Below are 72,089 nucleotides of genomic sequence, written 5' to 3' on the forward strand. Positions count from 1 at the left end.
GCGACCTTACAAAGAGAATCCGTGTACAGCATACCTGGGGCGTACCTGGGGCGTGCACTCCTATCGATTTGTTTAACCCCAGATTTGTTTGAGCTCTACAGATTATTGAGTTTTGTTTGTTTGATCCTATACAGCATACCTGGGGTTGAAACCGACATGCGTCCGCAGCGACGATCCAGAACCATGGCGCCGGTTCCGTAACGTGGAGGCGAGATCCGGCGGGGTCTTTCCAGTGAGATCGGCGGCGGCGTCGTTGTCGTGCGTCTGCGTCAGTTCGGGCGTCGTGTCCAGGAGATCGGGCGCCGATTCCGTAACGTGGAGGCGAGATCTGGCGGGGTTTTCCCAGTGAGATCGGCGGCGGCGAAGGGAATGAGCGGCGGGGACGTTAGCGGCGTGGACGTAGGGACGGATGACGGCCGTGAATGACTCGTCCGTGCGAGTGCTTCGAGCGCAGGATGAATCGCTCGTACGTGCGAGGGACTGGTTAATTTTAGTAGGTTTTTTTCGTAGATTTTTTTCACACCGTTTTTTTCAGGATCGACCGGAGGTTTGCCGCCTGGATCTTGTGGGTGCATCGCTATTTTTTTTTTTGGTTCGCGGGTTCAGGAGGGAATCGCTGGGACGTGGGAGGTGGGAGGGAGGAGGAAAATAAACCGGTGTTGATGGGACGAAATTTAACCGCGAAAACTACCAACTGCTTCATTAGGAATAGAGATTCTGACAATGCCAGGGATGCAACAAATCAAGAAAGTTAGTGTCACCCGTGAAAGCGTGAAGGAGAACGAAGCTTTGAAGTGACCAATCAAGGAACGGGAGCCCCGACGCCGACCACACGATGATATGCAAAAAGACATGGAGACCTGGCTGAACCGAACACGAAGGAACGTCTTAAGGAAGAGGTAACTCAAGGAGCAACATCCAGAAGATGCAAGGAACTGACTTGGAACAACTTATTGGCCATCGGAACAACGCCGACAGCCTCCAAAAAGCATAGAATTGCCTTATATCGACTGACCAGAGAAGCTCGGAGCGACCACACTCCCACGTGACAAATTGGGTACATAAGAAATACTAGCAAACATGCCCGTGCGTCGCAAATAGGAGAAAATAACCCTCGCACGCCCTTTACCCACTGAGCGTCGCTAAAGACATCACCTAATACCCATAACATAATAAACATGACTAATACCTCGTCCTCAGGTCCACATCCTCCATTTCAATATAACATGAGACACATGTTTTTCCTTGTCATCTTTACCGTCCTCGTCGCCGGTGGTCACGGTATCAGTTGTCACTAACGAAGGTTGGCCAGGTCCATTAGCTGGATTGTTGAGTCGCCTTCGCGTCCGGCAAAGATCAAGAATGTTAAACAAAGTTTTTTTAATCATCTGGCTAATATAATAGGGAAAAGCACTACACACAATATATGTGTGTCATCATGTAAATTGAGTAGTTTGTGTCAGATAGACCATAAAACCTTAGTTGGACTCATGCATTTTGAGGAGAGTCACTAGGCCGAGTGAGACTGGTCGTACGTGAAGACGCGACAGAAAAAAATTCCTTCCATATCCCTAGTTTAATAAATTGAACTAAAACAATGCATCAGGTGGGCATATTTCAAAAATTCGCCAAGTTTTATTAATAGGTATAGATTAAAGCAATTTAGCTACAGTACCTCCATGTTTTAAAGAAAGCATGTTTTTAAAAAATGTTTGCCTTTTCAAATTTAAAGTTCAAAATATATTTGTGTTTTTAAAATATTTGCAAATTCAAAAAATAATCACAACAGTACCTCCTAGTTTTAAAAAAATGTTTTTGTTTTACAAAATACTCAGATTTCAGAAAAAAGAGAAATATTGTCCTTTTAGAAAAATGTTTGAGTTTCAGTTTTTTATTAACAACCTTGCAAAATTTTCGCGTTCTAAAATATATTTACTTAAAAAAAATTCCTCTTAGTATCTCGCTTGACTGCTAGCTAAATTTAAAACTTCACGCTGCTAATTAAACACCAAGGCTTGTTTAGTCTAGTGGCTAGCCCTTTGAGCGCTCTAGTGTGAGCGGCTGGGTATTTATTCTTGGCTATTTTTTAGTGGGACGGGCTGTTGGTATGCTAATGGGCCGGCCCATTATGGATCTGTGCGTCCTGTGATTTTTTTCCAAACAGAAACGAATCGGGAGAAACACCTGGGACGTATGAAAAAATTATCTTGGTCCCACCGTAAATGAAAAGAAGTGGAGAAACAATTCTTCTTTTAATATTAGGTAAAGAAAAGATAAAGATAAAGATAAGGAAGCAAAACTATCACAGAGAAGCAGCCGGTACCTATCAAACCAACTTCTAACGGGGGATCCGGAAACTCTTTGACTCCACTGGGACCTTGGTATGTCATTCCAAATGCCAGCGGTCACGTCACCAAGTCGCGCCAGCTTCTGGAGCTTTATGAGTCGATTGCCAACAAGGTATAGCAGGACACACGACCTACTTGGTCCGGCTGCGGTCGTCCTTCCCGGCTCTCGCGACGCCCCTCATGGGCAACACGAGAGCGAACTAACCCTAGCCTCGCCGTCCCCCTTCCTCCCCCTTCCCCTCCCTGCCGCCACCCGAGGAGCTCGCTGGCGTGGCTGCCGGTGAAGGTGGCGGCGAGGATCTGCCGCTCTGTGCTGCAGGAGGCCTTGGATCTCAGGGTGGCGGCCCTGATTGGCGAGGGAGCGCCGATCTCGTCCGGCAGATGGCGTCGTCGGTGCTGGCCGTCCCCACTGGCCGTGTGGGCGGCGGCGGGGCGGTGGAGGCTCGTCGCTGCTGCGGGCTGCGCCGCTGGCCTCGGCTGGCTTGCTTCCCGGTCTCCTCTCCTCTGCTGTGGTCCTCCCTCGCCGATCTGGGCGCTGCTCCTCCGGGCCGCCAGATCTGGCACATGAGGGTGGGTGGTGGTTGTCCTAGAACGGGGGAAACCCCTGTCCGACCTCCCGTCGACCCCGACGACGGCGGCGCTCCGGTGTTGATCTCCCTCCTGAGGGCGTGTCGGGCTTCTTCATCACCGCCTTCCTCCTCTCCCACGATCCCGGGCGAAAGCCTTGGCCTTGTTGGCCGAACGGCGGTGGCGCTGTGGCATCTTGGTCCTCCTTGGAGGCGTCGTTCAAGGGAGGGTGAGGTTGTGGTCTTGCGGTAAGGTGCTTGGTGGCGGCGGCGTTGCTCTGCTCTCCGGGATGGCGGCTATGGTGGTGATGAGGTGGCCTCCCTGCAATCCTTCAACGGCTCTTCATCTAGTTCGGCTCTGGGCAGCCGGCCGGTGGACGGCGTCTGCATGTTGTGGCATGGTTCAGGCGTAGGGGCGATTGGATCTCCCCTCCGGCAAGGCTCGGGGCGGCTAGATCTGGAGCCATGCTTTTCTCCACGCAGCTCGGGTCCTCTCGGTCTTCACTTGTGCAGTCTACTGTTTGCGGTTGCTCCGCTGTTCTAGCTTGCGTAAAGTTCTCCGGCAGCTTGATCCTGTTTTCGCTGTGGTGGTGCCTTGCTCGCCATTGCTCTGCTTAGCTCTGTAACGTGTGGATACGCCGCCAATTTTCTTTCAGTTTTTCTTCAAGATTTCGCCTTTGTATCAGCACTGTTGTATCCTAGCCGGTTGATGGCTTCATTAATTTGAAGTCGGGCTTTACACCTTTTCTCTACTTGGTCCGGCTGCTGTGTGCACGGCCAAAAGCTTTGATCCTTTTTGGCGCCCTCTTCTCTGCACTAGCCCCAAGCTCTAAAAGTTCTCTCGATGAAGTCGGCCAAGTGTAAAAAAGTTTGACTTACCAAAATATTTCCCTAATAATAAAGCGTCTATCGCTTCTAGCGGTCCGTCAAAAGAAATACCCCCAAAGTTGTTACAAATTACGCACTATGCCATCCATAAGTCAAGAAAACGAATTGATTTTTAGGATCAAAAGCAGCCGTCCTGATTCATTGTTTTCTAGTGGTAAGACCAATTCGAGACATAGAACGACAAGCACCAGAGTGGTTGACGCAAAGCTCGCCTAACGCATGTCCTCTCATGTATGCATTCATAGGACGGCCCATGGGCGGGCTTCACTCCCCTGTTTATTTTATTTTATTTTTTTTCTTTTCTCATTCTATTTTCTTTCTTCTTTAAATTAATTTGAGATTTTTAAATTTTAAAACTTGCAAGTTCTTAAAAAAATGTTTGAGAAATCATAATATACATGTGAATTAAAAAATGGTTAGAAAAACTTTTTATCTCTCTTTTCTCACGCATGTCCTCTCCATGTATCCATTCATGGGCCGGCCCATGGGCAGGCTTCACTCCCCTTTTTTTTCATTTTGTTTTTTTTTCTCATTCTGTTTTCCTTCTTCTTTAAATTAATTCGAGATTTTTAAATTTAAAACTTGGAAGTTTTTTAAAAAATGTTTGAGAAATCATAATATATATATATGTGAATAAAAAAATGGTTAGAAAACCATAATTATTTTGGGGAATCAAAAAAGTTGGTGGTTTTGCAAAACTGTTCGCAAAAGCTCGCCTAGCGCATGTCCTCTCCATGTATGCACTCATGGGCCGGCCCGTGGGCGTGCTTCACTCCCCTGTTTTTTTTATTTTTTTATTTTCTCATTCTATTTTCTTTCTTCTTTAAATTAATTTGAGATTTTTAAATTTAAAAACTTGCAAGTTATTTAAAAATGTTTGAGAAATCATAATATACATGTGAATTAAAAAATGGTTAGAAAAACTTTTTATCTCTCTTTTCTCACGCATGTCCTCTCCATGTATCCATTCATGGGCCGGCCCATGGGCAGGCTTCACTCCCCTGTTTTTTTTCATTTTGTGTTTTTTTTCTCATTCTGTTTTCTTTCTTCTTTAAAATAATTCGAGATTTTTAAATTTAAAACTTGGAAGTTTTTTTAAAAAATGTTTGATAAATCATAATATTTATGTGAATAAAAAAATGGTTAGAAAACCATAATTTTTTTGCCGACTCAAAAAATGTTGGTGGTTTTGCAAAACTGTCCGCAAATTTTAAAAAATTAATAATTAGGAAAAATGGTCGGGAAATAAAATCATGTTCATGATTTTGAAAAAATGATCGTGTATTCAAAACATATTTGGGAATCTGAAAAAAATGTCCATGAAATTTTAGAAAATGTTCACAAAAATAAAAAAATTCTTTTAATTTCCCCCCTGTTTCAATAAACGTTCATCGATTCAAAAAATGTTAATGAATCCGAAAACTGTTCATGCATTTATAAAATGTTTCTAAACAGAACTAATGTTCGTGATTTTTTTTTTGAGAAAATCCATAATTTCAAAAAAATGTTTGTCGATTCGAAAAACTGTTCACCGATTCAAAAGTCTTTTATGTCTAGGATTTGATTAGTTTTTCAAAAGTTTTATATCTCTTGGCGTTGGGAGTAGTTCGTGGTCGAGGACATTTGTTTTTAAAGTTTTAAATGTTCTCTTGCGCAACATAATGACAAGTGTGGCATGCATTGGCAAGCGCATCTTGGGATTTACCACGTCGAATGCATTGTGATCGCGTGACATCGCGACCATCATCGGCGAGGGTTAGAAAAAAGTGAATGGCAACATGGTGAGCCACTGTGTTAAATTAGAGTACGCTCATATATCAGGGTATTTAGTCATACTTATTTGGTTAGCACATATTTTTTTGTCTCCCGTTGCAACGCACGGGCATAGTTGCTAGTGAGGTATCGTGTTTTTCATCGTCACGATTGATCAATTGTCAGCCTCCTCTGTCCGATTGCAGATATGGACAAACCCAAGCTCTATGCTAGATATTCTGTGTGATTCAGCTCAATAGCAATGGTGGGACGGACGAGGTAGACAAGCAGGGGGTCGGGCTCTACTCCTTAGTATAAGCTCGATCTGGGAAGAGTGGCCATACAACATGACTCGATGGAGAAGGATAAAGAAAATATTTTTTTTGAAAGATCCAGCGTTCGCTGGCATTTCATAGATTAAGCACGAAGCAAGCGGGAAACAATGTGCGATCAAGTGATCAATGGATGAAAACAGAGAAAACAGAGAAAAAAAAAGGTCCCTCGGCCTAGCCAAAGAGAAGGCCAACAACAAACCCAGGCCAATAACACCACAAGAGATACATGGTCGCCGATACAACAAAACATGACAGAGCATAGCACCTCGGATCTTCACAGTGTCATCGTATATCATTCATCGCGCTCGCGACCCGACGACTTAGACTTTGCTGGAACATGTAAGGGCGCCCGCATCAAGCATGTCCGCCACAAGTGTGTTCTTCAACCTCATCGACCTTGGAGAGAGAAGACATATCCGAAGCAGGGCAGACATGTGCCGCTCCAATCTCGAGAGGAGGACTAACAAGACTTGTCCGCCGCACCAAGCATCTCAAGTGTGCTCCTGACGCCCACCACCACCGGACTATGGCCAACGACCATCCTCAGACGAACGCACCATCGCGGCTCCACACACCACCGGAGCCCCGACCATCCAGACTATCGCAGACCAAGTGTGCCCACCAAGAACCTCTCCAAAGCAATGCTTCCAACAAAGTAAGGAAGCAAAGGATGCCCCATTGCCAATCCGACAAGATGGATCTAGGTTTTCACCCGGAGGAAGGATCCAAAGGCAGGAGGGTGACAGATCTCCTCAGTGATGCCTCCAAGAAGGAAATCAACATCCGTGGATGTTGCCATCACCGGCATCGAGCAAGACTTTCGTCCGAAGAATTTGGACCCAAACGCCAAGGACAGAAGTCCCTGACCACACAACCGCCAGCCGCCCGCACCACCCCAGCACACCTCGGGTCGCTCCGAAAATGACCGCGGCATCAACACAAGCCAGGACGCGGTCAGATCGGACCCGCCCGCCTGCCCACAGCCGCCGCCGCACACTAGGCATCAACACCAGCCTCAGACTGCACCCCACGATGATTCGGTGCAGATCCGCCGCCCCACTCGCCCGCGACGGGTCCGGGTGAACCCAGATCGGGCCCGTCCCACCCGCATCCACAACTGCATGCCCGCAACCACCAGAGGGAGCAGAGGCGCCGCTGCCTCGAGCTCAGCCGCCACTCATGCGCCCAACCTCCGGTGAAGCATCCACCGCGGCCTGCCTCGGATGTAGCCCTCCCAAGATTCGCAGATCAGCTGCCTGCCGATGCCGCGCCTACCAGATCCGCCACGCAGCAGAAGAAAAGCCCCCCCCCCCCACCATCCCGGGAGTTGGTCGGGCTTCACCGGTGAGCCCCTCAGGCGGCGGCAAGGGGAGGAGGGGAGGTGGGGAGAGGAGGCGACCGCGCTTGGGTTTCGCCTCCTGAGTCGCCAGGGAAGCGACACGGGGGTGGGGGTGGGGGGGGCAAGTTACCAGTGCGATGATAAAGAAAATATGATTGATCTGATTATGGAGGAGAATAACGATAACACAAATGGGAGAGTGAGTTCCATGGGAGGTACAGGTACTCCACCTCCGCCATCGGCATATCTTTCGCCTAGAGAGCTGAATAAACAAAGGAAAGGTGGCTCACCAGTTAAGAGTGAACAAAATACACCATATGATACCAAGTACACTGCCAACGAGCATACCACATAATCAAAATTGATGTTGGCAAAAAATAGTAAAATCCACAAACATTATTATGTGCGATATGATTAGTATATTTCAATAAAAAGTACATAGCATGGATAAGTTGCAACTTAGTACTGATAGCACGGTAATTTGCAAGACACATTTCATCACACTGGCGGAGCTATGTGTAATGCTGCAGGGGCCACAGCCCCCCGCCCCAGCCTTGGGTAGTTTGTGAAGATTTTTCTTTTGGAGGGATGGGATTGGAAAAAAATATGGTATTATGCCTCTGGAAATTGGAGTGTTATCTTTTTGGCCCCCCATCCATCTCCGTCTAGCTCCGCCACTGTTTCACCATGAAAACGCTGACAAAGAAAATTAATGCGAACAGTTCAACTTATAACTAAAAGTTTCTATAACTATGCTTACCTAATCATACACTAGAAACTGCTATTGAGATATTCATTTGGTTTGTATGCTTTAGAGATTTGTATCCCCCCCCCCTCTCACTCACTCACTCACTCACTCACTTAGTCACACACACACACACACACACACACACACACACACATACAATTGTCAAAATAATTCATGGAGGTTTTGTTACAAAATAATTTAAAGAGAGAATAATCAAGGAGATTTTTGTTACAAAATAATTTAAATTTAGCACATGTATTTTTACAATGATATAAATAACAGTTGTATAACGAATATGAATATAACTAAGACCCCCCTGCTTTTATTTATTCTTCATATTAACTTTATCTTGAGTCGAACTTTGTTAACTTTGAGCATAAGATCGACAATGTCAAATCAACACCACTAGATTTACCATTGAATACATTTCGACATAATATATACTCCCTCCATTCCCTTATATAAGGCCACAAATTCAGATTACAGGTACCAAGATAAAATTTAGTCAAACTTTATTAAGATTGACTTATGACAAAGCTAATATGCAGAGCAAATAAAAATATAGAGTACTTAATAACAACATTGCATGGATAATAATGTCAATTAATCAATATCTGTTAAAAATGTATCTTGCTATAAGTCAAACATAATTACAAAAGTTTAGTATAAACTATATTTCAATTTAACTGAGCAACAGCTATTTGGTTCATTGGTTGCACCGTATCGCTTGGAACTATTCTATTCCCTCCTTGTGTCTCCTACACTTCGATTTTAGAAACTGGCGTCGCGGGGAAGCTTGTAGGTGGGTCGGTTAGATGCAGATATAAGTGGTTCTTTTTCTAAGAGTCCTCCTATGCTATTTTTAAAAATGGTGTTAGAAGAAATTTGTAAACAAAAATCGGACGAGTGTGTGGAAGTGCGTCTTCTATTATGGTTATGGTGGAATGGACGAAACAAAGTAAATATATGGGATGCGACGAGAAACATATCAGACATACTATTTTCCATTGATTGTCATTCATCATATTGCTTGAAGGAAAACAAGGCAGAGGATATGGTGATGCCCATGTAGCTGTAGCTGTTGGAATTGTGGAAAAGTGGTGGTGACAACACATGATTAACTTCAATTTGGTGGTGATCCATGAGTACCCGGTCTCGAGTTTCTGGGGTGAAAATCTTGACCTGATTGGGTTATATCTGACAATGACGATATTTTTGTACTGTGATCTTGTTGAAGGCATTGCTCGAATATGTTCAGACTTGTTCTTCAGGGTGAAATCCTAGAATTCGACCTTTCATGGTTGGATTAGGTGATGACGATGCTTGAGCATCGTTCCCTTACGAAAGGCATTAATGTTGAAGAATCTTGTTGTCCTATAGTGTCAAGAAACGGTTGGTGTGGAGATGGTCGTTGTTGTCATTTGTCGATCATTGTTTTGATCGCTTTGGGTCTTTTTTTCCTTGCAAAGGCATAGCTTTGGTCTTGTATGACTTTGCTATTTTATCGGTGTGTTCTGATGTGTGTGTTCATGTTGCTATGTGCATCCTAACTATGCAGAGACCGGGTATGTATTCATTGTATTTGTATCCACTTGATGCTTCATGTTGGGTCAATGAAATCCACCCTTTGTTGAGAAAAATCAATATGATTATCTATATCTATACCTACTAAGAAAGCAAGGTGTGTTTTGTCAATTTTTTTCATCTATTCACCGTCGAAAAGAATATTTTTTTATTCGAGGTGGTACTAATTTTTTATATGTTTATCTGCTAGAAAAGAATTTACATACGTGGGCCGCGTGTTGTGGCCCTGCGAAGACAGCCCACTTCATTTTTCTTACCACGCAGCTGTGAAAATTCTATTTTTCACACTGGGCGACAAATAGTAGGAGTTTCGCACAGGACAGCCGATAATGGGCTTGCCCATTTTTCTTTTTTCCTGTGTTTTACATCTATTTATATTCTCTTTCCCTATCTCTTTTTTCGCTTCCAAGTTATTTTTCTTTTAGAATTAACTTCATAAACTAAAATTCTCAAAAAAAAGTTCCGAATTAAAAAAACAAATTTTGGAAAATGTTTAGAATTCCAAAATTTTGTTGCTATTTTGAAAAATATTCAGAAATTGCAAAAAGTTTCCTTTTTTAAAAAAACTATGTTTTCCAAAATTGTTCGAGATTTCTAAGAAAAAAATGGCATTTGAGAAAATGCTCCAAATTCAAAAAATGTTCTTGTTTGAGTGAAATTTTAAATATAAAAAATAAATTTCGTGTATAAAAGGTACACATTTTGTAAAAATCTTATGAGTTTTCAACACATGTTTCTGTTAATGTTTTTTTCACAAATTCAAATAATATGTATGTTTTTATAAAAAACTTGGTGTTTTCAGAAAACGTTTGTGAATTTTAAAAGATGTTCCCTTTCATATTTTTTTCGTGTTTTTTGAAAAGTGTACATAATTAAAAAAAATACTGTTCAGGATTTTGTTCATCTTTCCTAGAATATTCAGAAACTTCATACCTTAAAATCCCATCGATTGAAAGGATTGAAAGGAAGAGTAGATTGAATAACTCATGAGCCTTCTCTAGCGTACAATGTCGTAACAAAACTCTTAAATGTCCTTGATCAATGATTGGAAATATAGCGGATTGATTTCTTCACACGCGCCGAAACCGAGAAGCTAATTTTTTTTCATGTGCACATATAATTCTCACCGACTTTAAATACATACTATTTTATCTTCCGTTGTAACGCACGGGCATATGTGCTAGTATATAATAAAATATGGCACACTAATAATACGAACATGGTAACATAAAAAGAACATTCTCATAAATTATGATAAATTTATATGTATAATTTTGGATCCCAATAGATGGTGAATGTTCGCTGTGAGGGATGACATTTGCGAAAGTTTTTGTTGCCAGTTTCTTTACAGACTGGCAGTTTCTGGGAGAAAGGAAAATTTGAGGCAAAAACGGGCAGAAACTTCCATCGTTTGATCATGCGTCGCAACTAAAACTGTCAGCAAAATGCACTTGTTTGCCATCTGTGCGAGATACCATTACCAATAATTTTTTATCTGCACATTTGCACTCATAAGCACTATCTTAGCAACATCCCTTCATGTGAGTTTGATTGTAAACTACTCTGAAAACTAGAATAAAATCAAGACATATATGGTAAGTTTCCTAAGAGAAACAAACTACAATAAACATGTATGAAAATTAAAATTAATTTTATCATATATATCCTTTGATTTAGGTTGTCCAAAAGTATAAGTTGCAGGTGCTTTGCAAGATTTATCGGACATATATGCTAAGTTTGCTAAGAAAAACAAACTACAATAAAAATGTATGAAAATTAAAATTAATTTTATCATATATATCCTTTGATTTAGGTTGTCTAAGAATATAAGTTGCAGGCGCTTTGCAAGATTTATCTTTAACCAAGAAATGAGCTTCGAATTAAAAAAAAACACAGACATGATTGTATTCTGATTTAGCTGTCAGTGTCTACAGTTATAGTTAGAAACCAATATTTAGTCATACCACCTCCAATTTTATTAGGACTATTTGATTTCCCTTTTGCACTCTTGTAGTTTGTAGTAGTGTGCTGCCCATTAAAAGAAGTGATATTTCCGCCGGTTGTGGCTTTTTATTTGTTATTTGTGTACTTCAGTACTGGTGCTTGGTAACTTTAATAATACATGCTTGTGTGCATCATAATGATGTAGAGGCAGGAAGTGATCCTCCTTTTCTAGAAAGATGTGATAATATGAAACAAACCTATTGGATAATTCTTAGTTTAAATTGCTCGATACCTTACTTTGCATAACATAATTTATTTTTTGTTCCTTGGTTGTGATACTAAACATGTGCAGTAGACCATCGCGCACGACCGAGAAAGAAAAATTATATATAGCTCAACATTTCATCTCAAGCAAACAATCCATCACTGCAGTAAATACGAATGATACACTGGCAGGCCAGGGATCAAATGTAAGGTGCATGAACATTATTCCACAACATCACAATTCAACAATTCAGCATGGCTCACCATGCACGCATAATGCTACAAGAAATGCAGATAACACCAGTGACTTACAGTGACAACATATCAACTTGAGATGACACGACAGTAGTAGAACTCCAGGAACGCTTAGGATCCAGGAGCGTATATAACTCACTCATCAATCGTCGCGCTTGTCCCTGTGAACCTCATCCAGGATCACAACAAGGCTCGCGATGAACACGTAGTCGACGTGCGGGAACACGGTCACACTGAACGTGTCCCTCCCCAGCAGCACATTGGAAACGGTCAGTTTACGGCTCATCTGCGGCGTCCGATTGTAATTGGTTACATTTCTGAGCTAATAGATAAAAAAAGTTTTGAAGCTCCACAACATGATCAGAAGCTACTTACTTGAGCTACCATGTTGTTGGAGTCGCCAAGGTAGAAGACGCAGGACCTGTCGAAGTAGCTGCCCTTGATCTTGAAGTCGCAGACCTGCTGCGCGGTGTTCCCTGCCAAGAAGACATCCATCTCGGTCTTGAGTTGGATCAGCGAAGTTGTCTTCACGGTGAAGAGCAGGTCACCTGCGTTGGTGCTGTCCCCTCTGAAAACCTCCCATCGGTGGTGCATGCTGAACACCTGATCAAGTGATTTATACAACCACAATTAACGACTAAAGCCACAGCAGCATGTGTTGTCTAAACTTAAGCCACCAAATTCAGATTGTACTAATGGTTTATTCATATATAGTTCGCCAAGAAAGTTCCTTTTGCTACTCCCTTGTATCAACAAAACAGAAAGAAAGGAAATACTCATGGACCGCAATATCCGGGAAATGTTCCCTGGGAGCCTTTTCCAGCGAACGCTCAAATTGCCATGCAATTTCAACTAAAATTGCCATGGCAAGTTTGGAAGACTTGCCATGATCAGGAGTGAAAATTGCTATATACGCAAAAGAATGCCAGCGATTTAAAAAATTGCCATCCGCATGATCTGGATCCAATGGCTCTGAGAGCGTTCCCTGGGACCTCCTAATCAGTGTCCCAGTTATCCCAATACTCCTATGTTGCACACAAGACCGAATAGTTCAGGCATCAAGCTCAAGTGGGGACATCGGACAAGGAAATTTGGAATTAGTCAATTTCATTTATACACGTCATTTTCCTTGCTACTCTCGTGTAATGATTTTGCAATAATTTGGGTTGTGACTTGTGAGCATGAAGATTATTCCTCGCCCAGCTCAACTTGAAGAATCAAGATTATTCCTCCCCCAGCTAAAAAAAATGCAAGACTATTCCAATTTGCGACGACTCTGTTCCCCCTTATCTACGGGTCAACGATCTTACTCTGCAAAGAACTTGCAGAAATGTCTACGGATCGAAGAAATTTCAGCGGCGCCAGGCCAGGGGAGGGAGATGGACAGACAGACAAACAAGCGAATCTGTAGTAAATAACGGACCTTTTCCTGCATGGTGAGGAGGGGCATCCCGGCGCCGTCGAGGATGGTGCGGCGGCTCCGGATGCTGAAGATGGCGCCCTTGACCTTGAGCACGACGGCGCCGTTGGCGTCCGTGATGGCGAAGTCGCCGTCGGAGAGGCTGAGCGCCTTCTTGGTCACCGTCAGCGGCACCACGTAGGGCGCGCAGAACTGGTGCCCCACCACCGGCAGCGGCGCCGGCGGGGCTCCGCCGGCCATCGCCATCGATCCGCTCTCTTCCGTGCGGTTCTTGGTGGCGCCTCTGAGCTCCTGGGAGACGGTGGGCGGCAGTCTGGGCAGGGCAGGTGGCGTCTGCTTCGCTTGCTCGGGCGATGGATTCGGTGCGCGTGCTTGGCGTGTTTTGTCGAATGGGACAGGGGAGGGGCTGGGAAACAGGGGACGGTGGAGCTCCCTCCGTATATGCCGCTGGCAGAACAACAATAATGGTGGACGGCACAAAGTGGTGGAGCGGCAAGGGGGTTCCACACGACAAGTCGAGTGGCTGTGATCCTAAGCAAGTCAAGTCAAACCTTTTAGAATTTGTTAAGCGAATTTACTGAAAATAATATTTTACAACTTCATACAAATACAAGATAAAACTTATACTCCCCTCACCGTCAGCGGCTCCCTCCGTTCCGTAAGGACTTGTTGTCTCGAGATTGTAACCCGATCATTATTGGAATAACACTCTTTAGCCTCGCAAAAAAATGTTTCTCTTGATAAACTCGGTCAAGTGTAAAAAAAGTTTGATTTACTGAAATGAGTTTGCAATGTCAAGATTAATTGATTCCCGACCTCCCCTCTCCGATTACATATAAGGACCTCCACTCTAATTAAGTTGGGCTATTGCGTTGTTTTCCGTCTAGTTGAATGTATAGCGCATGCAATTGCAACAAGTTGTTGAAAAAATATAGAACAAATCCATCATTTAGGAGATTATCAGTAGGAAACAGAAATTGGAAAAGGAAGCTCTGCTAAAAGCAAAATCGCAAATAAGTTCAAACATCAAACTAGCCATCTTTTTTGTTTTGAAGGAAGAGAGTCAAACGTAGAAGCTCATGATATTGTTAAGTTTTCTCATTCGATTGATCAGGGTCGCCACATGTGGCTTGGCACTCCTCATGGCCCGTTATGCATCCCTATGAACATTTCGTTTGATCAACAAAGCTTAGTAATCCCCCAAAAAAGCTATTATGTGTCGTTCTCATCTCAATAACAATGGTGGGAAAGACAAGCTAGAGTGACAAGCAGGGGTTGGACTATGCTCATCATAAACTTATTCGCGGAGAGACCATACAAACATGACTCGATGGAGAACAATAAAGAAAAGGTGAATGGTCTGATTGTGCTGGAGAATAATGATAAAAAAATGGGAGAGTGGGTTCCAGGGGAGAATAATGATAAAAAAACGGGAGCCGAAGAAGCAAAAGAAAAGGTAGCTCACGATGTAAAAGTGGAGAAAATACACCATCTAGTATCACGGACATTGCCCACGTGCATACCACATAATCAAGTCAGATGTCCACAGAAATAGTAAAATCCACAACATTATTATGTGTGAGGTGATTTATTACAAGTGATGTTATTTCAATAGAAAGTATATAGCATGGATACGTTCAACTTTATTGCTGAAACCCTGGTAATTTACAACACACATTTCACCATGAAATATTAATTAATGCCAACAGTTCAACTTATAATCTAGAAATTTTCTATAAATATGCTTAGTTAATCATACACCAGAAACTACTATTGAGATACTCTTTTGGTGGTATGCTTTAGATATTTGTACCATGACATTTAAAGATGCCGTCACACATACACAATTCATACTATGTAGTTTATACATTTGTCAAAATAATTCTTGATGGTTTTTGTTACACAATAATTTAAAGTCAAAATAACTCAAGAAGGCTTTTATTACAAAACTATTTAAGTTTAGCACATGTATTTTACAATGATACACATAATAATTGTATAAAAAAAGATGGCTATAACTATTACTCCCTTTGTTTTATTTATTTATTTTGCATATTAGCTTTATCTTGAGTCAAACTTTGTAAACTTTGACCAAGTTTAAAATTTTTTATTAACGTTGAGAATGACAAATTGATAGCATTAGATTAATTATTGAATATATTTTCACATCATATATATATATATATATATATATATTTGTAATTGTAAATGTTCATATTATTTTCTATAAACTTGGTCAAACTCTATAAAGTTTGGCTTATGACAAAGCTAATATGGAGAGTAAATAAAAACATAGTGAGTACTTAGCAATAATGTTGCATGGATAATTATGTCAACTAAGCAAATTATATGCATTAAAAATGTAAACATAAGTACAAAGGTTTAGTATAAATTATATTCGACTTTTAACCGAGTAGTGGTTATTTGGGTCACTTGATGTCAATGGAGGGCTTAGAATCCATCTCTTTCCATCCCCGCACCTCTTCCTCGTCATCTTCTAATTTCTGAGGTGATTTCGACGCCCGTGGTGGCCGACGGAGGAATCAAGGCTGGTGTTGGACGTCAACAAGGCTATCAGGTGGGTCATGTCTGGGTCACCGCCGCTGCTGATGTTCTAGGCGGCCAGGTCTTTCTTGAGGTCGGCCTGGAGGGCTGAGGCCGCCTCGGGATCGAATAGGACGTCTGCACATTCCAACAAAAACATGAGCGTCAGGAATCAAACACAGCCCAACAAAAAGACCAAGAATGGGAATCTGACGAACAAGCAGCGTCTCTGACCATGAGGCATGTCCTAGACCGGGAAGCCGAGCACACCTTCCTTGTCCCCCACCACGCCGCCCCTCTATGACTTGCCGTGCTTCACCTTGACGAAGGAAATCTCCCTCAAACTGCAGTGCAGAGCAAGAGCAAGAGCAAACATGAGAAACCAAATCAAATGGGAAACAAAACCAAGATCTAGCCGCAGAAGGGAATGAAAAGCAGCACAGGCCCCGGATCTAGCAGAAGAAGAGGAACGGTGGGATCTGGGGGCATTGGGGGAGGAAGGAGAGGCCACTCACTTGCAATGGCTACCGTGGCTATGTCATCCAATGCTGTTCACAAAGCGAGAAGTAGTAACAAGAACTCCTCCTCTATTGGTGTCGGCCATCGCCCTCCAACACCAACAGAGGAGGAGTTCTTGTTACTACTTCTCGCTTTGTGAACAGCATCGGATGACATAGCCACGGTAGACGGCGTCCAGGGGTGGGGTGGATGAGCAAGCGGCGTCGCCGTCGCTGCCTCGTGCGTGCAGGCGAGAAGGTAAGAGGCAGGCAGGGTTGGGGATTTTCACCGTGCCTATTTATTCAGTTTCTTCCGTTCCTATCCTCCCACATGACGGTTGAACACCAACAGGCGGAGAGCGCACACCGCTCCGATGGAGAAAAACATGTGATTCAAATCGTGTTGTACTATGTTCTTATCGTCTTAATTGGTTGCTCTGTATGATATGATTGTGTTAGATTAGTCTACGTTGGTTGCTAAAATTCCTTGCAGTTTGTATGTGCTTTTGTGGTCACTTACATACATATGATGGGTATTTGCAGTCGTGTGTGGAGTGGACCCTTTTCTGGGTATGTTGTGCATCCCCAAGTATTCGCCAATTTAACATTCACATTCGATGTTTGGTCGTGTGTATATGCATTTCAGTCGGTGGCAGTTTAAAATTTTACTAGCAAGGCTTCAAAGATTGTCAAATTCTCAGAGTCTACTTGGAAGTTGACAATACATGCTATGCCTCTGTTCAGGATCTCTTTATATGTTTATATTTTGAGGTGATTGGGGATTGAACTGAACTTCTGCTTGCAGATGGCATGCATATGTTGATGTACCAAATATCGAGGCATTGCTATAGCAGCCATTGCTTTTGCCTAGCTGCGATTCCATCTAGCATTGAGGTATGTCTTTAAACTTATCTTTTTTAGCTTTTGGTTTTCAAGTTACATAGGAGTGATTTGTTTTTTCTTTAGGGTTCTACCCAGCAACCGTCAGTGATATTGTTTGGGCTGCTTTTTAGCTCTTGCAAGCTCCTTTTGCTGTTATGTGTTGCTGGAGTTTGGACTTGCATAGAACTTCAAAGAAAACAATTGGAAAACTAACCACTACAATTATAGTTACCGATTGTAATGGTAAAATTATCAAGATTCACAACATGAAATCAATATTCTTAGATGCATCATGAAATTAATTTCCATAGCATATAGCTTTAGTATTGTAGATTTTGATATTTTTTCCTACAGAGTTAGTCAAAGTTCACAAAGTTTGACTTTGACCACATTTTATATCCAGCCAAAAAGAAATGGAGGGAGTATTAAACATGATATGAATCCTTGGGCGTGCCTACATATGCTCTCTATTTCAGAGTATGATGCTCTCAACAATTGGAACAATCAACATGTAAATCAGTCTAAGTATAATACCTCGTGAGCTGGGTCTCCATTTTCAATTGGCGGCTTTTCTTAAACATTCATACTTTTGAAAGCTTTCACAAGACTCTCCTTGGACCTTGGGTGAGGGTTACCATTTTGGAAGGTTAGGATAGCTTCCGAAGACATGAAGAGAAATGCAATGGGAACCAATATGGATTTTTACTGTTTCTGGAAGGATATCTAATTAATTGCATATTTATTAAGACCTGCCACTTTTTTGGAACCGATTTTTTTTGCTATTAAAATCTATCAGTGGGTCATATATGCTTTTAGCATTTGATTGATGAATATTTCAGTTTTACTAAATGATCTTGCCTTATCCATCTGCATCTTGCGCTGATTTGTTCCTTTATATTTACTTATTTTTCCACTGGAAGAGCAATTGTTTTTTACTAATGTTTTAATCAGGCTATGCAGTACATAACATCTGTTATGAAGCAGCAGATCGCCACCTCCTACCCCCTAGTTTACAGCAAGCAGCAACAAGGTATACCCAGCTCTATTGCTCACGCTCCCACTAGTAGAAAAAGGGGCTTTTGTTCGGGCCTGGCTAGCCCATTAGTCCCGGTTCTGCCACGAACCAGGACCAATGGAGGCATTTGTCCCGCTTCGTGAGCCCAGGGGGCCGGCCGGGGCCTCGTGGGCATTGGTCCCGGTTCATCTGGGCCCATTTGTCCCGGCTCTTGGCACGAACCGGGACCAATGGGCCTCGCTCCTGGCCCACAACCATTGGTCCTGGTTCGTGGCAGGAACCGGGACAGAAGGATGGCCTTTAGTCCTGGTTCCAGCCACGAACCGGGACAAATGAGTTGCCTATATATACTCCATCGTCGGCGAGCAGAGCACTCCACAGTGCTCTGTTTTTTGCTGGCCGGCGAGGAAGGGCATTTGGGTACTCTAGCTCACCTCTTATGCATGTGAGGTGTTCGATGAAATGCCCGAGCCACACTAGTTAAGCTTTCTCCTCTCGAAGCTCGACCTTCGAGCTTCATTTTTTCCGAGATTTGTCTAGGTTTAGCGGTCCGTCACGCCCCGTCCTTGTCTTCACCGCCGTCGTTCGCCCGCGCCGATCTCGTCGCCGGCACCACCGTGGTGAGCCTCTTGTTCTTATCTTCTTTCTGAAAGAAAAAAAATCTTACTTTAGATAGATACTTGTCTAATTTTCTTACTTTTGACACACATAATTATATATAATGCACGCAGAAGAACCGGCAATGGATGTACGGTGACAGACACACCTCTGAGTACATTAAGGGCGTGCATAATTTTCTCGAAGTGGCTGAGGCAAACAAGCAGAATGGTTTTATGTGTTGTCCATGCCCTAATTGTGGGAATACGAGGTCTTACTCTGACAAGAAAATCCTTCACACCCACCTGCTTTATAAGGGTTTCATGCCACACTATAATGTTTGGACGAAGCACGGAGAAATAGGGGTTATGATGGAAGATAGCGAAGAAGAAGAGGACGATGACAACTATGTGCCCCCTGAATACGGTGATGCTGTAACGGGGGAAGCTGAAGATCAAGAGGAAGCTGAAGATCCAGAGGAACCAGACGATGTGCCCGATGATGATCTCCGCCGGGTCATTGTTGATGCAAAGGAAAAGTGCGAAAGTGAAAAGGAGAAGCTGAAGTTCGATCGCATGTTAGAGGATCACAAAAAAGGGTTGTACCCCAATTGCGAAGATGGCAACACAAAGCTCGGTACCGTACTGGAATTGCTGCAGTGGAAGGCAGAGAATGTTGTGCTTGACAAAATGATTTGAGAAGCTACTGAAAATATTGAAGAAGAAGCTCCCAAAGGATAATGAATTGCCCGACAGTACGTACGCAGCAAAGAAGGTCGTATGCCCTCTAGGATTGGAGGTGGAGAAGATACATGCATGCCCTAATGACTGCATCCTCTACCGTGGTGCATACAAGGATTTGAACGCATGCCCGTATGCGGTGCATTGCGGTATAAGATCAGACGAGATGACCCTGGTGATGTTGAGGGCGAGCCCCGCAGGAAGAGGGTTCCTGTGAATGTGATGTGGTATGCTCCTATAATACCACGGGTGAGACGACTGTTCAGAAACAAAGAGCATGCCAAGTTGATGCGATGGCACAGTGAGGACCGTAAGAAAGACGGGAAGTTGAGAGCACCCGCTGACGGGTCGCAGTGGAGAAAAATCGAGAGAAAGTTCTGGGCTGACTTTGCAAGTGACCCAAGGAACGTATGGTTTGTTTTAAGCGTGGATGGCATTAATCCTTTCGGGGAGCAGAGCAGCAATCACAACACCTGGCCCGTGACTCTATGTATGTATAACCTTCCTCCTTGCATGTGCATGAAGCAGAAGTTAATTATGATGCCAATTCTCATCCAAGGCCCTAAGCAACCCGGCAACGACATTGATGTGTACCTAAGGCCATTAGTTGAAGAACTCTTATAGCTGTGGAATGGAACAGGTGTACGTGCATGGGATGAGTACATGGGGGAAGAATTTGACCTAAAGGCGTTGTTGTTCGTGACCATCAATGATTGGCCCGCTCTCAGTAACCTTTCAGGACAGACAAACAAGGGATACCACGCATGCACGCACTATTTAGCTGACACCGAAAGTATATACCTGGACAGATGCAGGAAGAATGTGTACCTGGGCCATCGTCGATTTCTCCCGACCAATCATCAATGTCGAAAGAAAGGCAAGCATTTCAAAGGCGAGGCAGATCACCGGAAGAAGCCCGACATGCGTACCGGTGATCACGTACTTGCTATGGTCTCTAATTTACACGTAATATTTGGAAAGGGTCCCGGCGGACTAGCTGTTCCGAATGACGTTGAGGGACGCGCACCCATGTGGAAGAAGAAATCTATATTTTGGGACCTACCCTACTGGAAAGAGCTAGAGGTACGCTCTTCAATCGATGTGATGCACGTGACGAAGAACCTTTGCGTGAACCTGTTAGGCTTCTTGGGCGTGTATGGGAAGACAAAAGATACACCTGAGGCAAGGGAGGACCTGCAACGTTTGCACAAAAAAGACGGCATGCCTCCAAAGCAGTACGAAGGTCCTGCCAGCTACGCTCTTACCAAAGAAGAGAAGGAAATATTTTTTGAATGCCTGCTCAGTATGAAGGTCCCGACTGGCTTCGCGTTGAATATAAAGGGAATAATAAATATTCCAGAGAAAAAGTTTCAGAACCTAAAGTCTCATGACTGCGACGTGATTATGACGTAATTGCTTCCGGTTGCATTGAGGGGGCTTCTACCGAAAAACGTCCGATTAGCCATTGTGAAGCTATGTGCATTCCTCAATGCAATCTCTCAGAAGGTGATCGATCCAAAAATCATACCAAGGCTAAGGAGTGATGTGGCGCAATGTCTTGTCAGTTTCGAGCTGGTGTTCCCACCATCCTTCTTCAATATCATGACGCACGTCCTAGTTCATCTAGTCGACGAGATTGTCATTCTGGGTCCCGTATTTCTACACAATATGTTCCCCTTTGAGAGGTTCATGGGAGTCCTAAAGAAATATGTCCGTAACCGTGCTAGGTCAGAAGGAAGCATCTCCATGGGCCATCAAACAGAGGATGTCATTGGGTTTTGTGTTGACTTCATTCCTGGCCTTAAGAATATAGGTCTCCCTAAATCGCGGTATGATGGGAGACTGACTGGAAAAGCCACGCTAGGAGCGGACTCAATAATATGCAGGGACGGGCATTCTTGGTCTCAAGCACACTACACAGTTCTACAGAACTCTACCTTGGTGACCCCGTATGTCGATGAACACAAGAACAGTCTGCGCTCCAAACACCCGGAGCAGTGTGACGACTGGATTACATGTGAAAACATCAGGACTTTCAGCTGTTGGTTGGAAACACGTCTCAGAGGTGACACCACTGTTTGTGATGAGCTGTACTCGTTGTCCAGGGGACCATCTTCGACTGTATTGATTTACAAAAGATACGAGATAAATGGGAATACATTTTACACGATCGCCCAAGATCAAAAGAGCACCAACCAAAACAACGGTGTCCGCTTTGATGCAGCAACCGAGAGGGGAAATGACACATATTATGGTTACATAATGGACATATGGGAACTTGACTATGGACATGATTTTAAGGTCCCTTTGTTTAAGTGCAAATGGGTCAATCTGTCAGGAGGCGGGGTACAGGTAGACCCACAGTACGGAATGACAACAATGGATCTGAACAATCTTGGGTACACTGACGAACCATTCGTCCTAGCCAATGATGTGGCACAGGTTATCTATGTAAAGGACATGTCTACCAAACCGAGAAAAGGAAAAGATAAGGAAGCGAATACATCATATGATGAGCCAAAGCGCCACATAGTTCTTTCAGGAAAAGGGACATAGTGGGAGTGGAGGGCAAGACAGACATGTCTGAAGTTTATGAAAAGTTTCATGAAATTCCTCCTTTCAAAGTCAAGGCTGACCCAAGCATCCTGATAAACGATGAAGATTATGCATGGTTACAACGCAATAAGCAAAGCACACAAGCGAAAAAAAGTGAAGACTTTCTCTCCAAAACTATTATGATGATACCATGCCAACTTTCAACCTTTTCGTAGTTCATTTGAAATGCCTGTTGTAACAGACGAGTTTCCGTATGAAATCCTGATACATCGAAACAGATTGTCCGTTTTGTACACGAAGTGTATCTAGTTTTTGCCGTAACCCTCTCAACTTTCTTTCACATGCTATGTGGGTGAAATGATGATACCATGCCAATTTTCAACCTTTTCGGAGTTTATTTGAAATGCTTTTCAATTTCCGGGTCTTATAGCTCAAAAAAGCAGTAAATGCATGAAAAATAATAAAATGCATAAAACTATAATATTTGTTATGATCAACTAAAAAACTTATATAAACCTCTAGTATTTTTGAAACTAAAATTAAATAAAATTTATGCAACTTATATTAACAAAGTATTTTTTGTTCAAAACATTGATAGCAGAAAAGAATTTAATAGCAAAAAAATTAACAAAATCTGGTTTTGATTAAAACTGATATTGAAAATTGATATTTAAAACTGATATTTAAAACAGATAAACTTTAATAAAAAATATAAGTACAAACCAAATAAAAAAATAAAATAAACTTTAACAACATAAAGCAAAAAGAATTATCATAAAGCGAAATAAATAAGTAATTAGAAACAAAATAAAATAAAATAAATAAGTTCTTTGTTGTAAGTAGAAACAAAACAAAATAAATAAAGCAAAAAAGAAAACAGGGAAAAAATAAAAAATATGCCACCTACTGGGCCACCACTGCTTGAATATGACTAGAAACCAACCAATGGGCCAGGATTCAGGCCAGCAGAAGGCCCAGTAGGCCCATCAGGCATAGCAGTTTCAATTAGGCCCGTAAGCCTGCAATGGAGAGGAGCTCGAGAGGGGTGCGGCAGTGGGGCTTATAAACCACTGCGCGCCCCTCTCAACTAGCGAGGTGGGACTAAACTTTCGACGCGGGCGCAGTAGCACAAGGCCTTTGGTCCCGGCTAGTGGCACTAACCGGGACTAAAGGGGTGCATTGATACCAATTCGTGGCGCCAACCGGGACCGATGCCACCCCTTTAGTCCCGGTTGGTGCCACCAACCGGGACCAAAGGCCGTCGCTTCCCGCCCTTTGGGCTGCTGAAAAGAGGCCTTTGGTCCCGGTTGCTGCTATGAACCGGTACCAATGCTCCGTCTATATATACAACACTTGTGAAAATTTTCGTTCAGTTCTTCGATCCCGCCCCGACGACGCCGCCAGGCTGCCCCTCTGCGCCTCACCGTCGCCGTCGTCGCCCCTGCCTCCGACGCCGTCCCGCGCCGCCCAGACGCCGTCGCCGCCCCGCGCCCCCTGCCTCCTCGCCACCCCTCACCGTCGCCGTCGCCGCCCCCTGCCTCCTCATCGCCCGTCGCCGCGCCCCTCACCGTCGCCATCGCCGCGCCCCTCACCGTCGCCCCCGTGCCCTGCCTCCTCGTCGATCGCTGCCCCGTTGCGCAGTGAGAGCTCCATATATGAATTTCCTAATTTAGACGTGTAGTTAATTTAGATGCGTAGTTTAGATGTGTAGTTAATTGAGTTGTTGTAATTTGTTCATAAATGTATAATATGCAAAAGTTAATTTTTTTTCTGTTCATAGATTTTTTTGGTGATATTATTGTTGAATATGCAAATGTTTGTGTGTTCATATATATGCAAAGAATATGTCAATTTTTTCATAGAATTTTTATGATTTTTTTTCTGTTGTAATTTTGTTCATAGAATTTTTATGATTTTTTTCTGTTGTAATTTTGTTCATACAATAAGAAGAGAAAGTGTTTAATATAATTAGTTAGAAAAATAATAGAACTAGTTAAACTAGTTTATTTTTAATTAGTAAGTACTACTTTATTCTATTTATAGTAAGTGCTTAGTAGTTGAACTAGTTGATTTAACAAAACTAGTTTATTTTACTATAGAAGTAGTTTATTTTTAGCAAGGAAATTAATAGAACTAGTTTATTTTTTTAGTTAAAGCAATTATTCCCGCATCGACGTCGATGATGTCTATCCCGCATCCTCGTCGTCGACTCGGCGGAGGAGGCCGGGTTGATCAGAGAGGCCATGTCCGGGACTAGGCTCCGCCGGGCTGGTTTTGGGAGGTGCTACCTTCCGGGGGGCGTAGGTTGGTGAGGACCCAGCCCGTCGTTGACCCGATCCTTGTTTGGTGGCGGTCGCGTGGGCCAGTGACGGTGCCGAGGCTTCCGGACACTGCGGAGGTGGTACGTCACCGTGTCAGCGAGGAGGACGAGCACGTCCGTCGCTACATGGTTGTGTTGGAGGGCAGGTTCGAGAATACCCGGCAGGTTCTTCAGGGATCTCACTGGAGCGATCCTATGATGGTTCCTTCTCTTTGGGTGTCCACCACCCGCGCCGATACCCGTCGGGCGCTATGGTTCTAGCTGTACTGGCGATGCTATATGTATGATAGTATTCGAGGTGTATTAGTGATAATATTCGATGATGTATGGACGCATGGAGATGATGTAGTTTTGCTTATAATTTAATGCATCCTAATTTGAATACTACTTTATTTTGTGATTTGATTTTGCTTATTGAATGCTCAAATTGGAAAACTACTCCTACTTTGAATGCTAAAATTGGAGAGCACTATGCAAGGCGTATGCATATGATTAGTTGATAGCTTATAGGGTTTTTGTTTTCGCAGAAATCTAGGAGTCCCCGGCCCCTCCATCATCCCCGCCGTCGTCCCTGTCACCGACCCCCTCCGACCTCGAGGTGAGACCAGCCAAATCCTCTTTTAGAAAGATAATTAAACGATATTTCGGGTTGACTTTAAGTCTGTCGAGTCTCCACCATATATGAGAGGACGAAGAATCCCGACTGTTGTCGTGGGGGTAGCTTCTCCTTCGTTCCCGTGTGCTAGACAATTTGGTGTAATGCACTCGGGAACGAAAGGAGGAGCTACCATCACCGACGGTCGCAAATGTCAGAGAGGAATCAGTGAGGGAGAGTTCCATCATATATATATGAGAGGACAAAGAATCCCGACTGTTGTCGTGGGGGTCGCTTCTCCTTCGTTCCCGTGTGCTAGACATTTTGGTGTAATGCACTCGGGGACAAATGGAGGAGCGACCATCATCAACGGTCGAATATATACACCACGTGAGCTGAGAGTTTTCAAGAAAAGACTCGACAAACCGATAGTCAACCCGTGATGAATAATAATGATCTAATTTAGTTTTTGTAGTACATATATTTAATTGTACATGTTTAATCTTTGAATTATGAACGTAGGAAATGTCATCATCGGACGACGAAAGTCTCACGGGGGAGTGTGGCTGGTGCCACGACAATCGAGGTTTGTGCGACAGGCCTCACCTGGACGATGATCGGCGTTTCAGCATTAAGCTCGAGGAGACCTTCGATGTTGAAAAGGTACGCAACGGTGACAAGTGTTTTTTTCGTAATTAAGCATGACTTCAACTATTTCAACGTGTAATTTTCATCACTAGTAGAAAAATGGCCTATTGTCCCAGTTCGTGAGGGCCTTCTGTCTCGGTTTGTGAACCGGGACTAAAAGGTCGTTACTAATGCCCTTGGCCTTTAGTTCCGGTTCTTACACGAACCGGGACAGAAGGTCCTCCACGTGGCCGCTGCGGCCAGCCCAGGACCGGGGGCCTTTGGTCATGGTTGGTGACACCAACCGGGACCAATAGGCATCCACGCGTCAGCATCTGGCTGGAGCTGAGGTTTTTGTTTTTTTAAAGGGGCTGATTTAGGGGTTTTGGGGGTTAATTTAGATTGTTATTAGGTAGCTATTAGAGAGAAGTGTCCTCTCTTATATCTCCGTGCTTGGTTTACCAACGCTACGTACTGCTATGCCTAAACATGGCTTAGATTGAAGTGAAGGCAACATGTGGTGCATGTCGAAAGTAATACTAATCCTAACTTGATCAAGTTTGGATTGTACTACTTTCGACATGCACCACATGCATGTTGCCTTCACTTTAATCCAATCCATGTTCATTTCACCCGCTGATATATAATAACTCTTCATGCGCGCATCATGCATCATCATATATAATAACAAGTCCTACTAATCATCATCATACAACTTCTACTCATTATTAATAACAAGTCATACGATCCGCATCCTCATAGTCATCGAACCAACCCTACTTAATTGTTCTTAGCACATGATCATCAGTATTAGGTAGGACCGAAATACCCTCTTTAAGGTAAAATAGCATAAAACAATATAGACCCTGACTCTCCATTATGGAGAATGGAGATCATCCTGTCTCCAATTCTTGCGCTTTGCTTCCTTTTGCTTCCAAGAACCTCCTTGCGACTGTCCATACATTTTTTCCATTCTTTGATTTGCATGTCTCCACTTCTTTTAGAAATCCGGTATGGACAGTTGAGATTCGTAGGATGACCTGGTTGTATGTTCAAAACATCAAGCCTACCATTCTGATACATCAAATGAGGCACACAGTCCTCTGGAATTATCTGTTGAAAAACATAGTAATAACTTCATAGTTAGCAATGATGTACTAGTTTTAGAAGTATGTAAAATGTGCACGGATGTCGTAATAGTAAGAAATCTTACCAGGGTATCTCCATAGTAGTTACCGTAGTTCAACACGTGCACTAGTGGCACGTATTGACCATAATGTGGAGGAGTTTTACAATAGATATTGTAATTCTCAAGATCAATACAAAATCCGACCAGATGAGTTTTCTCCTTATAAGTTAACTCAGAGCCATCGGTGTAGTAGGTTCTGTCTACCATGTTCCGCACATTGTTTGAACAATCAAAATAAGCTGTCAATGAAAATAAGCTGTCAACTATTTTGAAATAAAACAATATAAATTAGCTAATAACTATGTTTGAGAAACTCACATAGCGGTAGAATTGGAGGCGTATCAACAAGGACCCAAATGTCACTGCTTAGGCTGATGTGTCCTATGCTTTTACAACAGTCATGATGAAAGAAATATAAGCTTTTGCCATCTGCCTATCTACATGCCTTGCTCATAATACTTTGTCTTCATATTTTAATGCACGCTTTTGCAATACCTGATTCGCACTCGGTCTTTGCGCCATTGACGCAACGGGTCATCTAGTACACTAATGGCTGGGGCTAGCTGCAAATCCAGCTGACCAAGTAGAGCAGAGCGGCTCTCGAGGGAGTGAGCGGGCGGCTCTCCTGGATGCTGGGCCTGCAGGCACATGGCAGTGTTCCGATACGATCTTCTAACTCAAGAGTGGGTATTGTCAGGTCAATGACACATGGGCCATGCACCATCCAGGTCCCGCGTGTAAGCGAAGCTATCCTCTGCGAAAGGCCTTTGGAACGGCTGGGGCTAAAAGTTATTTATTTTGCCAGGATGCAAAAGCTTTATTTATTCTTTTATTAGATTAGAAACAATGCGGGAGCACTTGAGCTCATACTCCTATATGTCTTCCCCAATAGAAAATATTTTCAAGACAAATTTATCAACATTACATTTTCTTGCTATAATATATTTACACATACAATGTTGACATTAATATGCAAAGAAAAGATTACAATACTACCTCGGTCCGGATTTATTAGGTTTGTCGACGAATAAAACAACAAAATCAAGGCGCAATTAATTTTTCAATATAATATAAAGAAATTAAATAAGAACTACAAAGTAATTTTGTTTCAGTTACCTTTGTAGACCACGAGGGTGGCGGCGTAACACCGGACGCGAAGAAGAAGTCGATCCCGTCGGCTAGGTCGACGTGGGTCGCTTGGGTGGCCAGCCACTACTTGAGGTGCGCTGCCGCACCTGTACGATGGCTCTCCACTGGCCCAGATGATGTAGGGTGGAACCCTATACGGCCGATCTCTCACGAAAGGAGCGGATCCCAACGAAGAACACGAAGGACACACGGGAAATCACAAGGGAAAACACAAGAGGAAACTCTCAAACCAACAAGATATAGTCACACATATGCTAGATCCTCGAAACACGAGAGGAGATACAAGATCCAAAGTCAACAAAGGACGATACAAAGGTAACCGGTTCTTCTCCGAGAGGAGGTCTTGATGGGGCCACCCAAGAAGGGGGTCTTGAATCCAACGTGGATCGTCTCCGTAGAGGGGCCGCGGTCTCTCTCGTGGAGCAGATCCGTATGGATGAGCAAAGCTCTATCTCAACTATGAGCTAAACCAATGCTAACCCTAAAACGTAGGTAGGAGAAGAGTATATATAGTCTAAGGGGCAAAAGGGTACACGGGACTCGGCCCAACTCGCTGTGCGCAGGCAGGGCCGGAAGTTCCGGGTGAGGATGGAAGTTCCGGGCGCCGGAGGTTCCGGGCAAGGTTCCGGGGAGGGTCCGGCCTAACCAGAGAGTTGGCACGGGTGGACCTGGGTTGGCCTCCGGGGGCCGGAAGGTCCGGGTGGGCCGGAGGTTCCGAGGGCCGGAAGGTCCGGGCCGGGATCCGGGATGGTTCCGGGCTAACCAGAGAGTTGGCACGCCCGGCCTGGTCGAAGACGTCGGAGGCCGGATGCTCCGGGGCGGCCGGAGGGTCCGGGGGCCGGAAGTTCCGGCCTCTCTGGCCGGAAGGTCCGGGCTGACAAGAGAGTTGACGCCTGTCTCTTCTTCTTCAGCTCTCGGCTCCGTGGCTTGAGCGTTGTACCTGATCACACATAGCATCTCGGACTTAGGCAGTAGCCATGTCTCACTTGAAGAAGAGGAAAACTCAAGTAGGAGTGATGTCACCTCGGATTGAATAGCACGAGCCCTTGCTCTTGTCATTGGTCCACTTAGAGCTTGGATAGTCGAGGTAGTGTCCATGGGGATGATCGTGGGATGCTCCGCATCATCTCCCCTCCCTTGGGAAAGATCCGACCTCGGATCGAAATCCTCATCACCATGACACGGGGAGAGATCGTTGACGTTGAAGATGTCGCTCACGGAGAACTTGTCGCGTGGGATGTCGATCTTGTATGCGTTATTGTTGTAGCGTGCTAGCACCTTGAAGGGTCCATTGGCGCGTGGTAGGAGTTTGGACTTCGTTTTTGGGGGAAGCGGTCCTTGCGAAGGTGTAGCCACACAAGATCTCCAACGTTGAATATCATGGGTTGCTTGTTGACGTTGAGCTTGGTCGCGAGTCGTTGTACTTGGCGCTCGATGGTGTGCCTTGTATCTTCATGCATCTTCTTGAGGTAGGTAACTCGTGCACTCGCGTCCATGTTGACGCGCTCTTGGAGTGGTAGAGGGAGAATGTCCAATGGGGACAACGGGTTGAAGCCCTAGACGACCTCGAAGGGGGACTTGCCGGTAGTCGAATGTCTTGCGCGGTTGTAGGCGTACTCGGCGGTTGGTAGGCACTCCTCCCACTACTTGATGTTCTTCTTTATCAAGACGCGTAGTAGAGTGGAGAGCGTGCGGTTCGTCACCTCCGTTTGGCCGTCGTTTTGTGGATGGTATGCCGAAGAGAACAAAAGCTTGATTCCGAGCTTGGAGCACAATGTCTTCCAAAAGTAACTCAAGAACTTGACGTCGCGGTCCGAGACAATCGTCTTTGGCACTCCATGGAGTCGCAAGATTTCCCTAAAAAAAGATTGGCAACATGTGAAGCATCGTTTATCTTGTTGCACGGAATGAAATGAGCCATTTTGGAGAATCGGTCCACAACAACAAAAACGGAATCCCTGCCATTTCTAGTTCTAGGCAAACCAAGCACAAAATCCATGCTAATATCTTCCCATGGTTGGTACGGAATTGGAAGAGGTATATATAGGCCATGAGATTGAGCTTTAGACTTAGCTTTGCGACATGTAGAGCATCGGTTGGTGAAGTGGTTGACGTCGCGAAACATCTTAGGCCAAAAGTAGTTCTTGAAGAGCGTAGCAAGGGTCTTGTCGCGTCCAAAATGTCCCATTAGTCCTCCTCCATGAGATTCTTGCAAAAGCAACAAACGAAGAGAAGACTCGGGGATGCAAAGTTTGTTAGCCCTCATAAGATAACCATCTTTGATATAATAGCGTTCCCAAGTGTATGCGTTAAACATTTGGCATAAGGGATGGCAAAGGTATGACCATGCTCATACAAGTCTTTTATGTGCTCAAAGCCAATGACATTCAATTCAAGTTGAGTAACAAGCATGCATATACGGGAAAGTGCATCCGCCACAACATTTTCCTTACCTATAATATACTTGATGACATAAGGAAAAGATTCAATAAATTCACTCCACTTAGCATGACGCTTGTTCAACTTAGTTTGAGCCTTAAGGTATTTGAGTGTTTCATGATCGGTATGGATGATGAATTCATGAGGGCGAAGGTAATGTTCCCATTCACGTAAAACGCGCACTAAAGCATATAGCTCTTTGTCATAGATGGGGTAATTGAGTTGCGCTTCGGAAAGTTTCTCACTAAAATATGCTATGGGGCGCTTCTCTTGCGTTAACACACCTCCTATGCCATTACCACTAGCATCGCAATGAATTTCAAAAGGTTTGTCAAAGTTGGGTAATGCAAGCACGGGAGCGTGAGTAAGCAAATTCTTATGCTCATTGAATGCGCTATCTTGAGATGGTCCCCAAACAAAGGATGCATTCTTCTTGCTCAAAGCATGTAAAGGTGAAGCAATGGTGCTAAAATCCTTCACAAATCTACGGTAGAAGCCTGCTAAACCAAGAAAACTACGCACTTGTTGCAAATTGGTTGGTTGGGGCCAAGTTTTAATAGCATTGATATTAGAATCATCAACATGAACACCCTTAGAAGATACTACAAAGCCCAAGAACACAAGCTTATCAACACCAAAAAGGCATTTTTCCATATTAGCATAAAGTTGTTCTTTTCGAAGAGTTTGTAGCACGGTGCGAAGGTGGGTGACATGCTCTTTGATAGATTTGCTAAAAACAAGGATATCATCGAAGTAGACAACAACAAATTCACCAATATAAGGTCGAAACACATAATGCATAAGACGCATGAAAGTGTCGGGTGCTTCCGATAAACCCATAGGCATGACTAACCACTCATACAACCCAAACTTTGTTTTGAAAGCGGTTTTCCATTCATCACCCTCTTGTATGCGTATTTGATAGTAACCACTTTTAAGATCAATTTTGGAAAAAATAGTGGCACCGCTAAGTTCATCAAGCATATCATCATGGCGTGGAATGGGGTACCTATAGCGAACGGTGATAGCATTAATGGGTCTACAATCGGAACACATGCGAAAGCTACCGTCTCTTTTTGGCACAAGGATGACCGGTACGGCACAAGGACTCAAACTTTCGCGCACATGTCCATGGTCTATGAGATGCTTTACTTGCCTTTGTATTTCTTTGGTTTCTTTGGGGTTGACTCGGTAGGGAGCCTTGTTTGGAAGTGGCGCTCCGGGGATGAGGTCGATGGGATGCTCGATTCCTCGTAGTGGAGGTAGACCGGAGGGAGCTCGTCGGGGAAAACATCTTGGAATTCCTGCAATAAATAACATAACACCAAAGGTAGATTGTGAGAGGTGTTAGTTTTTGGTGCCTCGTCCTTGCACAATAGGACATAGTGTAGGACACTTGATGGGTTCTCACACACTTCTCTCATCTCCCATTTAGTGGCAAATAGAACTAAGTTTTTCTTGTCGCTCATCGTAGAGGTACTCAATTTGGGCTTGTGGCGCTCACTCTCTTTTTTGTGGTTCGCTCTCTCACTATTCTCTCCACGATGGGTTGCTTGCTTTTTGGCGATCACTTGGCTTGGAGACATAGGTCGTAGCACATATTCTCTTCCTTTCATCTTGAAGCTCTAGTGGTTTGTACGCCCATTGTGGATGACACCTCGGTCAAATTGCCATGGCCGTCCAAGAAGGAGGTGGCACACGGTCATCGGTAGGACGTCACACTCCAAAGTGTCTTCGTAAGCTCCGATCTTGAAAGAAACTTGTACTCTATGCTCGACTTGGATGGTGCCGGTGTCGCTTAGCCATTGAACCTTGTATGGGTGCGGGTGCTTCATCTTGACCAATTGGAGTTTGGAGCATAGTTCTTCACTTGCGAGGTTATGGCAACTTCCTCCATCGATGATGACCTTGACGGACCTTCCATTGATGCCGGCCTTTGTGTGGAAGATATGGCATCTTTGATCTTCATCGTGTTGATGTTGAAGAGTCAAGACCTTGGAGACAACAAGAGCAGGACTTGAATCTTCGTCAAAAAAGATTTGATCATCTTCATCTTCATTGTTCAACTTGCCGGTGTATGGCCACTTGATCAAGGGCTTCCGTTTCTCCTTCACTCATTGAGTCATAGGTTCCGTCGTCGTTGAGGCTCATGGTGCGCTTGTTTGTGCACTCAAAGGACTTGTGGCCTCGGCCGCCGCATGTGAAGCATTTGAAGGAACTTGTCTTGATGGTCTCATCGGTTGGGGTAGATGATGAAGAAGCTTTCGGCTTGAAGTTGCTTGTAGTAGGAGGACGACTTGAGGTTGTCAAAGTTTTCTTGTAACTTGACTTGTCGCCGTTACTTGTAGATGGCTTGGTTGAGTTAGAAGTTGTTGGAGTCGTTGAAGCTTGATTGTTGGAGAGGCCATAGGACTTGGATGAGAACTTGGCATATTTGAAGTCATCTTGCACTTGGCATTCCGCTTTGGTGGCTTGGTGCACTAGCTCGATGAGGTTCGAGTATGGTTGGAAGTCAGCGATCTTCTTGATAGGATGATTGAGTCCATTCAAGAAACGTGCCATAGTTTGCTCATCATCTTCCTTGACGTTGGCTCTTATCATGGCAATCTCCATTTCCTTGTAGTACTCTTCAACGCTCATGGTTCCTTGCTTGAGGAGTTGGAGTTTCTTGAAGAGGTCGCAGTTGTAGTAGTTTGGCACAAAACGTGCTCTCATGACATCCTTCATTTGAGCCAATGTGGTGATGAGTGGTTCACCTCTTGCCTCTCGGCGCTCAATGACTTGTTCCCACCAAATGAGGACGTAGTCTTGGAATTCAAGGGATGCCATCGCGATCTTCTTCTCTTCTTCGTAGTTGTGCAAACGGAAGATTTTTTCAACCTTCAATGCCCATGAGATGTACTCTTCGGGGCCATTGCTTTCGGTGAACTTGGGCATGGTGAACTTTAGCTTGCCGTATCGTTGCTCTTCATTGTGTTGGGGTCGAGGATGATGACGCCCATGTCATTGAGGATTGACAAACTCATGTTGCTCTTGGCGAGGAGGGTTGTCAACCTCATGTTGCTCTTGTCTTGGAGGATTTCCATTGTCTTCATGCTCTTGGCGAACTTGAGGTTCTTGTCGAGCTTGATGAGGGACTTGACGAGGAGGTTGAGGAACTTGTCGATGCACGCATGCTTGGTAAATCCTCTCTTGTACTTCATCGCGAAGTGCTTCTTGATGCTCACGGGCTTGTCGGCCTCGATTGGCTACGGCATGATTTGAATCTCGAAGGGCACGTTGCGCCTCAAGTGCTTGAGCTTCTCGTAGTTGTTGTTCTTGGCGTTGTGCCTCGGCGTCTTGTGCATCTTGGTGTAGTCGCGCTCGCTCCTCTTCTTCTCGTTGTCGTTGGCGTTGCCGTTCTTGTGCTTGCGCGAATGTAGCTTGGTTTTGACGGTGTCGATGCTCTTGAGAGTCGGTGTCGTGTAGAGGATTGCGGCTTGCTTGACGATCTTGACGCGCGGCACGACGAAGAGTGTTCGATGTCGGGGTACTTGAGCTGGAGATAGTGTCGTCGGAGTGTCGACTCGACCGGCTCCTTCTTGAGTAGCACGAAGTGGTAGAAGAGCGGTTGACCAACAAGGCACGAATCTCGTCCATTCTTGCGTCATTCTCGTGCTTGTGTTCGTCGAGCTTGTTGTCGAAGTAGTCTCTTGTGCGTTGCTCGGAGGGTCGCAAGTCGGTGGCGAGGTTGTCGATGCGGTTGTTCATTGCGGGTTGCTCTTGATGCAAGTCTTGTTTTGTTCCAAATAGGTGTAGCTTGGTGACATAGTTGTTCGGGTCGTCGTCTTGCTCAAAGAAGAGTGGGTTGGTAGAGGAACTTGGCCTATCCATCATATCAAGCAAATATGTGAGTGGGAGAAAAAGAAGAACTTATACCAAATGTACCTTAACCGATGTTGAAGATGGATCAATGATCACTCAATGTGTAACAAGGAAATAGCACAATTGGTACCAATTCTTGTCGGTTTTTCACACCTACACAAGTAAAAGCTTATAGTGGAGCTTGGTTAGGATGGTGGCACAAAATTTGATGCAATTGTAAGTGAGACTCAATAATGTTGGAAAAGATTCGCAAATTTGCAAATGCAACAAGTAGACCAAGCAAGATAAGGTACACGGAAACACACACGCAAATAGATAAGATGGGGTCGTGCAACCAAGGGATTAGCCAAAATGTGGAGTCCACGAAAATGCTCTTGTTGCACAACACTAGAGAGACGCTAGCACGATTGCACAATAGGCGGATACGAACTTGTGCACAACCTACTAAGCAAAAATGCAACGACTTCTATCCCAAATATGCTATATGTATGGTATTCCAATGGTATGATCCAAGATGATCGAGTATGACAATCTTAATGTTGTATGATGCTATGGTTCTTGCTTATAAGCTCTTTGCTTATCTTCCTCTTTTGCTTAAAAGCTTGTTTGGCTCTTTGTTGTTTGAGCTCTTTTCTCATGCAATGCTTTACGAACCAAGATAGCAATTGTGTATGCGATGACAACTTTGTGACACAAGAGATGATTCCGAGATATGCACCAAGATAGCAATTGTGTATGGTAAGTATGATCACTAATGTGCACAAGTCACGTTGCCGGCAATACTCAAAGGCTAGTCTCGATGGATAAGGTACGCAAAGATGGGCTATGTGGTTATCAATGTAATGGCAAGGAGTAGACAAAGATGTCGTCGTGATTACCGTCCTTGCTTACGGTTGAAGTTGTCAAAAGGATGTGATTGTAGGCGGAGTCGTAGTGCACGGTCTTCAGTACGTTGGTGAAAATGCCGCTGCACCATGGTCGAAGTTGTCGAAGTAGCGGAAGTCGTCGAAGATGCGCAAACTTCCTGTCTAGGACGAAAGTTCCGGGCAGGAAGGAAGGTCCGGGCGGGGCCGGAAGTTCTGGTGGTCGCGATTCTGCCAAGAACAGAGAATTGGGGATCGTCGATTTGGGCGGAAAAACTTGGAGAAAAAAACCCAAATCCGAAGGTGAAAAGAAAATTTGGGGGGAAAAGAAAGGTGGGGAAGCTAGATCTACGGGCCACACACAAAATTAACGGATCAAATCCAACAAAACTTCATCACACCAACAAATCACAAAAAAAAATTGGGAGGGCTATCTTTGTGGGCATTTTCAAATTAGGGACAAAATCAACAAAATTAGGCTAGCAAACAAAGGGGGGGCTCCGAAATCGTGATCAATGTGGCTCATGATACCAAGATGATGTAGGGTGGAACTCTATACGGCCGATCTTTCACGAAAGGAGCGGATCCCAATGAAGAACACGAAGGACACATGGGAAATCACAATGGAAAACACAAGAGGAAACTCTCAAACCAACAAGATATAGTCACACATATGCTAGATCCTCGAAACACGAGAGGAGATACAAGATCCAAAGTCAACAAAGGACGATACAAAGGTAACTGGTTCTTCTCCGAGAGGAGGTCTTGATGGGGCCACCCAACAAGGGGGTCTTGAATCCAACGTGGATCGTCTCCGTAGAGGGGCCGCGGTCTCTCTCGTGGAGTAGATCCGTATGGATGAGCAAAGCTTTATCTCAACTATGAGCTAAAACAATGCTAACCCTAAAACGTAGGTTGGAGAAGAGTATATATAGTCTAAGGGGCGAAAGGGTACACGGGACTCGGTCCAAGTCGCTGCGCGCAGGCAGGGCCGGAAGTTCCGGGCGCCGGAGGTTCCGGGCCAGGTTCCGGGGAGGGTCCGGCCTAACCAGAGAGTTGGCACGGGTGGGGCTGGGTTGGCGTCCGGGGGCCGAAAGGTCCGGGTGGGCCGAAGGTTCGGGGGGCCGGAAGGTCCGGGCGAGGATCCGGGATGGTTCCAGGCTAACCAGAGAGTTGGCACGCCCGGCCTGGTCGAAGACGTCGGAGGCCGGAAGCTCCGGGGCGGCCGTAGGGTCCGGGGGCCGGAAGTTTCGGGCTCTGGCCGGAAGGTCCGGGTTGACTAGAGAGTTGATGCATGTCTCTTCTTCTTCAGCTCTCGGCTCCGTGGCTTGAGCGTTGTACCTGATCACACATAGCATCTCGGACTTAGGCAGTAGCCATGTCTCACTTGAAGAAGAGGGAAACTCAAGTAGGAGTGATGTCACATCGGATTGAATAGCACGAGCCCTTGCTCTTGTCATTGGTCCACTTGGAGCTTGGATAGTCGAGGTGGTGTCCATGGGGATGATCGTGGGATGCTCCGCATCATCAGGTCTGGGCCGGCGCAGGGGTTGTAGAGGCTGTCGTGGACGGCAAACTCGATGGTGTGGTCCCACTCTAGCGCGACGTCGCTAGGGAGGACCTTGTGGTGGGGGCGAGCTTGAAGTGCTTCGAGTGTGGCTTAGTGAAGACGAACTCGTCGACGGAAAGGGAGACACCAAGGCGTTGGAGTGGGAGATGCACAACTCTGGCACGTGCATCCAGCATCGCGGGGGCTCGGGTACGAGGAGCACAACGGGAAGTGCACCACGGCGGTGTGGCGCCCCCTCCATGACGTCAACGCAAACACGTCTTGGTCGTGTTGGGCGACATCAGCAAGCTTCACATGCAGTAGAGCGACATGCACGCCGCAGCCACGACCAGCGAAGGGGGAAGGAACAACGTGGCACTGGGATTGAGAATTATTGATTTGTTAATAAATGGCTAGCAATGTTCAAGAAAGCGTTTTTGGGCCGTGCTTAAGCACTGAGCGATAGCTAAACACTTTGCTTTTGGCATAGGCGTAACTTTTAGCGTTGAGCGAAAAAAGCATGATTTAGCTATAAGCTTTAGCGCTGAGCGATGGTTGAGCGTGCGCTACACATGCTTAAGTGACAGAAAAGCGAAGAAGGCGGGCCAAAGGTCCGGCGGGAGCTAAAATAGACACATGCGGGGGGAAGGGGCTATATAAGGCCTGGCTGAAAGGTGGCATGTTCGGCTATGGTTACTGGGTTAGAAGGAGGGGAAAGAAGAGAGCGTTGTGGCTACTTCTTGTGCTCTGCATCCAGCGGCGGCTCCTCTGGTGTTCTTCCTCCTCCTCATTAACTACTGGATCTGGACGCCGGCAACTCCTCCTCCTGGACGTCCACTACTACTAGTTCAGGTGAGGATCTCCTCCTCTCCTCTCCTCCCCTGATCCACAGATCCATAGATCCTCCTTTCTTTTTCTTCAGTTCTTATTCTTCCTCATCCATAGGTTTGATAGGTAGGCATGCAACATTGCAGCAAACTATTGCTTTGTTGTTCAGTTCATCAGCTATTTATTTCATATTGCTTCCATTCATCCATAAGTCTAGTTCTAGTATGGAGATGATGCTAGTGCAGCAGCAACAACAGCAGAAGAGAGAGCTAAGATTCTCAAGAGGAATTTCGATGATAAGGGTTGGTCCTATGGTCAGCTGGTTGATCCTAACAACCTTCAGAGAGTGAGGTGCAATTTCTGCACTCAGATTTTCATGGGAGTATTTACCGGCTGAAGCAACACATAGCAGCAAAACAAAATGTGGTGAGGACCTGTCTACGGTGCCCATAAGAAGCTAAAGAACCTTGCTTAAAAGCTTTTGAAGTAAAAGGTATCAAAGAAGCAAAAGAAGTATGAGCACGATAAGGTTGTGAGAGATGTTGTTGTTATTGATGCACCATCCACTCCTCAAGGTCAAGCTCGAGATGATGATGAACTCACTTGTATTGGTATCTCACAACCTATTGTGTTACTCTTATAGATAAGTGGACATGTACCATTTACCCCAAGTTAAACGGAGAATTAAGCAAGACTCGAGCAAATGAAGATTAACAAGGCAACATGGAAGGAGAGATCACTTTGAGCATCTGAGTACATTGCAAGATGGGTGTATAGACATGGAAAGATCTTGTTGCCCTATTTTTTCCAATTGAATTGTAGATTGTTTGTCGCCATCCTATGCTAAGATGTGTATCTCTTATATGCAATGTAGCCACATAATTTAAAGCAATTGACAATGGCGAGTTTAGGCAGATGGTTCAGGCCCTTGGTCAATTTGGCCAAGATTTAGATCCACCGAGTCAGTATGATCTCCGGGAGACATTGGTGAAGTATGAGTATGCAAGAAACTGATACGTCTTCGTCGCATCTATTTTGCCAAACACTTTTGCTCTTTTTGGATTCTAATTTAGATGATTTGAATGAAGCTAACCCGGACTGATGTTGTTCTCAGCAGAACTACCATGGTGTTGTTTTTGTGCAGAAATAGAAGTTCTCGGAATTGGATGAAACTTTTTGAAGATTGTTTATGGAATATATAAAAAATACTGGAGCAAAGATCTACTCGAGGGGGCTACCAGATGCCCACAAGGCAACAGGGCGCGGCCACCCCTCCCAGGCGCGCCCTGATGCCTTGTGGGGCCCACGTGGCTCTGTTGACCCTAATCTCAAGCCTATAAATTCCTTTTCCCCGAGAAAAAATAAAATAAGAGAAGAACTTTCATTGCGTTTTCCAATACAGAGCCGCCTCCACCTCCTGTTCTTTATCGGGAGGGCTGATTTGGAGTCAGTTCGGGGCTGTAGAGAGGGGGATTCTTCGCCATCATCTTCATCAACCCTTCTTCATCGCAAATTTCATTGTGCTCACCACCGGGAGTGAGTAATTCCGTCGTAGGTTTGCTGGATGGTGATGGAGTTGGATGAGATTTATCGAGTCAATTTGTTAGGGCTTAATCCCTAGTATCCACTATGTTCTCAGATTAATGTTGCTATAACTTTTCTATGCTTAATGCTTGTCACTAGTGTCCGAGTGCCATGATTTCGGACCTGAACCCTCTGTGTTTTCATGAATATATTTGAGTTCTTGATCCTATCTGCTAGTCATATGCACTTGTTATTGTTCTGATACATAGGCCCCATAGTGACAATTGTTTGGGATACTCTCCGGAGATTACTGTATTCTAGGAGTTCATGTACCCACCATGTGTTAATGCTTTGTTCCGGTTCTCTATTAAAAGGAGGCCTTAATATCCCTTAGTTTCCTTATGGACCCCGCTACCACGGGAGAGTAGGACAAAAGATGTCAAGCAAGTTCTTATTATAAGCACGTATGACTATATACGAAGTACATCCTACAATATATTGATGAATTGGGGCTATTGTATATCACTCTAGGTTGTGATTTTTACATGATGAATGTCATCCAACGCAAATATCCATCACTGATCCAATGCCTACACTTTTCATATATTGATCTTTGCTAACTTACTTTTACTGCTACTGTTGTTACAATCACTACAAAACTATTGTTGTTACCTTTGTCGTTACTATCGCTACTACTATCAAACTATCATACTACTGTGCTACTAAACACTTTGTTGCAGAAATTTAGTTCTCCATGTGTGGTTGAATTTACAACTCAACTACTAATACTTACAAATATTCTTTGGCTCCCGTTGTGTCGAATCAATAAATTTGGGTGAAATACTACCCTTGAAGACTGTCGCGATCCCCTATACTTGTGGGTTATCAGAACCAAGAGTGAACTCAAGGACCAAGAGGTCGGAGATATTTTGGAGCTCGTGTGCGACTTACACTGTCAATTTGATGCGACAAGGGATTGACAACTTAGATAAGTTCAAGAAGATAATTGATCATGCCAAGGCTTTCACAATATTTGTGTATGGGCACGATCACACCTTAGAGTGCATGACATCCTTCACCAAGAAGAGAGAAATCATAAGGCTGAGGATTTCGAGCACATGAGTAACCAGATTTGCTTCCCAATTCCTCACTTTACAAAGCCTTGCAAACAAGGTCGGTTCACTATGGAAGATGGTGGTATCCTCTAAGTGGGAGAAGATCGAGGATATGCACTCAAAGAAACGCAAGGATGCTATAGCCATATTTGTTAACAAACACTTCTTGAAGGGTGTGAATCTTTGCATCAAGGTGCTCGAGTCGTTGGTGAAGGTCCTCTGGTTGGTTGATACTGATGCACGACCCTTAATGGGCTTTGTGTATGGAAAGATCGTGAAGGCAAAGAAATAAGTCAAAGAGGCCTTCGTAGTGTCGAGGCGCGCTACAAAGATGTGTTAGCTATAGTTCAAAGTAAGATGAAAGATATCCTTGATGCCCCACTGCAGTTGAGTGCATATTTTCTGAATCCACACTACAACTATGCAGATGAAAGCATATTTGATTCTGCTGACATCAATACAGCCTTTTATTCTTGTGTGGAGATATTCTATCATGGTGATGAAAGCATTCAAGACAAAACTGTGAACTATGAAATAGGCAAGTTCCAAAGAAGAGATGGATCCTTCGCAAACAAGCTTGCTAGGACTTGCCAAAACTTTGACTAGAATCCTGGTTAGTCATTACTTGCAAAACTTTCACATAGTTGCATATTTTGTCCAGTACTCAAGTTCCTATAGTATTATTTAGTTCCTGACTATGAAATTCCTCTTCCTAGTGGCTTGGTGGAGAATGTATGGAGGAGAGACATGGCTATGGAGATCCTTTCTTTGACCTCAAGTTCTTCTGGCTGTGAGAGAAATTGGAGTTGTTTTGAGTTGATTAGTCTCCAAAACAGAATTTGTTTCAATGCTTTGTCAAGTTCCTATTAACTAGTTCCTGACTAGTAGCATTGGCACTTGTAGATACATACCAAGAGGAGAAATCGACTTACGACATATTGCCTCAATCAGCTTGTGTACGTCCATTTCAAGTCAAGCCTGTTATCCAAGAAGAAAAAGATCAAGCAGAGGAAGAACATTGATGTTCTCCTAAGTACCGATGCATCCGAAGCACAAGGCTTCTTGTTTGAGGGAGGAGACGATCATGCTTTCATGGTGTTTCCAGATGGACATGAGGGAGCAGATGGCATACATTGGAGTGTGATTGAAGAGGCTATGTGAAATAGTGAACAACTTGAGCTTCGTCGAAGTGCAAGAACTCTTTGATGAAGAGTTTGAGACAGACGAAGAAGAACTAGAGGAGGCATGTTCAGAAGGGAGGACATAGAGCACGATGATGATGAAGATGGAATGGTGATTGGGCGCACTTATGTGGGTGATGACTCATCCATGAAGTCATGAACTGCTGCTTGAGCAGCTACTGCTTGGGCAAGGGCTGTTGTTTGGCTGCTGTTTTTGTAGCTGCGTGAGCTGCTGCTTGGTTGCTACCATTTGGCCCCTTTATCTTATACGATCATTCTAAGAAAACATTATGCATTTATCCTTGCTGTGTGAACCACTGAACCTTATCCTTATGTGTTATTTGGCTATTTGTTATGGTGTGTGAACCACTGAACCACAACTTTATATGATATTTCAAATTTTCAGTTATCTATGTGCTATGTTTCCTTTTTTGTGCATATTATTAAAAACACAGCCAAATTCTGGCCAATTTTTGTTTAAAAAAATGCTTATTCTGGGTTAAGCTGCGCTTAAGAGGCCATTGTTCTAAGTTGTGGCCTTTCCCTCGGCTTACGCTTACCGTTTTTTGAAAATTGGGCAAGTACATGGGATTAACGATTTTTCATTGAGAAATATCCAATTTTGTTTTCACAGTTTATTGCAAAAGATCTTCTATCTGACTTTTAGGAAAGTGATCTCACATATATGGTGTGATTTGTGAAACCTGAATTACCTAGTATTTATGCGATTGAATTGAATCGACATCTGCCAAAAAAGAACAAGGAGGATCGGGTGAGTCGATTCAGTTTTTTGTGGAAGGGTGAAAAACCAGCATGGAGGAGTAGTGGTGGGAGGTGGAGGCGAACATATGCAAAGATTTTGGACTTGGCTATAGGTACCGAAAGGTCAACCTGAAACCTGTAGTAGAGTGTTGCTGGTGAGTTAGCTTAATTTAGTTTTTTAATAAATCCTCTAGCGTTTGGGATGGTGCTCTTAGTTTCCTCGCTAAATTAGTAGATGATGTAAACATTTATATCTATATATTGCTCTAGCACTTGGGATGGTGCCCCTAGTTTCCTCGGTAAACTAGTATAATAAAGCTAGCCTTCCTAAAGGGAAAACACTTTTTTAGTACAAAAAAACTTTTAGGATTTTTTTAGGATAAAAAACTTTTAGATAGAACCACAACTTGCTAAAGGGTCTGACACAGCGGAACTGTGCTAATCATGCCGGGCACGACATAGCCCACCAAGGGTCGATTAGTGAATGGGTCTGTTGTGCTAGCATGCGTGTTGCGCCCTCAGGCCCAAGCACAACCCCTTTGCTAATCGGGCCAGCCCGTCAGCATGCCAGGCATGTAGGCCCACGTGTTGTTTGGCCTGCTGGGACTATTTTTTGAGCCATTGTTAGCCTATTGGGTTGCTTTTTATGGAAAAAGGTCCAAAACAGACCTTTTCAGAACTGGTTAGGAATGGGCGCCACTATCCCAGCCCGGATCCAGCCAGGTTCTATTGATCATATCCCCTTCCCAACAGTTGTATCTTGTCTTACCCAGCATTTACCGTAGGTACGATAACTGGTACACCAGAGGTGCGTCCTTCCCGGTCCTCTCGTACTAGGGCGGCTGAAATTAAAGCCATGAAACAAGTAGGTGGCAAATCAAAACTAGAACTAGCTAAATTCGCAGTTGAATTTATAGGCGAAAGCTAAATCAAATCCTAAACTCTCAATCCCTGAAATCAGCACACCAAACTCTCTAATCCCGGTCTATTGCGAACCTTGAAGGGACTTAGCCAATATTTGCTGAATTGGGTCGGCCCATTAGCGTAGTCACTCGCGCTCGCGCACTACTCTGGTTTTTCTTTGTTTTTTTCATTCTCTTTTCATTTAAATGGTTCAACATTTTTAAATTTGTATACACTTTTTTCAAACACATGCCACATATAATGTGTTAAGGGTATGACACATTTTTTGCAACACACAAACATTTTTTTACATTGCACACACATTTTTTTAAACTCGTGAACATTCTTGAAATGTTACATTTTTTTTGGATGTACGAAACATTTGTTTGAATCACACCAATATTACTATTCATTGTATAAACATTTATTTGAATTGGCCCATACTTTTTTTTAAGTTGTGATATTTTTTAGGTGTCACAAAATATTTTCAGGTTTCAGAAAATGTTTATGTTTCGAAAAGTGTTCGCACTTTAAAATTTTGTCCAGGCTTCAGAAATTTTTTATATTTCAAAAAATGTTCGCACTTTAAAATTTTGTTCAGGTTTCAAAAAGTGTTTGCCTTTTCAGAGTTGTTGGTTTTTTCACCCGCAAAAAAAAGAGTTGTTGGTTTTTTAAAAGTATTCGAAATTTTCCAAAAATGCTCGCACTTTATAAAAGTTCGAAGATTTTATAAAAAAAACGTTTTCAATACTTGTTTGCTTCTAAAAAATGTTTACAAACTTCGACGCTTTGCTTTCTGATTAAATATTTCGAGCCTCTGATTAAATATTTTGAACCCTGCCAGGTCCCAAGTTCAACTCAGCAGTTGTTTATTTTTTCGAATTATTATTATGTTGCGCATTAAGAAAAAGAAAGGACGAATTTTTAGGTCGCATATTAAGAAAAAAAACTCGCTTCATGTCTGTGGGCCGGCCCGGTCCAGTCGGCAGCCGACAATACGAAACATTTTTTTATTTACGAAACAGTTTAAGAAATTACAAAAAGATTATTTTAAAAATTTGAAGCAATTTTGAACATCCGAAACACTCTACATAGCATGTGAAGAACTGTTGGAACTCCGATTTTCTTTTTGAAAAATGTGATTTTTTTTAAATCGCTTACAATTTTGAAAAATGCAAATAGAATTTCAAAATTCCAAACAAAGTTCGACTCCAAAGCCATTGTTTCTCTTTTTGAATTATTATTATGTTGCACATTAAGAAAAAGAAAGGACGAATTTTTAGATCGTATATTAAGAAAAAAAACTCGCTTCCTGTATGGTGGGCCGGCTCGGTCCAGTCCGCAGCCGACAATCAGATATATTTTTTGTTTACAAAACAATTTAAGAAATTACAAAAACATTATTTAAAATACGTGACACAATTTTGAAAATTCGAAACACATTTCATAGCATGTGGAGAACTGTTGGAACTCCGAACAATTTTTGACAAATGTGATTTTTTTTAAATCACTTACAGTTTTTAAAAATGCGAATAGAATTTGAATTTTTCAAACTTTTTTAAAAACAAAAAAGGAATTGAATTTGTGCCAAAAATAGAATACATTAACATTTTTTAACTACTGGACAATTTTAGGAATGCACGAACATTTTTTAGACTTCACGAATTCTTGTTGTGTTAAAGTGGGCCAGCCCAAATTCTTGTCCGTGAGAGAATAGCAGGTTATCCCCACCCAAAACCCTCGCTTCCGCCGTCCATGGCGTCGCTGATCGACGATGTCACCGCCGAGATCCTCCTCCGCCTCCCGCCGGACGAGCCGGAGCACCTCTTCCGCGCCGCGCTCGTATGCAAGCCGTGGCTCCGCATCCTCTGCGACCCCGGCTTCCTCCGCCGCTACCATGCCTTCCACGGGGCCGCTCCCCTCCTCGGCCTCCTCCACAGGCTCAGGGTGATCGACGGGGACGCGCCCGCCCGATTCACCTCCACCACGTCGGTGCCTGACTTCCCCCACCCGAGCTCCGACGGCCGCCGCACGCGCCCCCTCGACTGCCGCCACGGCCGCGTCCTCGTCCGCATGCTGGAGCACGAGGGCATTGAGCGAGCCAGTGTGCCTCAACGACAGTTGTGAAACCTTTGCAAAGCACATGCGAGAGGGAGAAGCATATAGACGCTACTACACACCCTGTCTCCACCCTAAGTGAGGCACCCTTGTCGGAGATGCAGTCTACTTCACGGTTCGGCTGGGTAATGCAATCGTTAAGTATGACATGGGCAAGAACAGCTTATCCATGATTGACCCGCCGCCCCACACCATGTATTACATTGCCCTCATGGCCATGGAGGAGAAACATTCACTTGGCTTTGCCTACATTATGGATTCCAGCCTCTATATGTGGTCAAGGAAGGTGGACACGGAAGGACCTGCAGAATGGGTGCAATACAGGGTCATATAACTGGAGAAAACGGTACCTGTTGCCAAACAAGATGAGAAACCATTTGTTGTTGGGTCTGCAGAGGTGTGCCGTGTGGGTGTCATCTTCGTTTGCACGGGTGCTGGCTTATTTATGATCAAGCTCAGCTCTGGGCAGCTTAAGAAGGTTAATGAGCCTGGGGTCTACTTTAGCGTCCTACCCTACATGAGCTTCTACACTCCAGGTATGATACTGGCCCTTGCTTATCTGTTGTCATGAATTTTGTTTACAGCTTCTGTATGCTTGCTTAGTTAGTTGGTTCTGGTTCATTAACAATTATCCATACAGTTTTTTTGTATGCTAGTGAAAACTGAATATGTTGCATGGAAAAATGGAATGTAGTTTTGTGTTTCATGTTTTAGTTGTTAAGGGCCATGACATGGATCTGTTGTATTGCTAAATGTGCACGCAAACTTGGTGATCTTATATTATTCTGTAACCTTGCTCCAGATTTTCTTTTTGTTAAAAAAAGATACTTCTCTTTTCTAGCATATGGCTGCAGCTCACGTATCAGACTCTTGTAACCTTCGTAATTAGTACTAGTACATACCCCTCACCAAACTGGAATACTGAGTTGAACTGTTGGTTACTACTTTTGTTTGTGCACGGTGTCTTTTTAGATCATGGCAGATTGTTATCACCTTACATACATACTGGTCATGCAAGTCGTTATAATCAATTGTGCCTTTTTTGTCGAATTTATCCTGATGATGTTGTAAGTTACTGTCTGGATAATGCTCGGCCAATTAGAACTAAACTAAGTGTAGGCTATGCTGTTTCTCTATCCTGAAATCTAAAGTTCAGTGTCGATCTCATCTAAACTAAGTGGCATTGTCGGACTTTTTGGACATACAATTAGAGATATGGGGATCCAAGATATAATTTAATCTCATCATAAAACGTTTACCATCTGTAAATCAACTGAAGTACATATTTTAGTTTAATAAGCATGTAACTCAGATGTTTTACGCACATAGCGCAAACATGGAAAAATGATGTCAAGGACTCAACATTATGCTATCCTATAATAAAAGGCATCTCTTGTTTCGTTGGTGAATCTGGACTCATGTGCTATTTACGCCGACCATTTTATGAGAAGCAGGCCCATTGCATATTACCCCCAGAATGAAGTTTCTCCATTTGCTAGAGCCGTTCATTGGTCAAGTAGATGATGAAGAATGAACTTGCTGCTAGGCTAAATTGGAGATTACCAAACAATCAAATAGACTTGTTGATAGAATATTGCCCTGTTGTGTCTTGCTTTAGATTTTCTTGAAAAACTGTATGTTATTTTCTGGCATAGCTAAAGGTCATGTCTGAAATCCATCCATGGAATTTTTTGAACTAAGAAAAGGTACATGGCACAACAAATTAAAAAGTCTTAAGTTGGTCATGAGTTTTGTGCTTTGTATCTTTACAGATCGTGGCAGAATGTTGTCGATCGCTGGTGAGGACTAACTGATCTCTTAAGTGCCGCGCGCGCAGCAGTGCTACATTGCATAGTGGACAAATCCATAATCTGAAGTCTGCTGATGTTGCCTTTTCAGAGCTACTACTATCAAGCTGGTCGTATTTTGTTGAGCGGTTTAAGCATGGCAGTTGCAAGTCAATTGCGGTTGTTCTTGTTCAATTCATCCTGATCATGTGGCCGGAAAAGGTTATTTCAGTTTAGTATAGTATACTACTATCAAGATGGTCGTATTTTGTTGAGCAGTTTAAGCATGGCAGTTGAGGTCAATTGCGGTTGTTCTTGTTCAATTCATCGAAATCATGGCTTCCTTTACCTTTTGCTCTTCAGAAGAAGAAATACAGAATGCTTTGTGATGTTTTGTGAGCTATACTGATTAGTGAATAGTGAATACTTTTGCTGGTGCTACACTGCATTGAGTTTTTTCTTTGTGTCTGTAGTGTCAAATTTGAGGATGATTTTGTTTATTGTTCCGTCCATGCAAATGTTTGATAATTAACAACTTCCTAGCATTTGGCTTTAAACTTCTTTTATTAATATATGAGCTTGCAATTTGTTTCACATCATTGCTCATTCAGGATCGTTATAATACCTAATGATCGCTTGCAGTTGTTTGTTTAATTATGCTATGATCTTAAGTTGTTTGGTTAAATATTTTCTCATCAAATCTCTATTCTGAACCAAACTATTATTTTCCTTTTGCTTTGCTGGGTTGGCATTCTCTGTTCGAATGTTGGTTTTGTTTTTGATGAAAAACAGACCAGGGCGGGGCCCTGTTTTTCTACAAAATGTTGGCTGTTGTGTGGTTTGTGTGCGTTCTATTTTCTTTGGTTCTGGTCATTATAGATGTTTAATAATTTTTGAACTGAACGCATGATTAAAATGACAAGGAAATTGACCGCTGTATACATCATGTCCTGGTCAAATGTGGTGTCAACCTGTAGCAATTCACACGTCCTAGCCAACTGTAACTGCCGTCTGTTATTTGATTTGTGTAGGCAATTTTGGGACTGGCAGGAAGAGAAATGGACTTGCTTAGCGTTTGGTCCTGTCGCTGACTCTTGCAGCTTCATTTGCCTGCATTGATGTACTATACTATACGTACCTCCGTGCTTCAGTGTGTCGCCCCTTTCGACCTGGGAATGGAATGAACCTTTTGGTTTATGATGCCTGTGCTGGAGCTAGTCGGTCCCCCATTTGGATGACGAATCTCATGTATTTTTGCCCGCCCACTCTACTTGCTTAAAAAGGAGACGTCTTGCAAATTAATTATTTGTCAAAAACGTAGCCATTGGGGGGCATGTTGCTGCCGCTCGTCATTTGAGTGTCATCTCTCTAAGTGAAAACCTAAGTTTAGGCTTTGCTGGAGTTAGCGGCATGCTAACTGGTTTCCCCTAGAAGTGTCGCCTAAGGTTTGGTCTTCCGTTGGAGATTGGATGGTAGCCAGAAACCAGAGCAAGGGCTCCAAAAATTGCCTTCGTGTTTGGGTTGTAGCTTGGGTATTCGAGGAGTGAAGGATTTGCTGGGAATTCGGGATCATAGAAAGGGAGGATCTAAATATGGTGTCGAGAAAACAAAGACTTTTTGTGAGCTGTCTTGTTACGAAGGTGAGAGAGATCGGTCTCAAATGTGTCTAGAGAACTTATGCTATTATGTACAAGGATTAGTATATATATCGACTGTTCAAGAACTCTTTCTTCAAAAATGAGGCAAAACCTTTGCTTTTCCATTAAAATCATAAGAAGACCGTTGGCCAGTTAACAATAATAATAGATGTGTAGCATATTTAAATTGTTATGACAAGATAAGGTTGAGAACTTGTATATAGATAAAAAAGTGATCCCTAGTCTATGAAAGGGATTCCAAATGATTATTGATTTTTCACAACTAGAAAAAAATTATCTCTAGTTGTTTACAAGATTCAGCATTTCAGTGACTACCCTTTATCTTATTGCATAAAAAAAGATGTACTACTGCTTTATCCATTGCAAAAGGATTAGCCAAACGGAAAGACTTGATGAAATTCCTGTCGGGGGCCACATACCAAGAGATGTTCATGGGCTTCAATAAGTGACGGTAATTATGACGAAACAAAATTGCTCCACCTACGGATGAGTCTCACGGAAGCTATCCTACGGACTGATGTGGCGGCCTCTACTCCATCCGTGCCCTTTGAATCTCCGCAGTGGGGCCCTCCTCCCCGCAATCTAATGAGGCCACACCTGTCCGTAACCTCCATTCCGTGGAAAACTGCGTGTAAGTGTAGCATCGCTGATGAAGAAAATGCAAGCCATCACCAGGACCCATGCGTAAGCAGCCACGCATGGACCCACACGTAAGAAGTGATGTCAGCATCTTCTGGGTTCATATGTCAGAATTGTTGACCATACAAATTGCTAGTGACGGTACACCATCATCGAAAACTATATTACGTTACAAATTGGTTGATCAAACGGGATAGTCTTGGCCATAAAAAAAAGAATTCATTGAAAAAACCTAAACCGTCACCTAAGATGACGAAAAAAGTAGTACCGCCAGCATTTCATTTTCTTTGACGATGCTTCAATGACAGACCATGTGACGATCGAAAGCCATCATAGTGCATTTTTCTGATGAAGATCGATTTTATGTGACAAAAGTTTTTTTCCCGAAAAGGAGGTTATCCCCCGGCCTCTGCATCAGAACGATGCATGCGGCCATCTTATTAATAAAACAAATAGTTCAACAAAGTCTCCAGGTCTCAAAACAAGTAAAAAGGCTCACTAAGAGCCATAAGAACATGAAACAGGATAGCCACAACCAACGGAATAAAGTAGATAGGAAACTAAACACCTATCCTATTATATGACCGCCATTCAAATTATGTGACAAAAGTGTCTCATCACAAAAACATTGATTTTGTAGCATCTTCATTTGTGCTCTATTCCAGCCACACAGCGGAAGCATTCCAGATAAAGACACTATCCACTATGACCCATTAGTTCATATTTTGCACAAAGTAGTAGACGAGCGCATAAACTTTGTAGGTGCCTCGATCAGACACCAAATTTGTTTAGCCAGCAGAAAAATAGCATATCTTCTAAACTCATTCCGCCATGAGATTTGGGGAGGACCATTTTATCCCAGGCCGGCCAAGCCGTCGCTTCCTTTTTTTTTCATTATCCACTTCCTATCAGAATTATCGTGTCAACTTGGTGAGCTCGGCACAGATAGACGTGGACAGCCTAAACATACTTATAACATAGGTTGGAATGGCCGGTACCGACGACTCAAGTATCACCCTTTTTTTGGCAGGTAACACCTCTTTTGCCCCGGAAGAGGAATACTTCTCTCCCCAGTCAATTAGTCTCTTTCTAATTATTATTTTGTATTGATTGGAATTTACCTTTGTGCATTCTCCCCCAGGTTCAAAGACTACCCAAGAGAGCTCCAAAATTTATTTTATTTCAACAACCGCTTCAGCCGAACATGCCACGGAAACAAGAATAGAACACTTTCACGGATTCACATGTTGTCCAGACGATGATACACATTTGTGTTCATAACATTCTTTATAATATTGGCTTGTCCTGTATTAGCATAGAAAATAATAAGGAGTCATCGGCAAAGACCAGGTGAGAGATACCTGATGCCCGAAAGGTACTAGTCTCCCATAAGTCACCGCCTTATTCATCATAGGAGAGAGTGCATCAACAACGGACAATAATAATAATAATAATAATAATAATAATAATAATAATAATAATAATAATAATAATAATAATAATGGGGACAATGGACCACTTTGCCAGAGGCCTTGAGTAGGTGAAAATTCTTTCAATATTTGCCTGTTCAATTTCACAGAGTACTTGACGTATGTCACACCATAACCCAATAGATCAACGCAACTCAAGAGCCCCATTTAACAAGAGACTTCTTGGCAATGATACAATTTTTATTGATGCAATGAAAAAACACGGCTAACTGAGACTGCTGGTATAAACAAAGTTACATCAATTTTGATGGGACTTGTCATTTCTTGATCACCCATTCACCTTGGTGAATTCTTACAAGCCTCTAGTTTAGAAATTGCAGAAGAGATGTTTGACAAAGTCTCATGACCCTCACATCCCAATTGCGGAACTGAAAGACTGCTTGCTGAATACAACGAGACCACGGGATAAATTGCTTGAAAGGAAGGATGCAGGAATAATGATTCATTGATAAGTCTGGTATAAAAAGCTCAAAAGAACGAAAAAAGAGAGGAGGGATGTGATAAAAACTCAAAAACATCATCGCTACCACTAACAAAAATATGTATCAATGTAGGTTGTGTGCAGTCCACAAACTAAAGTATTTAACATTGAAATTTTATAAAGACATATTTACGTCCATATATACATTTATAAAAATCAAGATTTATTTGACACTTTGAAATGATATTGTGAGTTATTTTAAAGGAGTGTAGTGCATGGTCCAAAAGATTTATTTGGTGGAATAAAGCCACATGCACATCATTTCATACATTATCATCTTCACTATGACAGCCGGCACGGTGGAGCATGGTTTATATGTTGTAGAGGTCCACACCAGTATGCATTACATTTCGTGAACTTACAAGTTTAAAGGAAACTCCCAATAACTTGAAAAAAAATTATAGGGAATTAGGGATGAATTATAGCCACCTAAAAATTGTCCAAAAATATGATTAGTTGAGTTCGGGAGAGAAGAACGAGAAAAGGTAGCACAAATTCTCCAGGACACAAGTGGCCATATTTTTAGAAGTAGGTTATATTTCCTAAAAATAAGTAGGTTGATCCGGTACATCCCTACGTATCACTATGTTGTTTTGTGATTTTATTTCCCTGAGAATTCACAAACTTCAAAACCTTCTTGGGTTTTACACTCTTCGTGGGCTTCAGTCTCCAACCTTGTTTTGGGCTTCCCGATGTGATCTTCCCTTTTGGGCTCTTCTTCTTCATTGTCTCGTTGGAGAGCCTGCAGTGCACCTAAAAAAAAAACCTCTTCACTCTTCCAGTCCAGCAGATCCCGCATCTCCCTTAAAAAAAAGCAGATCCCGCATAGGTGAGGAGATGAGCAGCCACCCTAGCTCGTCGTCGTCGGCGGCGGCGCCGCTGGACGACGAAGACCTCCTCTCCGAGATCCTCCTCCGCCTCCCCCCGCTGCCGTCCTCCCTCCCCCGCGCTTCCCTCGCCTGTAAGCTCTGGGGGCGCATCGTATCCGACGCCCGATTTCTCCGCCGCTTCCGCGAGCACCACCGCCGCAACCCTCCCCTGCTCGGTTGCTTCGTCCAAGGTACCTCCTACGCTGGGTTGCTCGGTTGCTTCTCCTTTCCCATCGACAGCGGCGACACCTTCATGATCCTCGGATGCCGCCATGGCCTCATGCTCATCTTCCTTTGGACTGGGAACCTGCTCCTGGTATGGGATCCCGTCACGGGTGACCAGCACCGCCTAGACATCCCCCCAGGGTTCGACAAGGAGGAAACCATGATTAACGGAGCGGTGCTTCGTGCTGCCGGAGAGGCCCACCATTTCCAGGTTGTCTTGGTAGGCAACTTACACAGGCTGTGGCCTCAGGTGTACTCGTCGGAGACCGGTGTATGGAGTAATCTCGTGTCAACACTGCTTCCGGCGGATGATCCTGATGTACCCACCAGGGTTTACCATGACATGTGCTTGTGATGGTTGGGAATTCCCTTTACTGGTTGCTTTTTGGGAATTGAGTTGGAATACTTGAATTTAATTTGGATAGGCAGAGCCTAAGTGTGATAAATGTGCCAGTGGACATCTTCTATGTCGACAGTTGCTTGTTCACGGTTATGCGGGCGGATGGTGGTGGCCTTGGTTTCCTCTTCATTTCGGGGAACTGCTTCCAGTTATGGAAGAGGAAGACGGACTGTGATGGTGTAGCTTCATGGGTGCTGGGAAGAACTGTTGCACTAGACAAGCTACTTTCCATGAATTCAGAGGAGGGCAGTCAGAGCCCAAGGATACTCGGTTTTGCTGAGGACAATAATGTGGTGTTATTGTGGGCATTTATCGGCGACATCTTTATGCTTCAGGTTAAATCATTGCAGTTAAAGAAACTTTTTGAATCCTACCGCAGTTTCTCCTGGCGTCACTATTATCCATTCGAAGGTGTCTATACTGCAGGTAAAAAGAAACCAAGTTATTTGATATTCTCGTGTTGTTATTGCTGAGTTATGTGGTTCGAGTCAGAGGTAGCAAACGTTTTATCTGTTTACACTTTAGATGTTCATAGAGTAAAACAACGAACAGAATGACTGGCAGAAATAATATATTTGAGGCAGATTGGCAAATTCTGTGTATAATTAGCAAACTATTTTTTATTGTTGCGGGCCTATTGCCATACTCAATTTCATTGTCAGATACAGCTGAATTGTTTTCTGGAATTATAGCAGTGTGTATAGATCTAGTTAGCGCCCCCTTGTACGCATTTAACTGTTTGTTGGAATCTCATTGGTTCCTGGACTTCCTATTCTTGTAGACATGGGCATTGGGGGTGGACATGATGGAGTTAAACTTTTGTACAATACATAACATGATGTATTGACTGAGCAGGCAACTATCTATTAGTAGTAGCCAAATGGAATATTTTTTCTTTCCTGTCCTTCAAGGGTATTTTTTTTACTTTTGCTGGTTGCTACATTGAATTGAGTTTTTTCTGTGTGTATGTCAAGTTTCAAGTTTGAGGATGATTTATTTGTTGTTCCATCAATGCAAATATTTGATAACTAACAATGCCCTAACATTTGGCTTTAAACTTCTTTTATTAATATGGGAATGAAATTGCTTGCACATTATTGCTCATTCAGGATCATTATGATACCTAAAGATCGCTTGCAGTTGTTATTGTATAATTATGCTAATCTTAAGCGGTTTGGTTATATATTTGTCAGCATGCCTCTTTTTGTTAGTTAAACTCGGATAACATCCAATATAGTTTTTCTGATCCAAACTACAATTTTCTTTGTGCTCTGCTGGGTTGGCATTCGGCCATTCTCCACGTACTGGCACTCTGTTCGAATGTTGGTTTCATTTTCGATGAACGGTACTGTGGCAGGGCCCTGTTCTTCTAAAAACATGTTGTTTCTGTGCAGTCTATTTTCTTTGATTTTGATCATTCTGGATGTTTAATATTTGTTGAACTGAACACATGATAAAAATGACAAGACCAGATGCAGTGAAAAACTTTAGAATATGCTAACAATAGGAATTGAAGATGTGCTGCTACAAATTAATTGATCTCCTATTGCTCTTCTCTCTATATAATGCTGGTTTTGTCCAGTAATGCTGAGTTGATTCAGTTTTGAGCTTGTGGCGCAATTTTCCAGTGTTTGAATCAAACAAAATTGTGAGATAAGTTGGGATATTACAGATCAGTCTGGCTGATGATGGTATTGGTTTCTCTACAGGTATCAACAGTTAGGATTTCGTTATCTGAGATGCAGAAATGGATTATGCGCTGCAGGTTCGTCCATTCCGTATGCAGAAATGAAATTAATCTTCTCAACTGTGAATCGCCATCTGTTATGTGACTCATGTAGGCAATATTCGAACTGGCAGGAAGAGAAATGAACTTGCTTAGCGTTGGCCCTGTCTCTGAATCTTGCAGTTCATTTGCTTGCATTGTATTTACTATTTTGTGTGCGCACAAATATTTTTCAGCGTGGTTTGCTCATGTACCATGATCTCTGCTTATGCCCATAACGTTTCATTATTTTTATGTGTGTTTGAATTTGTACTCTAGTCCCACAGCATTTCTGAATTTGAGTCGTCTTCTTGAGAAATGAAACGTACCGACAGTGCATATATTACCCCTGTTCTTCAGTGAGCTGAGGACGACCTGGGAATGGAATGAATCTTGTTTATAAAAAAAATAGAGTGAACCTTGCCCTGTAGAATCCTCTCTATTAAAAGCCTCTTAAAATAGTCTATCTGATGAAAAGTCTCTTGCAAATTAATTATTTCTTGAAAACCTAGCTGATGGGCGCATCGGTGTTATCAAGGAAAAGAAACTTTAAGTGAAGTGAAGTGACTATCTAGACGATTTTAAGAATTGTCTGATTTTGAAGGCGAGATCGGACTCAAATGTGTCTGGAGAACTTCTGCTATTATATACAAGGACTAATATATATTGACCGTTCAAGAATTCTTTTCTTTATAACCGAGGCAAAACTGTTGCTTTTTTTTCAATTAAATAAGAAGAAGATTGTTGCTTTTATATATAGAGAAATACGATGATGTGTTGGTTGAGTAGGTAGGCTTATCTTCTGCATGAGTTGAGGTGTCTTGAATTTTTGTTTTGCTTTCATTTTAACTACCATTTCCCAATTACCAAATTGCAAGAGAGGACATGGCTGGCTGTGTCTTGGATTATTTATCCAGGCTTTCCTTCCTCATCACCATCCTTCTCAGCTTTACATTCCCTTCATCATGCTTTAACCTAACCACCTTCTCTTCGATTCACTCATGTTCTCCCTGTTGGATGTGCTCTTTTGTTCGCCATCCCTTCCATGTAGCTACCTTGTGTTCAGTTTCTCTCCACCTTCTGGTAGTATGAACTCTTCTCCCTCTTATTAGCCCAGTTCCTTCTGGTAGTGCGGGTTCTTCTCCCTCTAGCTCCTCATATCTCAGATGACCAGTGACTTAGGGCCCATTCTCAATCCCAACTTGTGAATATGTTTGTGTCTGCTCATAGATAAGAATGCTACCATGTTAAGTACTCCCTCTGTAAAGAAATTTAAGAGTGTTTAGATCACTAACTTATATTTCTTTACAGAGGGAGTAGTAGCCAAATGAATAATTTACATTTCGTCTGCCTCAGGGATCTTTTAGTGTTCTACTTTACCCGGTTGCCGCATTGTATTTGATTGATTTTTTGTGGTTATGGATCTGTTGAGTCCCAGTGTGATTTGTATGTTGTGCCCTGTACATGAATAAATGACAATTAACACCCGAACAGGCTTTTTTTTCAGAAAAGGCAAAGAGATTTTTGCATTTCTTTGTATTGAAAAGATAGGGTTTATGTTACAATCCTCGTAGGAGGTACAGAACTGCTGATGAAAAACGGGGTAATCAGTGCACGTCCCATGTCTGGGGTATGATGTCGCGAAGGCCGCCAGCTCCCACCTTGGCCCAGAGCAATGCCTCTTCCTTGATCTTCACAACAAGGTCTTGTGCCAAAGGCAGGGCGCCCTCAAAGACGCAACTGTTGCGGTGTTTCCAGATCATCCAAGGGGTTAACAAGGCCATGGAGGCCAGGCCTTTGCGCATGGACTGCGGTGTCTCCTTCCTGGCAGTGTGCCACCAGTCCAGGAGGGAGGGTTCATGGCTTGGTGGCGTGCACAGACATGCTTAGCCAAGCGATGATGTCATGCCAAACTTGACTCGAGAAGGGTCATCGAAGGAGCAGATGGTCCACTGTCTCGGGGTCCTGGCAGCATAGGAGGCAAGGGTCGTGGTGCTGCAGCCCACGGCGTGCCAAGCGGTCGGCGGTCCAGCATCGGTCCTGGTCAGCGAGCCAGTGGAAGAAGCGTACCCAGGGCGGTGCCCAACTCTTCCATATGAATTTCCAGGACACGCTGTGGATTGATCCCTGGAAGGTAGCCTTGTACCAGGACTTCGCGGTGTATGATCTGCTCGTGGTCCACTTCCAAAGGAGTTGGTCAGGTTCCTCGGTCAGGGTAGTCCGCGCCAAGGTCCTCCAGATGTGTATGTATTGGCCAATCTCATGGATACCTAGTGTGCCCTCGATGTCGCATGCCCAAGCATTGGCGTGGAGCCCCTCCGCAACAGTTCATGCCTTTCTCTTGCGCTTGGGGATGCAGGCGTGGAGCTGTGGTGCGATCTCGCTGATGGAGCGGCCATTGATCCACCGGTCGTCCCAGAATAGGGATGTATGGCCGTTGCCCAGGACCGTCTCGATGCAGGCGAAGAACAGTGCCCGCTCGTCTGCAGAGAACTGCAAGCCAAGGCAGCTCCATGCCCTGGTTTGGTCAGTGCGGCTCAGCCATAACCATCGAAGGCGCAACGCCAGCCTGGTGCGCTCCAGGTCAGGAATTCCGAGGCATCCGAGCTCGATGGGGCAGCATGTCCGGCGCCAGTTGACATGGCAGTTGCCGCCATTGGCTGCCTCACGGCCAGCCCACAAGAACCCTCGTTCTATCTTCTCAAGCTGCTTGATGGTTTTTATAGGTGGCGCGAAGGACAACAGTTGGTGGATGGGGATCGCGCAGAGGATAGATTTCACTGTCGCGAGGCGCCCGGCCTTGTTCATGAGCCTCGCTTTCCAGGATGGCAACTGGCCCCGCACCTTGTTCACGAGCGGTTGCAGCTGCGCGGCAGTGGGTCGCCGAACCATGAGGGGAATTCCCAGGTAGGTGATAGGGAGCTCGGCCATGGGGCAGCCGAGCAGCTGGACCGCTGCGGTTGTCGCGTCGCTGCCGCAGTGAATGAGGGTAGCCGTGCTCTTGGTGTAGTTGACGTGGAGTCCGGAGGCGTGGCCAAATAGTTGGAGGATTTCCTTGACCGCGATGATCTCGGTCGGCGTGGATGACAAAACAGCACAATGCTATCTGTGTACAGCGAGATGGCCAGGACCGGCCGCCGTGGGTGGAGTTGCTGTAGTATCCCAAGTGAGGTTGCCCGATTGATGAGCCGGTCGAGGACGTCGACGACAAGGACAAAGAGCCACGGAGACAGCGGGTCGCCTTGCCGGAAGCCACAGCGGTGCCAGATCGGGGGCCCTGGAGCGCCATTGATAAGCACCTGAGTGCTCGTTGAGGATAGCAATATGGCCAGCCACTCCCAGAAGCGTGCGCCAAAACCGTAGCGTTGCAGGACCTCGAAGACGAACGATCAAGAGATCGAGTCTCGAAAGCTTTTGCCAGGTCAAGCTTGAGGAGGGCTCTTGCTGCCTTGAGTTGGTGGAGTAGGCGTGCCAACTGCTTGACCAGAATGAAATTATCATGAAGTCTGCGCCCGGGGATAAACGCGTTCTGGTTGTTGCTGACGAGGCGATCCAGCTTTGGGGCGCGGCATAGCGAGAACAGTTTCGCGGCCTTGGCGACGAGGTGGATGAGGCTTATGGGCCTGTAGTCCCTGAAGCTGGCGGTGTCGGCGCGCTTGGGGAGCAAGGTAAGCAGTGCCTGGTTGAGGCGGGCGAAGCCCTCCCACGCATGTGGTAGAGCTGCTGGAATACGTCCGTGAAATCCTGCCGCACCGTGGGCCAGCAGGCTTTGATGAACTCAGCCGTGAAGCCGTCGGGACTGGGCGCCTTTTGCGCGGGCAGCCGTTGGACTGCGTGCCAAATCTCCTCGGCACCGAAAGGCGCCTCAAGGTCGAGAAGGTCATCGGCCGGCTTGATGAGGTCGTGAAGGTTCATCGAGCAGTTGCGGTCGGCGATGGCGCGCAGCAAGGCGTTGAAGTGGGTGAAGGCCGCGTCTGCGATGTCATTGTGGTCGGAGAGCACACGGTCATCGATGGTGATAGTGTGGATCGTGTTCTTCTGTCGACGGTTGGTGCTCTGTAGATGGAAGGAGCTGTTCGTGTCTCCGTCCTTCAGAGAGGCAATACGTGCCTGTTGGCGAGCAATGGTACGTTCCAGGGAGACAAGCCCAAGGTAGGATATCTTCAGTTGGGAGTGTAGCCATCGTTCATCAGGGGTGAGGGCCCTGTCCTCTTGCGCCTTGTCAAATCTCAAGATCAGCTCCCGCGAGATTGCGAGCTTGAGGCGGACGCCACCGACCGTGCGGGCGCTCCAGCTCGTGAGCGCACGGGCCGTGACCTGGAGGCGCAACACCATGCGCTGGAACGGGTCAACGTGGGTGACCGAATTGCAGGCCGCAATCACCATGCGCTAGTACTCTTTGGCTGGATTCACCCTAAATACTGCTTTCATTATGCATTCCATCTTTGACTAACATATTATCATTAAAAGAGGTGGGCAAAGTATTTTTTTGATGCTGTACACCATAAAAAATATGATATACATTGTAGATTGAAGGAAGTGTATGTGCTAATAAGATGATGCACGATCTCTTAATTGAGGCTTCTATCGCATGTATTTAATTAGATTAGATTTGCTAGCCATTACTAAAAAGTACGACTTCAAGCTCAAAATCAGGTGTTTCTCCTTTTCTACTCGATGAACTCCTCATGTGCCCATGATAACAAAGAACATCTCAAATGATTTGATAAGCTAGGCTATTCAAAAGTGGCCTCTAAGGCCTTGTACAGTGGTAGGTGCTTAGAAAAATAAACCGTTTTTTTTAAACAGCAGTGCCTATTAGAAGAGATGCCTAATTAAGTGTCTACCCTCTAGAAATAAGTATCGATGCTTAAAAAATACTGATTTATTTCTCTAAGCACCTCCCCTAAGCGCCTTGCATTGTACGAGGCCTAATGAACTTATCACCGGTATCTTAGCCTATACTATGATCAAATGTAGCCAAAAACCAGATGGTGACATTAAAATTGCTGGGCATGCCACTATTCTAAAAATCACCTATTGCTTCTCAATGTTTGTATTGTTGGCATTGTGTTAATGCCGAGGGGAACCAAAATTGGAGCTTTAGGTACTTGTCCACATTACTTGTGAAGCCAACGTTTACTGTTTGAGTCATAGAGAAATTGTGGGAGATTTTAACTTTAACAGCTTTTCCATGAATGCCTTACACAAATAGGTTTGACTGATGAAATTGATTGCTTCCGCAGGTATCTAGAATTACATTCCGGTGGTTGAGATGCAGAAGTGGCTTTCCTCCCCCTGTAGATTCGTCCATTTTGTATGTTGTGCATGTAGACACTAGTCAACTGGCATGAAGACACAATCACTTGTGTGCCGAAAAGGTATCATCACTGCAGTGATGCTACTATGGGTTGAATTTGTAGCATGATCAGGCAGGTGGCTGAATCATATTACTCTTTGTGGAGGATAGACATCACATGTTTGCTGCAGGAATGCCCAGTGTGCGAGTTCTGCTGAATTAGTTGTTTGTTGCTCAGGTTTCATTTTCCTAGTCCTTGATATGAAGCTGCTGATGTGTTGATGCAGAAACAATACTGAATGCACGCAGTGATGGTTATGGCACATTTAATCGTCTGTTACAAACCATTTTATCTAAGCTTTATGAGCCGCCTAATTTCTTCAGTTTTGGCCACCATGGATATTTAATACTCCTCCGTCCCATAATGTAAGACGTTTAGCTTGCAAAAACGTCTTATATTATGGGACGAAGAGAATACTTCATATCAAACACAGGGTCAAAAGATATTTCACTCTGGTGGAAGTACTCCTTGGTGCTGTGAAGAGTAGAAAATGGCTTGGGTAGAAGGAAGTTCCAAGTGATAAGATTATACGCAGTCCCTTGCTTGAGGCTTGTACTCCCTGAATATGATAAAAAAATTCGATTTGCGACCTGGCTCGCTCGTACATTTCTAAATAAGCATTCCTATGAGCTACTAAGATGTTCCTACACCATGAGCCTCTCGTACCTCTCGTACTGTTCTTTCGGCCTCTACTCAGAACCGCCTGGACATTCCCTCGGGATTCGAGACGGAAAAACCTCGATCGCCGCCGGCAACCACTTCGTGTTCCCGGAGACATCAACCATTTCCATGTGGCCTTGGTAGGCAAACAGAAACAGCGGCCGTACAAGATACAGAAGTCGTCGCCTCTGTTTACTCGCCGGTGAGCGCTTTCCTATCTGATATATATTTTGGCTTCCATCTGCATTGGCTGCATGTACTACCTGAGATTCTATGCCAAGATTAGACAGTCGCTTGAAACAAACAAGTTTGTTTTTGCTAAAGTTGTACACGTCCAATCCAAACAGAATCTTAGAATGCATCTTTTAAGACGAATGAGAATGTTAAAATTAGCCAGCTGAGAATTAGCAAAATAACCAGAAAATTTGTATGCTTAACGCGCACAAATACAATATATCAAGCTGCACAAAATTGTACAGGCTACTCTGCTAGTGCAGTTCAGTATTACAAAACATCAACCATCGACATGAAACAAAACAGAGCTGGAAGCTAAAATCACGTGCCGGGTTCATCAGGACCAACGAGTACAAACCAATAACAGTTACATGCATCAGAAAAGGTTCATATCACCTTGTACAAGCTGCTAATAGATACTTCTTCATCTTTATTTATTCATGGAGCACAATAGAGTGCCACCGGCATTAATCGATTTAGCACATCACTCAACCTGCAGCCGCCTTGGTGTTTATCCGGCCCCAAGTAACAACAACAATCACGTACACCCTGTCACATAGCTCGTCGAAGAGGCAAAAGTAGGCATATCTCCACGCCCTTTTGAACAAGAAAGCACAGAACACAAGCCATAGTCCAACCACAAAGCCAGACGTTAGCCCAATGTAGAAGAACATCAATTGGTCATAAGAATTTTCACTTATCTGTTGATTCCCATGCTCTGGTGGACTGCTGCCTGAGCAATTCCTTTGAAGAGTAGGCCCGCAAAGGCGATTGTTGCCATCGTACATGGACGGATCTTCTGCATACAGAGTGTCGAGTTGACGGCCTGTTGGAATTCTTCCTGCAAGATTGTTGTATGACAAGTCCAAGGAGCTTAGATATGTCAAATCTGATAGGCTCGTTGGGATTTCACCGGAGATATTGTTCCTTGACAAGTCGAGTGATTCCAGTGATTTCATATCCCCAATCTTCACAGGAATTTTCTGGCCCAGGTGATTCCATGATAAATTCAAACTCAACAGTCCTTTCAGAGAAGTTATCTCATCTGGAATTTCACCGGTCAAGTGGTTGAGCGACAAATCAATGCTGACCATGTCAATAACTGCATTACCGCTAAACTTAAGCTCTTGCTGCTTCATCACCACAGACAAAATATCCACGGGCAGCCGCTGAAATCTGTTTTCAGTCCACCGTGATTCAAGTCTTGGCAGATGTTTCAGGGTCATACCTATTAATTTTGACAAGGATGATGGAATTGATCCTGATATATTGTTGCTCGCTAAACTGAATTGTTGAAGTAGTACAAGACTTGTGATGTTAGCTGGAATATCCCCATAGAACATGTTATTGTTTAGCTGCAGAAACCGTAAGTTCACTAGGTCTCCGATCCATACTGGTAGTGCTCCATCGAACTTGTTCATTGCAAGATCTAGGAAAGTCAATTCTGAGCATTTTTGGAGCAATGGCGGGAAATTTCCGGAGAAGTTATTATTACTTAAGTATAGGAATGCCAAGTTTGGCATTGAAGAACACCTAGGAAATTCTTCCACAAACATATTCCGGGACAAATCCAAGAAAACTAGGTTTTGCAACTTACAAATAGGTCTAGGAACGTGACCAGCGATGTAATTGGAGGATAGACTTAGTACTGTAAGGTCTGGAGCTCCAAAATCTGATGGCAAAGGTCCCGACAAGCTGTTCATGGATAAGTCCACCTCAGTGAGGCTTCTCGGCAATGTTGGTATCTGTCCACTTAGTTGGTTCAAACCGAGAGAAACTGATTGCAAACTAGTACAATTCACTAACCCAGTTGGTATAGCTCCAGTAATGCTGTTATTATAAAGGTAAAGGTACTCCAGGAAGTGCCCCACCATATTTGGCAGCATTCCTGCCATATTGTTGTGATTTGAGCTCAAGTACTGCAATTTGCTGGACGAACATTGTGGCAGTTTCATCACAAAATCTGTCAGGTTCCCAGACGCAAGACTCCGATCGAGCTCTAGGTACTCTAAATCACAAAGATTTTTCAAGTCCACCGTCATTGTGGCTGAATTACCGTTGTTGGTAAATTCCAGCTGCTGGAGAGAAATCATACCTCCTAGCACATCAGGGAATGGACCATAAAGATAGGTTGAATCGAGTGTTAGTTCCTTGATGCTTGTTAGGTTCCAGAACCAACATGTTTCAATTCGGTGGCCCAAATAGTTACTGGAGAGATCAAGCTGCTCTAGTTTTGTGAGGTTTACGTGCGTAAGCAACTGGCTGGCATTTGGAAGTGAGCAACTGACAAGAATAAGGGCCTTCAGAGATGGGATTGTGTTGGCCACGAGAAACACATCCGCGCCGCTGAGATTTATGTCACTCATATCAAGAAATTCCAGGAAATGGAGATGAGTTAACCATGAGATATCTGATGTGTGTATATCTTGTATTGAACTGAGGTCAAGGTGTCGCAAGTTTGAAAGGTTTCCAAGCTGAGGCGTCAGTATACCTGACATGCTAGTGCAGGAGAGGTCGAGATACTCTAACTTTGAAAGGTTGAAAAACTGAGGAGAGACTCTACCAGACAATGGTGTGCCTCTAAGATCGAGATGTCTCAAGTTTTTACAAGACGAGAACTCTGGAGCGCGACCATTAGGCCCGTGCAGGGATGTCCATGAGAGATCGAGGTACTCAAAGTTTGAAAGGTTTGCAAGCTGAGCAGGCAGCCTACCAGAGAAATTTGTGTTTGAGAGATCAAGGTACTCCAAATTTGAAAGGTTTGCAAGCTGAGCAGGCAATCTACCAGAGAATTGTGTCCATGAGAGATCGAGGTGCCTCAAGTTGCTTAAAGAACACAAGAGTTCTGGAAATAAAGAAGTACCGTCTGGTCCAAGTAGGTAGGTCCAGTTGAGATTTAGGTACTCCAGATGCTCGAGAGAAAGCAGGGAAGGACTTATCTTGCCGAACAAATAGGTGCGACCAATGTCAAGCTCGATCACATGGCCGGTTTCGTTGCTGCAGGTGACGCCCCTCCACCGGCAACAATCTTTGTGCCGTTTTTGCCACGAGGCGAGGTTGTCGTAGATGTCGCTGACGGCTTGCTTGAAGGCGAGCAGTGCGTCACTCTCGCGCGGCAAGCAGCTCGCGCCAGCCGCATGGGCCGGCTGGAGCTGCCGGGCATGGGCGGCGACGAAGAAGCCGCAGGACACGGCTGCGGCGAGGAGCAAGGCGAGCAGCCTGGCAACCGAGCGATGCATGGCGAAAGTGCAGCGCTATAGCTTACACAGGCTTCAGGAACAGGAGCTCTTTAGGACTACTGTATTTTGTGTACAATAGCTTATAGACTGATTGTTTAGGACGTGGAGGCGTCGTTCATAGCCAGTGAGACTAGTAAATGAGAGATGCATATTGTGTGGAAGCCGTCAGTCGTCTGGTCGTCCTGCCTGTCGTATTGTGTGGATCACGCTCGACCTCACGTTACGAATGGTGGATTGATGATCACACATATGCATCAGGGTGGACACGGTCCGAGCCGGTGTTTGGACCGGCCACCGGCGGTCCGGTCCGGACCGGACCGAGCAACGTCGCGGTCCTGTTTTCAGGGACCGGACCGGCAATGGCCGAGCTCGGGCCGGACCGAGAGGACCATGAGGACCGGCCAAGACATGGGCAGGGCGCGCTCTGGAGCTCCGGCGACGGCTCATCGGAGAGATATCTTGCTAGAGGAAGCGCAGCTCATCGAAAAGATGTCTGGAAGTTTGAGAAGAATTAGAGGAAGCTACATGACCAAGACGAACACCAGAGGGACGCTCATCAGCGACAAATCTGACATGACAGCCGGTGGACAGAGATGAAAGGAACGATGGCTGATGCGGTTATGTAGGACATCCCTCGTCGATTTCTTTGACGGAGATGATAGATCCCACGACGGAGGAACTCCTAGACATGATGGTTCGTCACCGGAAGGCTGGTGGCCTTGGTGTTATGCGGTGGTGCTCTACTTGTGCGTTGGACGGCGGCGGCCGCGGCACAGGTGCGTGGCCCTGTCACGCCTTGGCCGCCACGCACTCGCCAAGCCCCCGCCAAGCCCCCGACATGCCCCCGGCAAGCCCCCAGCCACGCCCCCGCCCCGCTCTGGCCATGGCCCCGCCATGCCGCCGGCTACTTCTTCGGTCTGCTCGGTCGGCCCGAGCTTTAACCGGACTGGACCGGTCGATTTTCGGTCTTGTTTGAGGGACCGGACCGGCCGATTTTTTTGTCGGGCCAGGACCGAGCCTGCCCGGACCGAGCGGGCCACGAGCCGGTCCAAAAGACCGCTCGTGCCGTCCACCCTGACATATGCAAATATCTTTGTGGAAATTAAACCATCACCTTGTAAATAGTGTTGACCCGGTCGGACACGGCTCTTTCCTATTGATAATCGTGGAAGTATTCGTCTATATATTATCAGGTTTGCTAACTCTTGTCTAGAGGGAATCCAAATCTTAGATGGATCTAAAGGTTATTTAGATCAGAATGACTAACTCATATCTGATGTTTTTTAGTGATCTTACATCTAAGTGTTCAATCATCAGATCTCTGTGTCTTTAGTTTCGTGCGTGAGTGATCCGCTCAAGTCGTGATCATGGGGTGTCGCGTTGTCACATCGGGGCGGAGGGCTACAGCAGGGCGGGCTGGTTCCTGTTTTTTTTTTGTTGGGCCGGCCTTTGTTTGTTTTTGAGCTTAACTGTTGGGCTTTGTTTTAGGTGACGTTATGAGATCGAGCTGGTAGCCTCGCTCACGTAGTCACAGGCTCAGTCTTGTGCATACGGAAGTGAAGGAAGTTTGCACAACTGCCAATGGTTGTGAGTTTTTTTTTTGATATTGCAATCGCTCATGTTCATGTCATTTTTGAGAAGAAGTTTTCTAGATATATTTCACTATTTCTTTTTTTTTTCTTTTAAATTTTTAGGTATGTACCTTTTTGCCCATGTCATCAGTGTCCAATTTTGTTATTAGCCGATTTATTTTTTTTACCTTTTTTGGTTGATGCACTTTTTTCATATCAAATTTCTACTGTCTATGTAAGTGTAAACGCCTCGACTTCGGAATTTGGCCTTTTTTTGTAGTTTGTAGTCACCTCATTTGCAACTAGTCATCTAGCAATCGAATTCTTTGTAGTTTCAGTTGCCCAGTTTTGCAAATCCGCCCTTGATTCGTGAATAGTTTTTTCTTTCAAAGTTGCAGTTTGTCCTAGTTGCAAATCAATCACCGAGTCAAAATTGTGCCCCAGTGTCCAGTCAACCCTCAACTTGCACCTAGGGCATTTTTTGCAAGTACTCCAGTTGCATGTCCACCTTCAGGTCACAACTAAGGTCATGTCATAGTTTGTAGCCGGCTTGCATGAAGCTCATCGACTCACAACTAGGGGGGGGGGGGTGTTTGTTGAGGACCCCCAGTTGCAAGTTGACTATCAACTCACAACTAGCGGCGTGTGCGTGTGTGTGTGTGTGTGTGTTTTGTCGTGGCCCCTAGTTGCAAGTCGACCATTGACTCACAAGTAAGGATGTGTGTGTGTGTGTGTGTGTGATGTCTACTACACAACCTTCTTCTTGTAGACGTTGTTGGGCCTCCAAGTGCAGAGGTTTGTAGGACAATAGGAAATTTCCCTCAAGTGGATGACCTAAGGTTTATCAATCCATGGGAGGCGTAGGATGAAGATGGTCTCTCTCAAACAACCCTGCAACCAAATAACAAAGAGTCTCTTGTGTCCCCAACACACCCAATACAATGGTAAATTGTATAGGTGCACTAGTTCGGCGAAGAGATGGTGATACAAGTGCAATATGGATAGTAGATATAGGTTTTTGTAATCTGAAAATATAAAAACAGCAAGGTAACTAATGATAAAAGTGAGCACAAACGGTATTGCAATGCGTTGAACCAAGGCCTAGGGTTCATACTTTCACTAGTGCAAGTTCTCTCAACAATAATAACATAATTGGATCATATAATTATCCCTCAACATGCAACAAAGAGTCACTCCAAAGTCACTAATAGCGGAGAACAAACGAAGAGATTATTGTAGGGTACGAAACCACCTCAAAGTTATTCTTTCTGATCGATCTATTCAAGAGTCCTTAGTAAAATAACACGAAGCTATTCTTTCCGTTTGATCTATCCTAGAGTTCGTACTAGAATAACACCTTAAGACACAAATCAACCAAAACCCTAATGTCACCTAGATACTGATACGTCTCCAACGTATCTACTTTTCCAAACACTTTTGCCCTTGTTTTGGAATCTAAGTTGCATGATTTGAATGGAACTAACCCGGACTGACGTTGTTTTCAGAAGAATTGCCACGGTGTTATTTTTGTGCAGAAATAAAAGTTCTCGGAATGACCTGAAACTTCACGGAGAATATTTTTGAAATATATAAAAAATACTCGCGAAAGAATCAACAACAGGGGGCCCACAACCTGTCCACGAGGGTGGGGGCGCGCCCCCTGCCTCGTGGGCCCCCTGAAGCTCCACCGATCTCAACTCCAACTCCATATATCCACATTCGGGGAGAAAAAACCCAGAGAGAAGGATTCATCACGTTTTACGTTACGGAGCCGCCGCCAAGCCCTAATCTCTCTCGGGAGTGCTGATCTGGAGTCCGTTCGGGGCTCCGGAGAGGGGAATCCATCGCCGTCGCCATCGTCAACCTTCCTCCATCACCAATTTCATGATGCTCACCGCCGTGCGTGAGTAATTCCATCGTAGGCTTGCTGGACGGTGATGGGTTGGATGAGATTTATCATGTAATCGAGTTAGTTTTGTTAGGGTTTGATCCCTAGTATCCATTATGTTCTGAGATTGATGTTGCTATGACTTTGCTATGCTTAATGCTTGTCACTAGGGCCCAAGTGCCATGATTTCATATCTGTACCTATTATGTTTTCATGAATATATGTGAGTTCTTGATCCTATCTTGCAAGTCAATAGTCACCTACTATGTGTTATGATCCGGTAACCCTGAAGTGACAATAATCAGGACCACTCCCGGTGATGACCATAGTTTGGGGAGTTCATGTATTCACTAAGTGTTAATGCTTTGGTCTAATACTCTATTAAAAGGAGGCCTTAATATCCCTTAGTTTCCAATAGGACCCCGCTGCCACGGGAGGGTAGGACAAAAGATGGCATGCAAGTTCTTTTCTATAAGCACGTATGACTATATCCGGAATACATGCCTACATTACATTGATGAGCTGGAGCTAGTTCTGTGTCACCCTATGTTATAATTGTTGCATGAGGAATCGCATCCGACATAATTCTCCATCATTGATCCAATGCCTACGAGCTTTTCACATATTGATCTTTGCTTAGTTACTTTTTTCGTTGCCACTGTTACAATTAGTACAAAAACTACTATTGTTACTTTTACCATCATTACCGTTACTTCCATACTACTTTGCTACTAAATATTTTGCTACAGATATTAAGTCTTACAGGTGTGGTTGAATTGACAACTCAACTGCTAATACTTGAGAATATTCTTTGGCTCCCCTTGTGTCGAATCAATAAATTTGGGTTGAATACTCTACCCTCGAAAACTGTTGCGATCCCCTATACTTGTGGGTTATCAAGACTATTTTCTGGCGCCGTTGCCGGGGAGCATAGCTCTATTCTTTGAGTCACTTGGGATTTATATCTGTTGATCGCTATGAGGAACTTGAAAGACGAAAAAACTAAGATTTATCCCTCGACTATGAGGGGAGGTAAGGAACTGTCATCTAGCTCTGCACTTGATTCACCTTCTGTTATGAGTAAATTTGCGACACCTACACCTGCTATTGATTCTGATATGTCGCATGTTATTGATGATGCCACTTCTGCTATGCATGATGCTTATGATGAAGCTACTTCTATGCTTGATAATACTGTGCCATTAGGTGAATTTCTTGATGAACAACTTGCTAGGGTTAGAGAGAATGAAATTATTGAAACTGATAATATTGATGAAAGTGATGATGAAGATTCTCCCCCTAGATATGAATTGCCTATTGTGCATGATGGTTATGTTACGGATGAAGAAGCTGCTAGAGACTTTTTAGCTTGCAATGATAGATATGATCTTAAGAAACTGTTAGCTAAGTTGAAAGAAAAATCCTTGAATGCTAGAATGAAATATGACCCTGCTTTTGCTACTTCACCTAACTGTATTTCTGATAAGGATTATGATTTCTCTGTCGATCCTGAGTTAATTACTTTGGTTGAATCCGATCCTTTTTATGGCTATGAAACTAAAACTGTTGTGGAACATCTTACTAAATTAAATGATATAGCCACCCTATTCACTATGATGAGAAAACTCGCTATTACTTTATCCTTAAGTTATTTCCGTTCTCATTAAAGGGTGATGCTAAAGTATGGTTTAATTCTCTTGATCCTGGTTGTGTGCGTAGTCCCCAGGATATGATATATTACTTCTCTGCTAAATATTTCCCCGCTCATAAGAAACAACCTGCCCTAAGGGAAATATATAATTTCGTGCAAATTGAAGAAGAGAGTCTCCCACAAGCTTGGAGGAGGCTTCTCCGATGAGTTAATGCTTTGCCTGATCATCCTTTCGAGAAAAATGAAATACTTGATATCTTTTATAATGGACTAACCGATGCTTCCGGAGACCACCTGGATAGTTGTGCTGGTTGTGTTTTCAGGGAAAGAACTGTTGATCAAGCTGAATTGCTATTGAATAATATGTTGAGTAATGATAATAATTGGACACTTCCTGAACCAACTCCTAAGCCAACTCCGAAGAAAAGGGGTATTCTATTTCTCAGCCCTGAAGATATGCAAGAGGCAAAGAATCTATGAAAGAAAAATGAATTAAAGCTGAAGATGTTAAGAATTTACCACCTATTGAAGAAATACATGGTCTTGATAACCCGACACAGGTAGTAAAGGTAAATTCTCTCTATAGATTTGATGAAGGTGATATTCCTCGTAATAAGTCTCCTAGCCAATGCTTAGATGAGTTTGATAATTTTATTGTTAAACAAGAAAACTTCAATGCTTATGTTAGTAGACATTTGAAACGAAATGCTTATATGATTGAACACTTGAGTGATTATATGTCTAGCATTAAAGGTGAACTTAAACATATTAGTAAACATGCTTCTATGGTTACCACTCAAGTAGAACAAGTGCTTAAAGCTCAAAATGATTTTCTCAATGATTTAAATAACAAGAAAAATGATAATGCTGTTAGAGTTATGACTAGGGGGGGGGGTAAAATGACTCAGGAAACTTTGTATCCTGAGGGCCACCCTAAGAGAATTGAGCAAGATTCTCAGAGAAGTAATGTTGATGCACCTAGCCCTTCTAAAAAGAAGAAAAGAAAAATGATAGGACTTTGCATGCTTCTAGTGAACTTGTTGTTGACACACCTGAAAATCCAAATGATATTTCTAGTTCTGATGCTGAAACACAATCTGGAAATGAACATGAACCTAGTTATAATATTAATGATGATGTTCATGTTGATGCTCAACCTTGTAATGACAATGATGTAGAGATTGAACCTGTTGTTGATCTTGATAACCCACAATCAAAGAATCAACGTTATGATAAGAGAGACTTCGTTGCTAGGAAGCACGGTAAAGAAAAAGAGAACCATGGGTTCAGAAACCCATGCCTTTTCCTCCTAAACCATCCAAGAAAAAGGACGATGAGGATTTTGAGCGCTTTGCTGAAATGATTAGACCTATCTTTTTGCGTATGCGTTTGACTGATATGCTTAAAATGAATCCTTATGCTAAGTATATGAAAGATATTGTTACTAATAAAAGAAAGATACCGGAAGCTGAAATTTCTACCATGCTTGCTAATTATACTTTTTAAGGTGGAATACCAAAGAAACTAGGAGATCCCGGAGTACCAACTATACCATGCTCCATCAAAAGAAACTATGTTAAAACTGCTTTATGTGATCTTGGAGCCGGTGTTAGTGTTATGCCTCTCTCTTTATATCGTCGACTTGATTTGAATAAGTTGACACCTACTGAAATATCTTTGCAAATGGCCGATAAATCAACTGTTATACCTGTCGATATTTGTGAGGATGTGCATGTTGTGGTTGCGAACGTTACTATATTAACGGACTTTGTTACTCTTGATATTCCCGAGGACGATAGTATGTTGATTATCCTTGTTAGACCCTTTTTGAATACTGCAGGGGCTGTTATTGATTGCAACAAAGGCAATATCACTTTTCATGTTAATGGTAATGAGCATACGATACACTTTCTGAGGAAACAACCTCAAGTCCACAGTATCAATTCTATTGGAAAAATTCCAACGATTACTATTGGAGGTTTTGAATTTCCTCTTCCTAATGTCAAGAAGAAATATGATATTCTTATTGTTGGGGACGTGCATATCCCCGTTGAGGTAACTTAGTGTTATTCGAAATTTCTCCGGTTCCATGTTATTAGAAAAGAGTTTGTTAACAAGACTTGATCAACCTTGTTAGTGGATTCCTTTTGATGAGCATGAGATGGATGAAGTTAGAAAGCACAACCCTCTGTACCCTCCTTTTACTTTCTGTTATTTAGATTAAATAAAGCAAAAATAGTATTTTCTGTCTGTTTTCTGAATTATCCTTGCAATAAAAAATACCCCAAAAATAAAAGTTCTCCAAATGTCCCGAAAATGAAATATGATTTTTTGTAGAATATTTAAGAATATTTGGCACTAAGAACACAACAGAGGGGGCCACCACCTGGCCACGAGGGTCCAGGGCGCACCCACCCCCCTAGGGCGCGCCCCTGCCTCATGGGCCCCACGTAGCCCCCTCCACTTATCCTTGCACCCACACTCTCCGTCTTCCTCCAGAAAAAATCATCCACCAGCTCAAACCCGAGTTCTAGCTCATCTTGCTGCCAATTTCGATCTCCTTGCTCAAAGCTCCATTCACAAAACTGCTTTGGTGGATTGTTCTTCGGTATGTGACTCCTCCAATGGTCCAATTAGTTTTTGTGCTAGTGCTTTATTTATTGCAAATTTTTGCTGCTTAGGTGACCTTGTTCTTGAGCTTGCATGTCAAATTTATATGGTCCCAAGTAGTTCTAAAGCATGATATGGCCTCTAGGCACTTGTGGGAGTAGTTGCTATCAATCTTGTTGAGTTTGGTTCACTTTTATTTTGAGTCACTAAAACTTTCAGAAATTTTTCAGAGAAAGAAAATGTTGAAGAGATTGTTGAGAGG

The 72,089-nt window shown here is 43.8% G+C and overlaps 2 protein-coding genes, 1 long non-coding RNA gene and 1 pseudogene across 3 annotated transcripts; 2 read left to right on the forward strand and 2 right to left on the reverse strand.

Moving 5' to 3' along the window:
- Positions 1-11,904: 11,904 nt before the first annotated feature.
- LOC109752245 (protein LURP-one-related 15) lies at positions 11,905-13,923 on the reverse strand. The gene is made up of 3 exons (XM_020311149.4): positions 13,447-13,923; positions 12,399-12,626; positions 11,905-12,309 (listed from the first exon to the last, which is right to left on the reverse strand). Exons 1-3 carry the CDS (start codon positions 13,687-13,689, stop codon positions 12,166-12,168), a joined length of 615 nt encoding a protein of 204 aa, XP_020166738.1. The 5' UTR covers positions 13,690-13,923; the 3' UTR covers positions 11,905-12,165.
- Positions 13,924-44,937: 31,014 nt separating this feature from the next.
- Positions 44,938-47,114, forward strand: LOC109752226 (uncharacterized; annotated as a pseudogene).
- Positions 47,115-51,878: 4,764 nt separating this feature from the next.
- Positions 51,879-60,288, forward strand: LOC120966105 (uncharacterized). The gene is made up of 3 exons (XR_012187055.1): positions 51,879-53,275; positions 54,559-54,614; positions 59,861-60,288. It is a non-coding gene; the product is annotated as an uncharacterized lncRNA (long non-coding RNA).
- Positions 60,289-61,058: 770 nt separating this feature from the next.
- LOC109752228 (uncharacterized) lies at positions 61,059-64,203 on the reverse strand. Its single transcript, XM_020311135.4, has one exon. It carries the CDS (start codon positions 64,105-64,107, stop codon positions 61,357-61,359), a length of 2,751 nt encoding a protein of 916 aa, XP_020166724.1. The 5' UTR covers positions 64,108-64,203; the 3' UTR covers positions 61,059-61,356.
- Between the last annotated feature and the right edge of the window lie 7,886 nt (positions 64,204-72,089).

This window comes from Aegilops tauschii, chromosome 6 (assembly GCF_002575655.3).
Source record: "Aegilops tauschii subsp. strangulata cultivar AL8/78 chromosome 6, Aet v6.0, whole genome shotgun sequence".
Lineage (NCBI taxonomy): Eukaryota > Viridiplantae > Streptophyta > Magnoliopsida > Poales > Poaceae > Aegilops > Aegilops tauschii.

What these genes read in the sequence shown, in the direction of transcription:
- LOC109752245 (XM_020311149.4), bottom strand. Translation starts at nt 13,689, where the DNA reads ATGGCGATGGCCGGCGGAGCCCCGCCGGCGCCGCTGCCGGTGGTGGGG. An exon ending in TCCTCACCATGCAGGAAAAG is followed by an intron (nt 12,627 to 13,446) that starts GTCCGTTATTTA and finishes TCACTTGATCAG; the next exon opens with GTGTTCAGCATGCACCACCG. An exon ending in CCAACAACATGGTAGCTCAA is followed by an intron (nt 12,310 to 12,398) that starts GTAAGTAGCTTC and finishes CGGACGCCGCAG; the next exon opens with ATGAGCCGTAAACTGACCGT.
- LOC109752228 (XM_020311135.4), bottom strand. Translation starts at nt 64,107, where the DNA reads ATGCATCGCTCGGTTGCCAGGCTGCTCGCCTTGCTCCTCGCCGCAGCC.